The following is a 64,594-nucleotide window of genomic DNA, read 5'->3' as shown; positions in this document are numbered from 1 at the left end:
CCCAGGGAGATACACAAGAATACAAGAGAATCATTGCTTCTGATCATCCAATTGAGAAGGCCAATTATTTATGTGAGAGTAACAGAGAAAGGCCAAAAATTCTTTAGGGCCAGTGGAGAGAAGTCCATATTGGACTAGAAGGAGAAAATAAAAAGAGTGATGTGAAATAGTGTAGGTCTAGCATGTAGTTCTAAATCATGCTATTGTAAAATGAAAACCGGCTGGGTTTTGAGCTAACATGAATGCCTTAACCCAATCCATTGAAATTATGATTTTAAAGTTCTGAGGATGAGGTTTGGATATCAGTATTTTTCCAAGCTCTGCTAATATGCATCAAGGATCAGAGGACAATGGATCTGATAGGATATAAGTAACCAATATGGCAATGGCCTATGAGTGGCTGCTTCCTCAAAAAGCTGAATATCAACAATTAAGGGAATTTGCATTCTTCTCTCAACAGAACTATTTTGTACAGCCTGGAGAAGAGAAAAGAGAAAAAATGAGATGTAGATAGTTAAGTTAGATATATAATCTCTCTGTTTGAATTCAAATTTCTCACAATTTTCATAGTACAAGATACAATAAAACAAACAAACAACCCTCAATTTTTGGAGGTCTTATGAGCTAAACAAGACCAAAACAAACAAACAAACAAAGAAAAAAAAAACATTACAATGGCCCCAAAGTATAAAATCGACCCTCCCCTTGCCACAAGAATACAATTTAGTATTTCCTTTTCTATTGTTAAAATGCAACTTGCAGTTAGCTATTCACCAAACATGTTTCACAGATGACTAACTGGCTCAGAAGAGCAGATGCAACAAGGTTTTTTTCATTGAATATATTCTTTATGCAAAAACTCCATAATGAATATTAGGCTTTATTCTGCTATGTTTATTCTTTTACATACCCATCTATCAGTTCAGTTAAGTTCTTCAGTTGCCTCCAATTCTTTGCGACCCCATGGACTGCAGCACGCCAGGCTTCTCTGTTCATCACCAACTTCCAGAGCTTGCTCACATTTATGTCCATTGAGTCAGTGAGGCCATCCTAACATCTCATCCTTTTTTGTCCTCTTCTCCTCCTGCCTTCAATCTTTCCCAGCATCAGGGTCTTTTCTAAGGAATCAGTTCTTCACATCAGGTGGCCAAAGTATTGCACTTTCAGCTTCAGCATCAGTCCTTCCAATGAATATTCAGGACTGATTTCCTTTAGGATGGACTGGTTGGATCTCCTTGCAGTCTAAGGGACTCCCAAGAGTCTTCTCCAACACTATAGTTCAAAAGCATCAATTCTTTGGCACTCAGCTTTCTTTATGGTCCAACTTTCACATCCATACATGACTACTGCAAAAACTGTAACTTTGACTAGATGGACCTGTGTTGGCAAAGTCACATGTCTGCTTTTTAATATGCTGTCTCAGTTTATCATAACTTTTCTTCCAAGGAGTAAGAGTCTTTTAAATTCATGGCTGCAGTCACCATCTGCAGTGATTTTGGAGCCCAAGAAAATTAAGTCTGTCTCTGTTTCCATTGTTTCCCCATCTATTTGCCATGAAGTGATGGGACCAGATGCCATGATCTTCATTTTTTTGAATGCATAGTTTTAAGCCACCCTTTTCACTCATCTCTCACTTTCGTCAAGAGGCTTTTTAGTTCCTCTTTGCTTTCTGCCATAAGGGTGGTGTCATCTGCATTTCTGAGGTTATTGATATTTTTCCTGGCAATCTTGATTCCAGCTGTGCTTCATCCAGCCCAGCATTTTGCATGATGTACTCTGGATTTAAGTTAAATAATCAATATGACAATATACAGCCTTGACATCCTCCTTTCTCAATTTGGAACCATTCCATGTTCCATGTCCAGTTCTAATGATGCTTCTTGAGCTGCATACAGGTTTCTCAGGAAGCAGCTAAGGTGGTCTGGTATTCCCATCTCTTTAAGAATTTTCCATACTTTGCTGTGATCCTCACAATCAAAGGCTTTGGCCTAGTCAAGAAAGCAGAAGTAGGTGTTTTTCTACACACTAGCAGAAAATACTAGGAGAGACTTTCTTAGAGAAAAGTTTGGGAAAAAGGTGATGAGAATTTAGTATAACTAAATGGAATGCTCTTTCACTTCAGAGTTTGATTTGTGTAGATGTCAAGGATATTCCTAGAAATGCCTTAAGGTAGATCCAGCATGAAATCACCTTCATAGCATTTTGGTGTCCACATGATGCAAATGGGTTGAGACACAGTTACACTCCCTGCTCTCTTTTTTCTCAGTTTATTTTGAGTTTCCCCCCTTTCCATTCATTCCTCACTCTCTTTGGAGCAGGATTTCCCTGGAATGCTTTATTCCTGTCCAGGAGGATGACCAAACAGCCTCTATTAACTGTTGACTCCTCCAGATAGGATCTTTCCTCCTCTCCTCTCCCTTCCTGCAAATGTGTAGGAAGGGCCTGTGGCCTGGGTTGTCAGTAACAAGTCATGTGGTTTTGGATAGTCCTTAGACCTTGAAAACATAGCTCCTCCGCTGTAAATTATGGAACTGGACTTGGATACCTTCTGAGGTCCCTGTTGGTGCTCACATCCAGGACTCTCGGTAGCCTGCTTCTCCTCCTCAGAGGGCAGGGATGAAGAGGTAGAAGAGGCTTCTTTCTCAATGAGGATCCTCTGCTCCCATAGCAGTCTGTTTCCAGCTGTGTATGAGGGACGCTCAGCACGTCCATCCCTGAATGTGTGGGAAAGCGTACAGGTGAAGGGGATTCAAGAGTGAAATGACTGTTGAGGATTGAGCGGTGGGGATGCAGTTAAGGCTCTGAAGCAGCTCTGAGCTGAGACATCACCAAGCACAGGTGGGGTGAGGAGGGGTCCTTCGATGCTGCACCACAGGCTAGAGGAAATTTTAAGGAGGTATTCCTTCTAAATCACGGATCTCACTTTCCTCTCCAGCCAGCCTGTGCTCTCCCTTCAGCTCGTCCTGTCAACAGCTCTGTCTGCCCCTGGCCCCAGCCACCATGTGGCCATCCCTCCAGTCTCAGCAGGACCTAACAAACACTCACATTGCTTCTCTCCCTCTCTCTGTCTTTCACAGGTACCAATTACCTTAGAAGCTAAGGAAAGATATTGTCAATTTGAGAATCCACACTATAAAATGTACCTTTTCCATTTGATGAAAAAAAATCTACAACAGCAATGCAGTTTAAACCTCAGCAACACTGGAGGGATCCCTTCCTGAGAATGAGCATCCCAACCGACAACCACGCTCCACACCCCAAGAGACAGAATTGATGGGAGTCATCCCAGTCATCAGCCTCGGAATATAATCCTCAGTAACGTGATCAGTGCTTTGATGGACACACAGTTTGGAAAGACCTTAACTCTTGCACCTCTAAATATTCATCCTCCATAACCAGCATGGGAACAATTGGAAGAAGACAACATATCAACCCGGTCATTCTTTGCCACCAGATGGACTGTGCTCAAAGCAGACAGCATTTACTATGCATTGTTCTTGCTGAAAGTGTTTATCCTGTGTTTACTATTGAGGTAGATATCAGATAACTGCAGAATTTAGACCTTTGAACCAGACAACTGGCCTGTCTTTCTTCAAACAGTCGATGTTTGCACCAAAAAGACAGCAAAAAGGAAAAGAGATGTTTTAGGCTCCAAAGGACTAAAAAGATCGTGTTACTTTATTTCTTTAGTCCTTTGGAACCTCAAACATCTCCTCAGCTTCTTGTAGCTGTCTTTGATGGTCGTGACATTGACTTGTTTGCAGAGGATAGGTCAGTTGTCTACTCAAAGATCTACATTTTGCAGTTGTCTGATCATTTCCTCATGATTAAATTCAGGTGAACCCTTTCTGCCAGCAACACCATCTAGTACATGCTGTGTGCTTCCTAGTGCAGCCTGTTTGGAGGCTAAGAGTGTCCACTTTACCTGTCACCACTATCATCATTTTAGCATTGAACACTGTTATGCAGAGGCTTAGAAGATCTGTTCATTGAAAAGACAGGCTTTTGTGTCTGTAAAGAGTAATTTGATGAGTGGTATTTTGAGAGTGTATGAATATCGTATTCTATGATGCTCTTTCTGTAAAAATTTTACCATCCTTTATTGATCCCTGATGTGTGTCCATTATCATATCTGTGGTACTGCCAGCTTTGTCCTGTGGAAAAGACAACCCCTACCCCTAACATATTATTAAAAATATTTCTGTGTTTCACTGTGGACCCATGCTCTTTTAAACTCCAGTGTTATAGTCCCTTATTTCCTTACGTTTATTTTTAATTGAGGCTATCTGCTTTACAATGCTGTGCTGGTTTCTGCCATCCACCAGCGGGAACCAAACGTCAGGACAAATCCGTCCCCTCCTTCTTGAGCCGCCTTCCCACCCCTCCCCCGCCCAGGGTCCATTATTAACATGACTGATTTTATTAACATAAAGACTCTGTTTCTCATGTGCTGTGCTGTGCTTAATTGCTCAGTCGTATCCGACTCTTTGCACCCCCATGGACTGTAGCCCCCAGGCTCCTGTGTCCATGGGGATTCTCCAGGCAAGAATACTGGAGCGGGTTGCCATGCTCTACTTCAGGGGATCTTTCCAACCCAGGGATCGAACCCAGGTGTCCCCCATTCAGGCGGATTCCACTAGGGCAGCCCAAGAATACTGGAGTGAGTATCCTATCCCTTCTCCAGGGAATCCGACAACCAGGAATCAATCTGGGGTCTCTTGAATCCCAGGCAGATTCTTTACCAGCTGAGCTACCAGGGAAGCCCCTTTGTTTCTCCTTTTCAGTTTTGTATCTTAAACTCCTCTCATATCTTTTCATCTATGTTTACCATTTGTAGTAGATGGTATCTTCTGTTTGTTCCTGTTATTTTATTTTCTTAGTGTATGCATATTTGTGTGTGTGTGTGTGTGTTCTGCTTGGTATTTTGGAAGGCCTGGATAGCTAGTTAGTGCACTAACATTTTTGACATGTTAGTCCTTTAGTATTTGGTCACATTTCTAATATTTGAAGTATATGTTTTAAATGTTATCTACCAACTTCAACTTTTTGCTCCTATGATGATCGAGGACACTATTCTGCTTTTTTCTTCTGTCTTTACCTACCTTATAGTATTATTACCTTAAACCCAATCAAATGTATGCCCTTTATATACCAAATTTTCCCTACCTTTTTTTGTGAATGTGCTAGTTGGTAGGGTAGAGGGCTGGAGGAGGGGCCCACTGGTTCTTTCGACCCCCTGGTGGCACAGGATGGCTGTCCCACTCTGGGAGTACTAGCAGCCTCCCTGCAGAAGTTTGAGGGTGTACCTAGGCTGCCCCCAGAGCAGGGCCCACAACACAATGGCTTAATAAATCTACAATCACATGTACTCAGTGATGACCAGATGTACAAAACTCAGTTTCCTGTCAATTCTTGATCAGCAGAGTTCATCTTTAAAGATTTCTCATGATGGTCTGAGGACTTCTTAAGTTTGATATACCTAACACTTTTTTTCTGTTGATTTCATACAGTACAGACACTTTGGCTAAATATAAAGTATTTATCCACAATGAGTTCTATTGATTTAAAAAAATTATAATCTTACTTTGTATGTTCTGCTGAGATGTAGAATATAACTTGATTTTTCTTCACTGAGGGCAAAGGGTGGTCTGGAGCTTCAGGAGATTTTTTTTTTTTTTTTTTTTAAAGTCTTTCAGCTCTTCTACAATAGGCCTTAGAACTGACCATTCCAGGTCTATTTCCCCTAGGTCTCTATGACTTTCTCTCTGATCCGTTCTCACTACCTTTTGTTCATTTCTATTCTGTTTGATATTTTCATTTTTAATGCAGCCTCCCTGATAAGTTTAGATAAATATGTTCTCTATGTATCTTCTCATTTAGCCTTTTCTTTTCCAGAGAATTTTCTTTACCCTCTATTTTTTTTAATCTCTGTCAATTCCAATTTCTCATTTCTTTTTTCCCGTCTACTTATCTCATGTTCTGTATTTCTTACATAAAATATTGAAGTTTTTCCATGTGTATGTATCTACAAATGCTTTGTTCAGAACAATTCAAAATATGGATGCCATTTTTCATTTCCCAATGTTTTTTTGATTGATTTTGAGGCAATGTTTTCATTTGCTGAAATTTTTGACTCTCATTTTACACTTTTTTGTTCTGTCATCATGAAAGAAAGTTCTGCTATATAGTTTTCATTATCACATGACTGGGTTCACCTGAATGAGAAACAGTTGTTCCAGGTCAGAAGGGATTAGTGCTTTATGGCTTAGCTGATTTCTTTGTTCTAGGTCTGTCTTGTGCAATTACTCTAGCAGAGCTAAGGCTTGGGGGTAAGGCATGGTGTGTCTCTTGATTTGGGGATTCTATTTCTTCCAGTAGGACCTTTCATTTCTGCCAGTTGCACCATTCGTTTTTCATCACAAGTGTCCAAAGGATGCTCCCTTCAGCTTGGTCTCACACCTGATCCCAGTAATTATGCCCCCTCAATTCTGTCACTCTCTGGTCCTCTACACCTTCCTATTAATTTCCCAGTCAGCAGAGCTAGAGCCAACCATGTCTCAGACATCCTCTGAGTTCATCCACATGCTCTTTCTGTGAATTATTTTACCTGAGTTCTGGCCGCAGCACTCCTCCCTGCCGTGATCTCCTCTATACGCAGGGTCTTTGTTGATCCCTCCACTGCTGTGTGGCTCCCAGACCTAGCTGAATACAAACTAAGTCACGTCCACAGTGTTCTCTGGCCTCTGGTTGTTTGGGGCAGGGTTTTGAATGATGTCCTTGACGCTATCTGTTAGTTCCTAGCCTCGGAGTTGTATGTTGAGAGATTCAGCTGCTATTATTCTAGGTGGACCTGTGTTCTCCTATCATTCTTTTTCAAATCCAAAATTTCAATAATACACAAAAGTAGACATAACAGAACACTCCCATCTTTGTCAGGCATGGTCTACAATTACCAGCTTATGGTTGAACTTGTCTTACTACAATCCATGCACTTACCTTTTCCTATTTTTTAAAAGAAATCTCAGACATCATGTTTCATCTATGTCAGCATGTTTCCCCTAAATGAGAACTCTCTTTGAAAGTATTATCATCACAGCATTATAATCACAAATTAATTCAAAATCTTTAATATCATAAAAGACTGTTCAAATTTTCCATTTTTTAAAATGCAGCATTTTTTTCAGCTTATTTGATCACATAGGTTTTTTTATTATTATTAGTTTATTTATTTGTGGCTGCCCTGGGTCTTTATAGCTTGGCGCAGGGTTTCTCCAGTTGTGGAGAGTGGGAGCTACTCTCCTGTGGTTTGCTGGTTTCTTGGGCTTCAGTAGTTGCCACCCATGAGCTCAGTTGCTGCGGCCTGTGGGCTTAGTTGCCCCACAGCATGTGGGATCTTCCTGGACCAGGGATCAAACCTGTGTCCTCTGCTTTGCTAGGCGAATTCTTAACCAGGGCAGCCCCCCCTGCCCCTCCTCCATTATTGTTTCTAAGTTAGTATTCTTTTTTGGATCCAAATAGAAACCACAAACTGTAATCACTAAGATAATGCATTGAAGTCTCTTACATGTAAGCTTACCTTCAATTTCTTCTTTCCTTCCTTCTTTCCTTGCTCTCTCTTACACTAGTTTTCCATCTCTCTTGGTCTATTGCTGTCCTTTTTTTTCCCTTTAAATCATTCATTTGTTGGAGAAACTGAGTTGGTTTTTCTGTAGCATCCCCACAGTCTAAACTGTATACTAGGGTGTACTTCAATAAGTGTTTCTGTCCTTCAGATTTCCTTTTTGGTGGTAGAATATAGAGCAGTGCCGTAATGTAACAAAAATGCAAGCCACACATGTAGTTTAAAATTTTCTAGTAACCACATTGACAACTAAAAAGTAAAGAGCACAATAATGCAAATATAATCTTTTACATAGCTGATAATGCTATATATACCTTAAAGAAAATATGGGGCTTCCCAAGAACTCGCCTGCCAATGCAGGAGACACAAGAAATGCGGCTTCAATCCCTGGTCAAGAAGATCCTCTGGAATAGGAAAAGGCAACCCACTCCAGTATTCTAGCCTGGGAAAGCCCATGGACAGAGAAGCCCAGCAGGATATGATCCATGGACCCAACAGAGTTGGATAAAACTGAGAGACTGAGCACACACACAAGGGAAATATAATTCTAGCAATGTTTTAAAGTTGTATTTAATAGAAACATATTGTACATATCTCAAACTTTTAAGGTTACAGTCACATGAATTATAAATGAAAATCCAGGTCCTCAGTCCTACTACTTTGAAACTATTCAGCAGCCATATGTCTCATGGTCCCTATTTCGGACCTTAGATACAGAGACTGAGGAGATTCATGCTTGCAGTCCTGGCAAGACTATTTCAGAAGTGGTGTGTGCTCTCTGATGAGGAGGCACATCAAGTCCTGTGTGTTTCTTCAAATAATATTACCAGTCCTTTTAGTTCAAGACCTCTCGATCCATTTACTGATTAGGTGGCACTAAATGGTATTCCATCATCACGTAGTATTTAACTGGATACTTGCAGAAAAAGAAACTTCTCCTAAATACTATTTAGTTACTTAGTGGTACCCTCTGTAAAGAAAGTGAAATCATTCAGTCATGTCTGACTCTTTGGCCCGTGGACTGTAGCCTACCAGACTCCTCCATCCATGAGGTTTTCCAAGCAAGAGTACTGGAGTGGGTTGCCATTTCCTTCTCCACGGGATCTTCCCAACCCAGGGATCAAACTTCAGGTCTCCCGCATTGCAGGCAGACGTTTTACTATCTGAGCCACCAGGGAAGGAACAGTTTTCTGTAAAGAAAACTGCAGCTTAATGAGCAATTCCCCAAGCATCCTCTGTGGTCACCAAGTCATTTTATTTCTTTTTTTTTTCGCCTGTGTGTTAATATGAATTCAAAATTTCAAACACAGTGAAGTATTTCAATTCATTGCAATATAGCTCTTACCAATACTCAAATTATCTCTCTTTTGGCAGCGAAAGTGACTTTAAGCTGGCTCCTCAATTCTTTTGATAAGTTTCTAATAGTATTTGAGACCTTTCTTGATAACACTATGACAAGGTGCTTCTCTTTGATCTTGAATATTTTCTGCCCCTGACCTGGACTCAATCATTTTTCTAAGAATCTCTGGTTTCCTTTTGTGCAAAATGTTATTCCCATATCAGATTGTAACCTTAAGATGCTTACTGGATTTGGTTTATTTCTAGGCATTTCCAGTGGACAGAGCTAGGAAATACATACTCATCTTTGTATGAATGTAAATATTCAAATTCAGAACTTCAGGCTTTATTAAATGTTTATCTTTCATCTGACTCTTTTCTGTATACCAGTATTTTTGTTTTTAAGGACACTGGGAGTAATAGAAATACAAGGTTTCATACAATCTCCCTTGCTTTTCCCCACATCATTTGGAATGAGAATAAATACCAACAATGCCAATAGTAACATAATTAAGGAAAGCAGTTTTTTAAAAATTTTATCACTGTTCCAGGGCACATATAAATTATTCTGTTTTATAATTTTATAATGATAAAAAAGTGAATGGTGTTTCCAACTCAAACCTAAATAGACTATATTCACTACTCTAGTCCCGACTATAAGATCTGCAAGTGTCTCAAAGGCCTGGGTAGAAGTGGGTAAGTGACCCCTGATTTCAGACGCTGGAATACACCAACCCAGACTCCACTTGCTGGCTGTTGGGATGAAAGGACAAGATTTCCTGGAGTCAAGGTTCAAGTCTTAGCCTAACAGCGGTTTTTCGCGTCCAAAGGAGACTTACGAGCGAGAAGTTCTGAAATAAACTGAAATAGGAACAATCAAAACTGCCAATCTAGGGCACCTGAAAAGGGCACCATTCAGGTCTGGAACCCCGCCCGGAAAGCTGTCACCCTGGCTGGTCAATGCCATCACAGCCCCCGGACCATTATTCACAGGGACGAGACGTGCGGTCCGAAGCCCCCTCGTGGGGCAGGACTCAGTGGGCGCAGCTTCTGCCTTTTATCGCGAGACCCAGGGTGACCCGACGAGGGGTGGCAGTGCCTCGGTCGCTGCGCCCTTTGGCGGCGGGGCCGGGCCTCCGATGACCATTGGCCGGCAGAGCCGCAGGGTCCAGCGGGGACGCCACGGGCTCGTCCCCCACCTCCCCGTGGTCCACGGACCTGCGCCTCTCTCAGAGCAGCAGGTTTCGGACGCCGAGTGCTGAGGGGGAGGCGGCAGAGCAGGGGGACCCAGGGCCTCCTTCGCGGGACCCAGGCGTTCTGGTTCCGAGAGCAGAACGAGCTGGGCGCTGGGGCGGGAGAGTAGGTCCACTCAGCGCGCATCTGAGGCGCGAGTTCGCTTTCAGAAAACTGAGTTAGGGCTGCGCCAGTAAAAGACCCTGCGTGCGGCCTAAAGGGAAAGGTCCCACCGAGATTTGAACTCGGATCGCTGGATTCAGAGTCCAGAGTGCTCACCATTACACCATGGAACCACCGCCGGCTCGCTCTCCGACCGCGGATCCACTGGGCGCGCAGCCGCGCGGGCCCAGGACCCGCCTCCAGCCGGGCGCTCGGGTCACCCTGCGGCTAGCCGCTTCCTCCGCGGCCCGCGGCCGTCTCTTCAGGTTTGGACGTCGTCGAAAGAGTTGAAATCCATTTGGGGTGAGCGACAGGGAGGGGCTTTTAGGCCTCCGCTAAATGCACCAATATTGTGGCCGGCATTTCTAGAGTTTTCTGCCCTGAGGTAAAATTCCCTCCAGGAAAAAAAAAAAAAAGTCCCTTTCCTCTTTGCATTTGTCCTCCTCCCGCTGCCCAGGAGGCTCTGAAATTCCTCGGAAGAGCCCTTGGGACTTCGTGGGCTGTACCATGCCTGGTACCCCAGGTCCAAGGGTAGAATCGCGGGCGCTGTCGGCTTCGTTGCGGGACACGGCGTCCTTTCTGTGTTAGGAACCCGACCTGACCTGACCTGACCCCAAGAATCCGCCCTCCCAATGGTTGCACCGTGCCGGTGGAGACTCGGAGATACCGCGAGTCCAAATGAGTTGGTGCCAAGAAAGGTTTACAGCAGTAACGGGACTCCTGTTCCAATGTGCCAAACTCCGTAAGCGTGGAGCGGTTTAAAGAAACACTTTGCTGTGCTGTGTGCTGTGCTTAGTCGCTGGGTCGTGTCTGACTCTTTCCGATCCCTCGGACTGTAGCCCGCCGGGATCCTCTGTCCATGGGGACTCTCCAGGCCCCCTGCAGTTGGCTGCCATGCCCTCCGGCAGGGACTCTTTCAACCCACGGGACTGAGGTCTCCCGCATTGCAGGACAATTCCTGACCGTCAGAGCCATCAGGGAACCCTAAGGCTTTCCTCGTGTAGTCGGTATTATAACAGCTTTTACCCTTCTTATGACACGAAATAGTTTAAGAACATTGCAGTTTGAACACCAGAGTATCAACCTTTATACAAGGTATACTACTTCTGTTTCTTAACCATAGTTGCCAGAGGAGGGCGCGCACGCAGTCCCCCGCTACCCTAAACCACGCAGTCAAGTTTCCCGCGTTTGAGGAAATCAAAGAGGTCAACAAACCCGCTGTGCAAGGGTTGAATCTCCCTCTAGGAGAACCAGTTTCGTGATCATGGTATTTCCTCTGCCAGGTAAGTAGCAATTGCTTCTTCCCTGCCCCGACATGGCCTTAGACACGTTCACTATACGCACACTCTCACTTTGCATTTCCCCGCATCTCTTCCACTATCCTCCGCACCTCTTTTCCCATGCCACTCAGACCCTCTAGAAAACTTATAAAAATTCCAACAAAATCTCAGGGAGAATTTATGTAACCGGGGAAGTGGCTCCCTAGGAACTGTACCATTTCTCTGTAAGATTCACATAAGCCAACCCATTCAAGACCTCCTAAGGAGGCTCCTCTCCTCCCACCCATGCCCTGTCCTTGGACTCTCATCTCCAGGCCCTCATGCCTAGATGACCAATGGGCAGGCCGGCTGCTGAAGGGGGAAGTGACGCCATGATTTCCGACACCTTAGGGAGGCCAGGAGCCTTTATCCTTTAGTTGAGACATAGGAGGATACAGCTAGCTGCTTTGGGTTCTTACCTTTTGTTCTGGGTTAACACTGAGAAGTGCAATTCTGGGGTCCTGTGTTACCCTGATCCAATTTTTTTTTAAAGAAATAAGTTGTAAAACAATGGATGTAAATATATATTTTTAGGAACAAAATAAACCATATGTATATGTCATGTGTGTAGACATATAGATTCAGGGTGCTGACTTTAAAAAACACACAGTATGGGAGGTGCAAATTCAGTATTATTGGGGGCAAAATGAGGAGCTTAGGAGGCAGCATTTCAGATAGCTCTGAGAACTTGTTCCACAGAGGTAGGGGGAAGGTCAGTGTATATGTGATCTTGGTAAAGGGAGAGTAAGTGCAATAAAACATGTTTTTTGCAGTTTATTGCTAGTCATGAGGAACAGATGTCACCATGAAGGATTTTGGTGCTTTACTGGGTACTAGGAGATTTAAGATTTGGGTTAATAAAATTGGCAACTAAAAATATATCACTATATGAAGACTTGTTCTGCCAGTTTTTTCCAGAGCACAGACTGCCTCATTTCTGCTCTCCACCCTGAACTCTTTTCAGGGGGTGTTGAAAATCAGCAGCTGCAGCATCACATGATTTAATCCATGGAGAGGTAGATGGCAAGTGCCCATGGCAACTGGCAAAGTGTAGTTGACAAGGGTTACATCTAAAAGTTCTACTCTGTGTATTTTCTGTGCACCTTCTTACTTCATTTTCATGGTCTCCCAGATACCATGTTTTTCCTTTCCTCACCATTGTTGTTCAGTTGCTCAGTCCTGTCTGATTCTTTGTAACCCCATAGACTGCAGCATACCAGGCTTCCCTGTCCATCACCAACTCCCAGAGCTTGCTCAAACTCATGTCCATTGAGTCAGTGATGCCATCCAACCATCTCATCCTCTTTTGTCCCTTTCTCCTCTTGCCTTCAATCTTTCCTAGCATCAGGGTCTTTTCTAATGAGTCAGCTCTTCGCATGTGATGGCCAAAGTATTGGAGCTTCAGCTTCAACTTCAGCATCAGTCCTTCCAATGAATAGTCAAGGTTGATTTCCTTTAGGATTGATTGGTTTGATCTCCTTGCAGTCCAAGGGACACTCAAGAGTCTTCTTCAAAGCCACAGCTCAGAAGCATCAATTCTTTGGTGCTCGGCCATCTTTACAGTCCAACTCACACAACCATACATGACTACTGGAAAAACCATAGCTTTGACTAGACAGACCTTTGTAGGCAAAGTAATGTTTTTTAATATGCTGTCTAAGTTGGTCATAGCTTTTCTTCCAAGGAGCAAGTATCTTTTAATTTCATGGCTGCAGTCACCATCTGAAGTGATTTTGGAGCCCAAGAAAACAAAATCTGTCACTGTTTCCATTGTTTCCCCATCTATTTGCCACGAAGTGATGGGACCAGTTGCCATGATCTTCGTTTTTTGAATGCTGAGTTTTAAGCCTACTTTCCTCAAGAGGCTCTTTAGTTTTTCTTTGCTTTCTGCCATAAGGGTGGTGTCATTTGCATATCTGAGGTTATTGATGTTTCTCCCAGCAATCTTGATTCCAGCTGTGCTTCATCCAGCCCAGCATTTCGCATGATGTACTCTGTATATACGGAGAAGGCAATGGCAACCCACTCCAGTACTCTTGCCTGGAAAATCCTATGGATGGAGGAGCCTGGTAGGCTGCAGTCCGTGGGGACGCTAGGAGTCAGACATGACTGGGTGACTTCACTTTCACTTTTCACTTTCATGCACGGGAGAAGGAAATGGCAACCCACTCCAGTGTTCTTGCCTGGAGAATCCCAGGGATGGCGGAGCCTGGTGGGCTGCTGTCTGTGGGATCACACAGAGTCAGACATGACTGAAGTGACTTAGCAGCAGCAGCAACTCTGTATATATGTTAAATAAGCGGGGTGACAATATACAGCCTTGACATACTCCTTTCTCAATTTGGAACCAGTCCGTGTTCCACGTCTTGTTCTATCTGTTCTTTCTTGACCTGCATCCAACTTTTTCAGGAGGCAGGTAAGGTGGTCTGGTACTCACCCATCTCCTTAAGAATTTTCCACTGTTTTTTGTGATCCACGCAGTCAAAGGCTTTAACATGGTCAATGAAGCAGAATTAGATGATTTTCTGGAATTCTCTTCCTTTTTCTATGATCCAACGGGTGTTGCCAATTTGATCTCTGGTTCCTCTTTTGTTTCTAAATCCAGCTTGAACATCTGGAAGTTCTCGGTTCACATACTGGTTGAAGCCTACCTTGGAGAATTTTCAGCATTACTTTGCTAATGTGTGAAATGAGTGCAATTGTGCAGTAGTTTGAACATTCTTTGGCACTACCATTCCTTGGGATTGGAATGAAAACTGACTTTTACAGTTCTGTGGCCACTGCTGAGTTTTCCAAATTTGCTGGCATATTGAGTGCAGCACTTTCACAGATCATCTTTTAGGATTTGAAATATCTTAGCTGGAATTCCATCACCTTCACTAGCTTTGTTCATAGTGATGCTTCCTAAGGCCCTCTGGACTTCTCATTCCAAGATGTCTGGTTCTATGTGAGTGATCACACCATCATGTTTATCTGGGGCATTAAGATCTCTTTTTGTATAGTTCTGTGTATTCTTGCCAACTTGTTTTTATATCTTATGCTTCTGTTAGGTCCATGTCATTTCTGTCCTTTATTGTGCCCAACTTTGCATGAAATGTTTCCGTGGTATCTCCAATTTTCTTGAGATCTCTAGTCTTTCCCATTGTATTGTTTTCCTCTATTTCTTTGCATTGATTACTGAGGAAACCTTTCTTATCTCTCCTTGCTATTCTTTGGAACTCTGCATTCAGATGGGTATGTCTTTCCTTTTCTCCTTTGCCTTTTGCTTCTCTTCTTTTCTCAGCTATTTGTAAGGCCTCCTCAGACAGCCATTTTGCCTTTTTGCATTTCTTTTCCATGGGGATGGTCTTGATCACTGCCTCCTGTACGGTGTCACAAACCTCTGTCCATAGTTCTTCAGGCACTCTGTCAGATCTAATCCCTTGAATCTATTTGTCATTTCCACTGTATAAATGTAAGGGATTTGATTTAGGTCATACCTGAATGATCTAGTGGTTCTCCCCACTTTCTTTAATTTAAGTCTGAATTTGGCAATAAGGAGTTCACGATCTGAGCCACAGCCAGCTCCTGGTCTTGTTTTTGCTGACTGTATAGAGCTTCCCTATATTCAGCTGCAAAGAATATAATCAGTCTGATTTCAGTATTGGCCATCTGGAGATGTCCATGTGTACAGTCATCTCTTTTTTTTGTTGTTGGAAGAAGGTTTTTGCTATGACCAGTGTATTCTCTTGGCAAAACTGCTAGCATTTGCTCTGCTTCATTTTGTATTCCAAGGCCAAATTTGCCTGTTACTCCAGGTATCTCTTGACTTCCTACTTCTGCATTCCAGTCCCCTATGATGAAAAGGACATCTTTTTTTGGTGTTAGTTCTATACAGTCTTGTAGGTCTTCATGAAATCATTCAACTTCAGCTCCTTTTGCATTAGTGGTTGAGGCATAGACTTGGATTACTGTAATATTGAATTGTTTGCCTTGGAAACTAATAGAGATCATTCTGTCATTTTTGAGATTGCACCCAAGTATTTCATTTGGACTCTTTTGTTGACTATGAAGATTACTCCATTTCTTCTAAGGTATCATTGCCCATAGTAATAGATTTAATGGTCATCTGAATTAAATTCACCCATTCTGGTTCATTTTAGTTCATTAATTCCTAAAATGTTGATGTTCACTCTTGCCATCTCCTGTTTGGCCACTTCCAATTTACTTTGATTTGTGGACCTAACATTCCAAGTCCCTATGCAGTATTGTTCTTTACAGCATCAGACTTTACTTCCACCACCAGACACATCCACAACTGAGCATTGTTTTTGTTCTGGCACACAGAATACAGAAATTGAAAATTCTGAGAAAGAATTCAGAATAAGGGGTAGAAAGGTGATGTGTTTGCTTGAAAAGTGAAGTTTGTTTATTTTCTCTTACTGGGTAAGACTGGGTTAGACCTAAGGGGAGGCAGTGGGGAGGCTGGAGAAGGCAACCAACTTGTTTTCAGACCAGAGAACAAGGAGTGGAGTACCTTGATCCTTGAGGTGTATTTGGTTTCAGGGGGAAGGTGACTATTCTGGAGGGAGAATCTTGGTGCTAACCACAATGGAACTCAGCACCTAGTTAACTTCCAGAAAGAATCTTCCTTTCTTCCTCCCTTCTCTTTCCCTCATTTCTCTCTTTGCAGCCATCAGAAGTGGACTCTGGCTCATTTTATCTGAAATATACTTTATTTAAGGGCAATAGCTCAGAGAACAGCAAACTGGAGAATGAGTTTACAGGAGCTGGGGGGAATAAGAAAGGCCAGTGGAAGGGAGCACACAGACCAAATGGGAAGGACACTAGTGCCCCTGCTGAGTGACAGACCCTGGAGCTTTCCACAACTGACACCACTGGTCCTGACACTACGCGTCCTGGACACTGACTTTTAATAGTCTTTATCCACCAATGTCCACTATAGGAGTTTCCTATTGCTACTGTAACATGTTACCACATACCTAGTGGCTTAAAACAACGCACACTGTTATCTATGGTTTTGGAGATCAGAAGTCCAAGATGGATCTCCATGGGCAAAAATCAGTGTGACAGTTGGGTTGTGGCAGTTCTTCCTGGAGGTTTTTTCTTTGCTTTGTCCAACCTCTAGAAGATGCCTGCCTTCTACTCTCATAGGACCCTTCCATCTTCAAAGCCAGTCACAGATGATCAGGTTACTCTTTTTTTTTTTTTTTTTTTTTTTTTAATATTATTTTATTAGTTGGAGGCCAATCACTTTACAACATTTCAGTGGGTTTTGTCATACATTGACATGAATCAGCCATATAGTTACACGTATTCCCCATCCCGATCCCCCCTCCCACCTCCCTCCCCACCCGACTCCTCAGGGTCCTCCCAGTGCACCAGGCCCGAGCACCTGACTCATGTATCCCACCTGGGCCAGAGAGTCCCAAACAGGATAAACCCAAGGCGAAACACCCCAAGACACATATTAATCAAATTAACAAAGATCAAACACAAAGAACAAATACTAAAAGCAGCAAGGGAGAAACAACAAATAACACACAAAGGGATTCCTATAAGGATAACAGCTGATCTATCAATAGAAACCCTCCAGGCCAGAAGGGAATGGCAGGACATACTGAAAGTAATGAAAGAGAATAACCTACAACCTAGATTACTGTACCCAGCAAGGATCTCATTCAGATATGAAGGAGAATTCAAAAGCTTTACAGACAAGCAAAAGCTGAGAGAATTCAGCACCACCAAACCAGCTCTTCAACAAATGCTAAAGGATCAGGTTACTCTTATAACACATTATTCTGACACCAACTCTCCTTCCTCCCTTAGTATGGGCCTTTGTGATTCCATGGGGCCCCCATCTCAATGGAGAAGGAAATGGCAACCCACTCCAGTATTCTTGCCTAGACAGTCTCATAGACAGAGGAGCCTGTTGCTGCTGCTAAGTCGCTTCATTCGTGTCCGACTCTGTGCAACCCCATAGACGGAAGCCCACCAAGCTCCCCCGTCCCTGGGATTCTCCAGGCAAGAACACTGGAGTGGGTTGCTATTTCCTTCTCCAATGCATGAAAGTGAAAGGTGAAAGGGAAGTTGCTCAGTTGTGTCCGGCTCTTAGCGACCCCATGGACTGCAGCCTACCAGGCTCCTCCGTCCATGGGATTTTCCAGGCAAGAGTATTGGGGTGGGGTGCCATTGCCTTCTCCAACAGAGGAGCCTGGCAAGTTACAATTTAATGGGGTCACAAGAGTCGGACACAACTTAGTGACTAAACCACCACCCACCCATCTCAAGGTCCTTAATTTAATCACACCAGGAGAGTCTCTTTTGCTATGTCACGTGACATAGTCAGATTCCAGGGACCCAGATATAGATAACTTTGGGGAAGCATTATCATCTACCACCACAGCCAGTCTCCTCGGTGAACACATTCCTGCAAGCATGCCCATCAGTGGTGACTACTCCCTTCTGAAAGTCACCCATGAAAGCAAGTCAGTCCACTGATTCTGAGTGTCAGCCAGTCAACAGCTGTGCCCCATATTGAGGCATCTGAGTCAGAGAGAGAAGGAAAGTCTGTGGGGAAAGCAATCTGAGGACCCCAGTGCCTGGGCAGTGCCCAGGGAGCAGAGCTGAGAGCTTCAGATGCCTTCATGGGGGGAGGAGGCTGGGGACGGTGTTAGGAACTGAACATATGTGTCCCCCCCCCTCCCCACCGCCCTGCAAATCAATATCTTGGATGTTAATCCTTAGTGAAGGTGTATTTGGGGAAGGAACTTTTAAGGATGAAATTAAGATTACATTAGTTCATGGCCATGGTGCAATGATCTGATAGGATTAGTGTCCTTAAATGAAGAGATACCAGAAAGCCTGGGCTCCTGCCTTCCCCTAGCTCAAGCAACAAGAAAAGACCTAGTGAGGACCCAAGCAGGCAAGACCTATCTGCGAGCCATGAAGAGAGCTTGCACCAAAAACTGAATTGCTGGGAAGTTCCAGCCATGATCTTGAACTTCTCAAAACTGTGAGAAAACAGATTTCTGGTTGAGCCACCCAGTCTATAGCATTTTTTTCTGGAAGCCCAAGCTGACTAATACAAGAGGCACTTCTCCTACCTGGGCCTTTTTGGGATCTGCCCCAGTTTTGTTCATTTCCAGTAATTAGCACTTACCATCTGCCTTTCCCTTTTAAAGGGTAATCCATGACTTTCGAATGAGGAGTCATCACCTTGTTTAAGATTTTGTAGCATAGTTGGACACAACTGAATGATTAAGCACAGCACACAGCTCAGCATAATGTGCTACATACAGCACTGACCTACAACAAGGCTCTTAGGTTTCTTTGGAATGAGTTTAACATCTTCAAAAATATCAACCCAGAATGGCCTGGGACAGCTGTCACATTCTTCAGTGTGACCCTATAACTCCATGTGACTTTCATTTCCTCTTCTCCTAGATGATTTCTATGTTTTGGACTCTCTAGAACCATAGACAAGGGTTTGGGTGCTGGTGAAGAATCTGTGCCTAATTCTGGGGAGACTCAGGGAAAAGGAAGTAAATCCCAGAATCTGGGCTTGTGAGGGGGCAGGGTCTGAGAGGCTGCTCTTTTGTGAATAAAGTAAGTTGGAGGCTATGAGAGCAGCTGGGGTGTGTGTGTGTGTGTGTGTGTGTGCCCACTGTGTGTGTCCAGGATAAATTCAAGGGAAGTTCAAGAGAGGGCAGCTGCCATTCTGGAACCAGAGACTAGAGCACCTTGGCATTCAAGCTCTGCTCATCCTCCTTCTTCTTCTGCCTCTGTTTCCCTTTCTCCTCTCTGTCCTCACTAGCATCTCACCAGTGTTTATTGTTCCCACTCCTCCCTCTTCCTGCTCCTCTTGGATCACTCCCACTACTATAACCCCTCCTGGTATGGGCATACACAATGGGCATACACACACACACACACCCCAGCTGCTCTCACATCCTTTATTCACAGAAGAGCAGCCTCTCAGCCCCAGCCCCGTCATAAGCCCAGATTCTGGGAGTTACTTCCTTTTCCCCTGAGTCTCCCCAGAATTAGGCACAGATTCTTCACCAGCACCCAAACACTTGTCTATGGTTCTGGAGAGCCCAAAAAGCAGGCCAGCAAAGGAGAGGGCTGAGCAGTCTGAGAGGAAGATTAGGGAATACTTTCCACCAGCCTAAGAAGCACAGATACATTTCTTTCTGGTTACATCCTTGTTTGGAGGAGACAGACTAAGATTGTTTCGCCTCCATGGCCAACCAAGGCAGCACAGGCTTTAAGGCCAACCCTGGGGATATGTGACCAAAAGGCAGGAACTCTGGACATGAATGGAGGACATCTGGTTCACAAGATCCCAGACAACTTAAAATCTTGGTGCCACCTTCTTTATAAGGCAAGTTCCAAGGGAAGGGCCACGTCGTACCCTCCTGGCTTTGTTCATGTAAGGGTGCCTAGGTTCATGTTCGTGTCTGACTCTTTTTGACCCCATGAACTGTAGCCAGCCAGGCTCCTTTGTCCATGGGACTCTCCAGGCAAGAATATGGGATTAGGTTGCTATTTCTTCTTCCAGGGAGTCTTTCCAACCCAGGGATCGAACCTGTGCCTCCTGCCCTGCTTTGGCAGGCGGATTCTTTACCGCTGAGCCACCAGGGAAGCTTTGGTATTTTAGTAGTTCTGCCTTCTCCCTTTGCTATGGATTTTGTCATCTTCCCAAGCAATGACCTTTCCTCACATCTATTGCTCAGAGAAGGCTAATTTAGAAATATCTCTTTGATGTCTTTTTCCTTTTCCACAAGCATTCTTTCATTCTGGGCTTAATCCTTTTGAACAATATGCTGAGTCTTTTAAGATTATTCAGTAAATATTTGTAAATAAAAATTGTGGGTGTTAATATATTGATTTAATCAATCAACAGTTAGGTTGGCTCCTCAACCCCACTCCACCCACACAGGAAATGAGGCCCTGTGGATGCCCATTGAACAGTGTTGACAAAGCTCTGGAGGAAATTTTGCTGGCACCTCCAGACACAATTGTATGGTCAGGTCATTCAAAATGACTGTTCTCTTGCTATCTGTTCATTCTCCTTCACCAACCAATCCTTCACCCATATGACTACCCAATCCCCTTAATTATAGAGCTTAATCAGTAACCACCTACACAGTTGACCCTGTCCCCAGTCTCTGGTTTCCCTGGTGACTGGTGAGCCAATCAGATATCAATGGTCCCTATAAATTGTAGTCTCCCCTCAATTTCACACCCCCCCCCCCAAGCAGTGAAGATCACTACCTTGTTCTGCCTGCTGTTTGCTGAATATGGCGGCATGTCACCCCAGGACCCTTTGTTAGGAATTATAAGATTCTATATCCACTGAACGGTTGTTGTCTCTGTTACTGTCTATGGGCTGTTTTTCTTTGGTGTTGCAGCTGGGGAATTACAAGTCTTGCAGGCTTGTAATGGTAGGCCTCAGTGTACAAGTAGGAAGGAGGTGAGTGAGGAGACATGGGACCAGCATTTCAGCATGAGAGGGACACGGGGAGCTTCAGCGAGTTCTGGAGAACCTCGTGTTCCTCCCTTTCCTGGGTCAAAACTAGCTGTGACTTGTGGGCAGGTAGGACAGGCACTGACTGGTGTCCAACTTGATAACTAATGACTGAATATCTGCATGTGGGTTGCACAGAAGTGGTGGATTTCCTAAAGCTTCTCCTCCTTGAAGCCTAGGAGTCTGAGGGCCCATGGTTGGGGATTGTCAGGAAATAGTCCTTCCTAGAGTAAGAAAAGCTATGGGAGTGTCTAAGTAGCTCTGTTCTCTCCACCTTCTCTCTTTGCTCTTTAATTGGTGTTTGGTGCGGCCAGGGAGGAAAGGGATCTAGAAGTGCCCTCCTACCCCTGAAATATGACTGAGCTGAGGCTGAAGTCTCTGGTTTTCTTTCCTAAGGACATTGTTCTCATTGCAGAGCTGAGTTGTGGATTCCAGGCCTGGACTGTAGAAGTTAGAGGTGAAGCCTGACCTGGGATGTGCAAGCAGGTAAGTTACACATTTGGGTAACAGAGGCTCCCTGTGTTGCTCATTCTCTGTCTCCAAAGACACTGTCCCAAACCTGCAGAAAACCCTGAGGACTCACCTCCTGGGCATAAAGCTTGGTAGGCAAGATGCCTGGTTTTCCTGTGGCTCCTCTGTGTGGGTTCTTTGCATATGTTTCTCATATGTTTCCCAGGTTCTTTGCCCTGGGTGAGCTGTTCATGAGGCTTTATTCCTAAATAGCAGCAGCTGCTGCTGTGGTGTTGACAAGATAAGGGCATGTGAAAGGTTTGGCCTCCCAGTGTCAGCAGCCTGGGGGAGAGTATGGGCAGGAAGGCCACCTCAATGAGTGGATGGGGGAGGCCCTGCAGACCTGGCTCCACCATGTGCCAATCACAGGACCAGGGCACAGAAGTCAGCAGGCAGCAAATGAGCAGATTTAGGATGGATGAGAAGTCAGGATTCTCGGGAGTAGACCTGTTAGATCTGCAGTGGGGAGAGTTATTCTCTGAGCTCAGATACAGCAACAAAGAGTGGGGAATGGGACTTGTACCACCACCCCAGTCCTGCCCCCTACCCAAGGACAAGTGGCGGAAAGCAGACCACAGTGCTTTGAAATCTGCAAAGTTCTTCCCAAGGGCAACCTTCAGATTCTCCCTATAGAGACCAGAAATAGGAGGCCCTGCACCCCTCCTACCATTTCTCAGCAGTGGAGCTGAGCCTGTGTTCCAGCTACTCCCGCAGGCGGTCATTAAGGCAGATGGACTCCTCCAGGAGCTGGCACAGGTTCCAGATTCTACCAAGATGCTCCTCTAGGAGGTCAGCCTCTGCAGCTACCCAGGAGGACAGGAGGAGGTGGAGATGGAACATCCTGGTCACTAATGGGGCCCACATGGGGAGGTTGGGGCTTGGACAGCAAGATCCTTAGGTATCACTGTCCTCTTTCACACAGACATTCATGAGTTTACATGAGCTTTCTTAAAGGGTAGACTGGCTTCAAACACAGGACAGGTGATGCTAAGCAAGCCCCAGTGGCCTCCTCTCATACTGAGGTTCATGTAAGGAAGTTATAAGTATATATGTACAGTTACCAAGCTAACTAGTAAGTGTAAAAGATTTCACATGACTTAGGTAAATAACAAAAGGCTGTGGTCCTTGGCTTAATAATGTAGACAGGTGTGGTCATTTCCTGAGTTGACTTTGAGTGTAACAGGGTAGATCTCACTCTGATCTGATACCTTTCCTCTTACTGAGGCTTAACTGAACATTCCTGACAAAGCGCTTCCTCCACACTTAACAAGAAGGCCAAGGTAAAAGTGAGTGCATCAGGTCAACTCATCCTAAGTGGTTAATGACTGGTATTCAGTGTTTTCCTCACATCTCTCTTAATTTGAAAGGAAGAAAGCTCCCCTGTTTTCAGAGGGATCTGGGATGTGGTCTTCTTTCAGAGGAGCAGAAGTGATGGTATTACTGTTTGCTCACTTATGTTTCAACTACCCATTCCATTGTCTTATCAAGGTCATTGCCTTTGGTTGCTGAAGTTTTGAATACTTGCCAGTTATGGTCCTTACAGTTCATAACCCAAGTGAATATGCCATCTCAGAATGTGTCATGGCTTGTTCTGTGTCCTGTTTACTTGCTAATGGTGCTTATGCCTTTTCTTAGCTCTTCTTCCTCCAACATGACAACTAATGCTGATTTGGAAATGCCCCTTCAGTCTGGGCACTACCATTTACTGTATAAATGGCTGCATCTATGTTTGCCTAATAACATCTCCTGTATGACTTGATCATTGTCAGTATGGCACTGAAGTAGGGATCTGACAACTGACTACAGAGTTGGAAAAAACACACCCCTAAGAAAAGACAAAAAGATGCAGAAAAGAGCAGTGGGGAGAGGGTGCTAATGACTGGCCACATCAACTGCCTGATTTTGCCTTGCATGCACGCTAAGTCGCTTCAGTCGTGTCCGACTGTTTTCGGCCTGATGGACTATAGCCTGGCAGGCTCCTCTGTCCATGGGATTCTCCAGGTAAGAATACTGGAGCGGGTTGCCATTTCCTCCTCCAGGGGATCTTCCTGACCCAGGAATTGAACCTGAGTCTCCTGCTGCTCCTGCATTGCAGGTGGATTCTATACCACTGAGCCATCAGGGAAGCCCCACACATATATTTTTAATAATGACTGTGATGTTTTTAATAGTCATACCTCCCTCAGTTCCACTGTAACAATCAAGATGGAAAACAGTGTATAAATATGGACTATATATATATTTTTTGAGAAATGTCCTTCAACTATTATTGTTTCAAGAGTGGAAATATGTATATTTAATTGAATGTCCCCTGAAATTCAACCATGGGTTCCTGGTGTTTTTAGACAGAAAAACTTGTGGCCAAGGTTTGCCTGGTGGCTGTATAGCAGCCAAAGGTGTGAGAATTTAGGGATAATCTCCAGCTATTTAGGCCTCAGTTTCCTCATCAGTAAGATACGGTTATTCAAAATTTCCAAATTCCCTTCCTGCTGAGTTTTTTTTCTGAGTGCATGAGAAACTGAGATGCCTGTTAAATGTGTGTTGGAACTTGCAGCCAACACCTGACCTTCGTCCCTTCTGTGTGTGTCTCCTGCAGGAACCTCAGCTGAGCCCACACACTGAAAACACAACTCAGAGAGGAGATGGAAGAAAGGAAATCAACGGTTTTGGAGGAGGAGAAACCCCAAAGAAAAACAAGGTAATGGTCGAGGAGCTGTTCGCCAAGGGAGGTGAGGATAAGGACAAGTTGAGCTTAGAAAATTCAAGAGGAAATGAGGAATGCACAGTATCCTCCACGTCCTCAAGGAGCAGCCTGAGCTGAGCAGGAAGGACCAGGAGAGTAACATAGTCCACAGTGAACTTGTGCACCTGCCAAGGAGATCCACACGATGAATCAGTGTTGGTTTATGCTGCTTGGAGCACAATGGTAGGGGGACAATGGAATCGTGAGGCTCTGCCCTCCATCCCCAGCCTCAAACTTGGAAGTGGCCACACACAGTGGATGTCCTCCAAATAAGTGTGCAATAAGGTGGATAAATGTTGTTTGGAGAAGAATTAGAGATATGAATTCATACCAGGGGCCAGATTAATGGGACCCTGTTTCTGAAGTAGAGATGGTAATAATATTCTTCTGCATTTACACTTTGGAGGCTTTACACATAACATCTCTTAACTATATATTGCTTAATTTGCCTTATGCTATGTTAAAAACTTGGAGTTCAGATATCAGTAATATACCCATGAGGAATTTAAACAATGAGAGAATTATTACAAGTGCATAGTGACAAGTAAATGTGGTAGCTCTCCTCAGGTGGGATATCATGGCCGCCAGAGGATAAGAGGATACATCAAGGACATCTCTTCCTAATGACAGTGTGAACCTGCTAGAGGAATCCCTGAGGACAGTCATGTCCTCATCAGAGTCAGCTCAGGTGAGTATCTTGGGGCAAGGATAGTGTAGGCAGGCTCCTCTCTAAGGAAGCGGATTGCTGCTTCCTTGGAAAAAGAGCATCCCTGACCACACAGTTGTACAGGAGCGTAGTTAAGCTGAGTGGAGTCTTGTAACCATGTTTATGCAGTTAGTGAACAAATGTTGCTGAGAGCCTCCTCAGTGCTTGACTCAATGCTAGGAGTCATACACACAGAGATGAATGAAATATTATTCCCAATTTCATGGAGTTCTCCATCTAGTAACAACAAAATAATGAGAGGTGTAGTGGTGGTGAGTTCATCGGAGGAGATTGTCAGTGCTGGCTACCATAATGTCATGGGTGATCTGTCCCCTTTCTCTTTTTTCCAACAAATATATGTCTCTTCTGGCCCCCAAATCCTGGTTCTCACCCAGATTTGAGCCTCTCAAGATACAGCTAGCACTTGGGCTCCATGTTGGCTCAAAGCAGTCAGAACTTGCACCATCTCCAGAGAAAACTGCTTATATAAGTAGCTACTGACTGTTTCTTGGCCAGCTGGAGAGATAAGGAGGCAAGTTTGATTTGTCTTATAGGTTCATGGCTGTCATAATGATTAGTGATTAATGGTTTCCTCTCTCATAAGTTACATACTTTCCAGATTTCAAGATTCTTCACATCAAAAATAATTTATATATTGATCTTATTCTCAGAATTGTAGAACTTGGTGTTTTATCCCTAATTTTGGAGCAAATAACTAAAGTAAAAAAGGGGGAAAGCAAATTCCTAGTTTACATTGAGATAATGGGATGCTCTTTTCATACTTTCCATGGGGTTCTCCTTTGAACCGTGGTGCTAGAAGAGACTCTTGAGAATCCCTTGGACAGCAAGGAGATCAAACCAGTCAATCCTAAAGGAAATCAACCCTCAATATTCATTGGAAGGACTGATGCTGAAGCTCCAATAATTTGGCCACCTGATTCAAAGAGTTGACTCATTGTAAAAGACCTTGATGCTGGGAAAGATTGAGGGTAGGAGGAGAAGAGGCTGACAAAGGATGAGATGGTTGGATAGCACCACCAACTCTATGGACATGAGTTCGAGCAGACTCCAGAAGATAGTGAAGGATAGGGAAGCCTGGCACACTGCAGTCCATGGGGTTACAAAAAGTCTGACACAATTCAGTGACTGAAGAACAACAGTTAAGATACTATATAGCACTAGTGTAAGTAGACAAAACACAAATATGTGAATGTGAAAGTGTAGAGAGTAAAAAGTTTACACATATCCAATTATTTGTCTTTTCCAATAAAGTCACTAATATGTGTAGTGCAGTAATGAATAATTTTTCTGCAACATATGCTAGAACAAATGACTGTTCATTTAGAAATAATTTCACATTAAAAACCACCTTTCTCCATACAAAGCTAATCGGAGACATTATTTAAAAATTACAATCCTTTTAAAAGGATAATGGAAATTCTTCTTGACTAAGGTAAAGACAAAAATTTCTTACACATATTGCCATCACTCACCGTAGACTGAAACTGAATAAAGTGGGTATCATGAAATATTAAATCTTTAAGCTTAACATAATTTACTATATATATATATATATATATATATATATATATATATATATATACACTCTCATGTGTAAAATAGAGAGTTAGTGGGAACCTGCTGTATACCACAGGTGGCTCAGCTCTGTGGTCTGTGAAGACCTTGATGGGTGGGATGGGGATAGGGGTAGAAGGGAGGTCCAAGAGTGAGAGGAGATGTATATAGTGGATTCACTTCACTGTGTGGCAGAAACTAATGCAACATTGTAAAGCAATTGTACTCCAAAAAAAGGGAAAAAGGTAAGTCATAGACCAAAAGTGTTACTTGCAATATGTATATTTGACAAGAAACTTCTCCAAAATATACAAAGAACTTATACAAATCACAAAGAAAATTACAGACATTATATTAATAGGCAGAAAATTTGAAGTGCACTTCACAGTAGAATATATCCAAATGACCAATCAACTTTTGGAAACCAAAACCGGAAACCACTACAGATATAAGAATGGCTAAAATTTAAAAGATTGAAAATACTAAGTATGTGGGAATGTACAGAAACTGGATCAAGCTTATATTTGGTGGAAGTGTAAAATGACACAGCTACTTTGCAAAGTCTATGTCAGTTTCTACTCATCGACCAAGCAATTCTCAACTTAGGTATATGTACCTAAGTGGATATCTAGATAAAATAACTTGTGTACTTGTGTACAATTATTCATACTTACTTTGTGTATAATAAAAATATGTTCATCATGAGAAAAATGGATAATCCAATTGTGTTGTAATCATAAAACAGGGTATTTCTTAGCTAAAAATAAAGCCAAATTATTGACATGACCAGTTAAGATTGAACCTCAAAACTGAATGAAAGAACAGATAAAAAAGACAACATACTTCGTTATTCATTCATATGAAGTGCAAGAATAAGCAAGGTTAATCTGTGAGAGGATTCAGAACATGTTTATCTCTGGCTGATAGGGATTAATGGGCAATAACATGGCAACACTTTAGGGAGTGGAGGAATATGTTCTATACCTTGATTTGCATGATGATTGTACGGTGCACATGAATGTTGAATTCACTGATTTGTGCTCTTCAATTTTGTATAGTTTGTTTTAGGCAAATTATACCTCCTTATACAACTGACGGCATTAATAAAAAGAATGACAAAGGGTAAAACAAGTGTTAAGTGACATAAAATAGGTAAGATATATTCAGCACATAAATAACAGTATCCCTTGAGAAGAAACTCAAAAGTAATTGAGCAGCACAGACACAAAAAAGGATAGTCAGTGAGAAATGCTAATGAAATTTGAAAGTCCAAATGACACACTACCCCCTTTGGAAAAATCACCCTAGACAACAAAGATGTAGTCTAGTAAAAGTTCTGCCATTCAGTTTAAGATAATGGTACAGCATTGACTTTGAAGGACAAATAGAAATGTTTTCTAATGCTCAATCTTCTCCTCACCAAATTTAGATTTGGGGAAATTTTATAACCATTTTGAATTTTTCTCTCATAAAGAAAAGAATAACACTGGACTATTAAGATAGTTTATAGGATCACTTGAACTATACTAGGTTCTGAGAACAGATTGACTTTGTCCCTCCTTTCCCCACTTTAAATTGTTAGACAGAATACAATTGACAGAGCACACATAAGATATTCTAAAGTAAATACTTTCTCACTATTTCTAGAAGGAGTCACGTTAATAGTAGAAAGAATAGGAGAGTCTTCCCTCATATCATGTGAGGACTTCCCTCATAGCTCAGTCAGTAAAGAATCTGCCTGTAATGCAAGAGACAGGTTTGATTCCTGGATCGAGAAGATCCCCTGGAGAAGGAAATGGCAACCCACTCCAGTGTTCTTGCCTGGAGAATCCCATGGACAGAGGAGCCTGGTGGGCTAGAGTCCATAGGGTTGCAAAGAGTTGGACACAACTGAAGCAACTTAGCATGCAGCCATTCTCTCGAGTTGGGGAATGACTGTTCAAAAGACTCTTATTCCTCTCCTATGAAAAAGAAATGAAATGAAAGTCACTCAGTTGTGTGCGACTCTTGTGACCCCATGGACTGTAGTACACGAGGCTTCTCTGTCCATGGGATTCTCCAGGCAAGAATACTGGAGTGGGTTGCCATGCCCTTCTCCAGAGGATCTTTCTCACCCAGGGATCGAACCCACATCTCTTATGCATTGGCAGGTGAGTTCTTTACCACTAGCGCCACCTGGGAAGCACTGGAGCATGGTTAGTTTCCATCTAAAATCAGAGATGAAAACTTCACCAGGGTCAACACCTGCAGTTTTCTCTGTCTGGAATGAAATGAGGAAACCCACTACAGCCTTAAAATAACCTTGACTCCCAAGTGTTCCCCAGAAAGAAAATCATTTGTTCAACTCTAAGGAAATTGAACAATTTTGAAATCAGGAAAGGTCCAGGCTAAGTTGAACCACATCACCAGAATTCTCACCTGCATCACAGCCAAGATATTGATAGATATCATTTCCCAGCTCATTCCTTTAGCACATGCAGGCTCCATTGGAATGAGTGGTAGACCTGTGGATATCAATCAGGTAGAAATATATGTTCATTTGTAGGAAACAAAATTCAAAATGTCCCTCTATCCTCAAAACCCAGGAAAGTTCTCATTCAAAGCATTGTGATCTTTGATTAGGCAATGATTTCTTAGATGACATCTAAAACAAAACAACAAATAAATAGATAAAAGGACTTCATCAAAATTAAGTCTCTTATTCTTCAACAGATACTAATAAGGAAATGAAAACGCAACTTACACGACCAAAGAAAATTGCTGCAGCACTTATATCTGACAAGTGTCTAGTATCCGCAATATATAAAGAACTCTTATAATTCAAGAGGAAAAGGAGGAATAATCTAATATATCCATGGAAAAATGATCTGAATAAACATTTCTCATTAGAAGACCCAACAATAGCCAATAATCACATGAAAAGATACCCCAAACCATTAGATACCACTAAGAAAATGGAAATGAAACCCACAATGATATACCACTTCCCCCCTGCTAGCATGGCTAGCATGTTAAAAACATATCCCTATGTTAAGAACATAGGGATAAGGAGTGTTGGGGAAGATGTGGAGAAACTGGAATCATCCTACACTGCTTGTGTAAAATGATAGAATTGTCTTGAAAAATAGCTGTCAGTTCTTCCAAGTTCAGTATAGAGTTGACATTGACACACTAGGAGCAATTCCAATCTGAGGTTTGTACCCAAGAGAGCTGAAAATATATGCACCTAAAGAAACTTATGCATGAATATTCAGAGCAACAAGTTTGCTTAGAAGCCAAAGAAGAAACAACTTAAACATTCATTCATCAGTTGGTGGATAAACACAACCTAGTAGAGTCATAAAGAGAAATGCTATTCAAGTGTAAAAAGAAATAATGGTATAGGCAAAAACATTGATGAACCATTTATGGTGATGAAGATGCCAGATACAAAATGTCCTATGATGGATGATTCCAAGCCAAAGAAATGTTCAGAATAGACAAATCCATACAAAGAGAAAGTAGATTAGTGGTTTCCAAGGGCTGGGAGAAGGAAGGAATAGGGAGTGACTACTGAGATGTTTAGGGATTATTTGGGAGACAATGAAGTTATTCTGAAATTAGATGGTGGTGGTGGTTTCACAACTTTGTAAACAGAAAATCACTGACTTGTACATGAAATGGATTTTATGGTGTATGAATTATGCTATCATCGTCATTATCAACCTGCCTTAGCATATTCCAAGCCCTATATTTTCACTAAGCAATGTATCTCAAATTAATAGCCAGTGGCCAGCATGTGATGCTGTTAGCCTGTTGTGAAGGAAGATATCAAATGAAAAATTACATTCAGGAAGTTTTTGATAGAAATGCAGTGTAGGTGGAGGAAGCAGCTACTTGGAAGGATCTGACACAAAGTGTGGGGTGGGGTTTCAGGGTGGAGGGAACACTCCCTGGGTCTGGCTTCAGTGCTTACAGCAAGGGGGCCTTGGCCAGTTAGAGACCCTCTCTGTGCCTCAGTTTCTTCATCTACAAAGTGGCAGGCAGTAATACTTTTTGCACCAGTCAACTTTGAACACTAGGAGTACTTATAGATATGAAGTAATCATCCCCCCAGTTCATGAAGAAGATTGATTAAATCAGTGGGGAAAACTAAGTGCGCACCTGAGTACCTTTAACAAATAGATTCTAGGTCCCACTTCAACTCACTGAATCAGAATTGCTACAGAGGAGGACTGTGCACTTGTCTGGGTACTAACTCTCCCACGTGATTCTTACAATGATCAGCTTGGGGACAGAACACACTGATCTGTGTAACTTTTACCCCAAACACAGAAGTAGGACAGAGCAGAAGCACAAGGATATTTCCACTCCAGTGACTAAAGCAGAGGAGAACTTTTGGAGGACTCTAGAATTGAAATACCAGGTCCTTCTGACCCCATTTTACCCTTGTCTGGTTTACAGCAGAGACACAAGTCTTTGAGGCACATGACTGAGGCACCTGACCATCCACTTTGAGAGTAGTGAGACCCCTAATTTCAAATTAAAGCTGGTTTTGAGTGAGAGTTAAATTTACCCTTGTTTGCTCATTGATGGGGCCAGTCTTCTCCAAGCTGCCAGTTTATTGAAATAAATCGTATTGCTATAAATGCAGACTTCAACAAAGATTTTGTTATAAAATTGTATAAATACTCAAGCAACCTAACAAGAAACCAGAAAGTTAGCAAGAGCATTCAGTTTCAGGACAGTTCAGCCCAATAGAGTATAGTCACTGAGAGATAAGTTTACCAAGTTAAAGGGAAATATCCCTTTCTGTCCTAGGACATCGTACCAATTTCAAGGAGGTGGGAAAGCTGATGCCCACTCTAACAGACAGGCTGCTCTTGCCTCCAGACAGTATCTGATTTCCTGACACCCATAACCAATTCAGGGAGCCTTTGTAAAGTCCTGGCCATCATTTCTGCTATTGTAGAGTACATAGAGATGGTTTAGTAAAACAAAGGGGGGCTCCGGCAAAAGTACACCTGTTGTAAAGTAGGTTTCTCTTACTTACAAAATGCAAGGAAATAGCTTATTGGCTTTGATAAGTAAGTTTTATTTTTCAATTTTTAATTTGGTTGAATATATTATTTACTGTCCTCTTCTGTAAGTTTCTTATTTATTCAGCATAATAATATTACCTTGAATGATTATGAGAAAAATTAAATATCATAATCATTGTTGTTCAGTCATGAAGTCGTGTCTTACTCTTTGCAACCCCATGGGCTGCAGCATGCCAGGCTTTCTTGAACTTCACTATCTCCTGGAGTTTGCTGAAACTCATGTCCATTGAGTCAGTGGTGCCATCCAACCATCTCGTCCTCTGTCGCCTCCTTCTCCATCCCTCAATCATTCCCAGCATCAGGGTCTTTTCCAATGACTTGGCTCTTTGCATCAGATGGCCAGTGTATTGGAGCTTCAGCTTCAGCATCAGTTCTTCCAATGAATATTCAGGACTGATTTCCTTTAGGATTTACTGATTTGATCTTGCAGTCCAAGGAACTCTCAAGAGTCTTCTCCAGCACCACAATTTGAAAGCATCAATTCTTCATTGTTCAACCTTCTTTATGATCCAAGGCCCACATCCATACATGAGTGCTGGAAAAACCATAGCTTTGACTATATGGACCTTTGTTGGCAAAATGATATCTCTGCTTTTTAATATGCTGTCTAGATTTGTCATAGCTTTCCTTCCAAGGAGCAAGCATCTTTTAATTTCATGGCTGCAGTCACCATCTGTGGTGTTCTTAGAGCCTAATAAAATAAAATCTGTCACTGTTTCCACTTTTTCCTCATCTATTTGCCATGAAGTGATGGGAGCAGATGCAAAGATCTGAGTTTTTTGAATGCTGAGTTTTAAGCCAGCATTTTTTACTCTCTTCTTTCACCCTTATTTAGTTCCTCTTCACTTTGTACCATTAGAGTGGTATCATCTGCATACCTGAGGTTGTTTTTCTCCTGGCAATCTTGATTTCACCTTGTGATTCATCCCACCCAGAATTTCACATGATGTAGTCTGAATATAAGTTAAATAAGCAAAGTAACAATATACAGCATTGACATACTCCTTTCCCAATTTTGAACCAGTTTGTTGTTCCATGTCCAGTTCTAACTGTTGCTTCTTGACCCGCATACAGATTTCTCAGGAAACAGGTAAGGTGGTCTGGTATTCCTATCTCTTTAAGAATTTTCCACAGTTTGTTCCACACAGTCAAAGGTTTTAGCATAGTCAATGTAGCAGAAGTAAATGCATTTCTGGAATTAACTTGCTTTCTTTTTGATCCATCAAATGTTGGCAATTTGATTTCTGCATTTTCTAAATCCATCTTGTACCTCTGAAAGTTCTCATTTCATGTACTACTAAAGCCTAGTTTGAAGGATTTTGAGCATTACCTTGCTAGCATGTGAAATGAGCACAACTGTATGGTAGTTTGAACATTCTTTGGCATCATCCTTCTTTGGTATTGGAATGAAAACTGACCCCTTCCAGTCCTGTGGCCACTACTGAGTTTTCTAAATTTGCTGACATATTGAGTGTAACAGTTTGGCAGCAGCATCTTTTAGGATTTTAAATAGCTCAGCTGGAATTCTGTCACATACACTAGCTTTGTTCATGGTAATGCTTCCTAAGGCCCACTTGACTTCACACTCAAGGATGTCTAACTCTAGGAGAATGACCACACCATTATGATTAGCTGATCATTAAGACCTTATTTGTATAGTTTTTCTGTGTATTCTTGCACCTCTTCTTAATCTCTTCTGCTTCTATTAGATTCTTACTTTTCCTGTCCCTTATCATGTCCATCCTTGCATGAAATTTTCTCTTGATATCTCCAGTTTTATTGAAGAGATGTCTAGTCTTTCCCATTCTATTGTTTTCCTCTACTTCTTTGCAGTGTTCACTTAATTATAATTTATACAATTTCTTGACCCAGTATCAGTCAATGAACTATAACTATTATTATGATTTTTTAAATGAAGGAATGTGATGCATTTTTCTTACCCCCACAGAATGTCAGGGTCCACAGACACCAAAAAATAAATTTCTTTAAAGTCTTTGCTGGATCTCATATACCAATATCATTAAGAAGGGAATCTGGAGGATGGCATGAGGTGAGGGGAAGATAAACTTTTGTAACTGGTTGATCCAGTTCTCTTACCTTTACCTTGACATGGACAAATGCTCAGTGGTTCGTGGTCACACCCATTTCACCCACCATCCACATTAGTCCTGCAGCTAAACTGAAGAGACCAATGCTACAGAGGGTCTCCCAAATCTTAGGCTCACAAGACCCAGGTAAGAAGAGATGCTGAGGAAGTAAGGAGTTGATTAAGACCATCACTCCCTGAGGGCATGCCTGTCCCTCTCTCCTCAATTTCATCTTCTATGTCTCTGAACACAATTTTCCATGTTCACTGTAGTTCATCAACCATCCCTGATCCATGACCTTACTAAATAGATCATCATGCCAATATTCAAGGATATACACATAAACTCTTTTAATCATTTTGACAGCTTGTAAACAGCTCTTAATGGGGGTACAATGAAATCCATGAGTAAAAGTTTGAAATGTAGTGTTTAGTGACATTAAAAACAACTAGAGTGACCTGGATATAGAGGAGGGTTTAGAAGGTAGGGCTGTCAAACTTAAGTTTACTCTAAAGCAAACAAGCTGTCCAAGGAAGACAAGAATCTGACATAACACTGGGATGTGGCAAAATAATATTGAGTCTGGACAGAAACCATTTTTAAAAATTAATTGCTCATTCACTTAGTATTATACTCTGATTTTTTCCTATAGGTTTAAGGACAGACAAAAGTGGAAAAGACCCAGAGAAGAAGTTCATGAGAGTCTACAAGTTTGACATATCTCACCTGTGGAAAAGCCTTAAGATCTGTTTAAAAAGAAGGTGAGGTGACTTTATGACAGCTCAACAGAAATTAAGACCTGCTGACAAAGTATTTCTCCCTTAAATATTTTTATACACAGAAGAATGAACAATGGAACTCAGCTGAGGTAGTTTTTGGAAAGAGGTAGGTCAGTGGTATCAGGATGTGTGTAGACAACAAAAGAATGGCTTCTGAGGGCTTGGGTGCTATCAGTAGTGATGTTCACAAGACCTTGTGAATCAGCATCACCTAGGCACCTGGAAGGCAGGGGCACCCAAGATTCCATGACCCTCTCCCCCTACCAGTTCTGTTACAGCAACTCCAGACAGTTACCTAGCATGCTGGGTCCCCCTCCTTCACTCTTGTCTGAGTCTGAGCCCCATACAGCACCTGTGACTCTGAGCTCTGGCATCTTAAACCTTCTTTTTGTGGTTAAGAACCCTCTAGTTGGTCCCAACAGTAAGTTAAGAATTCCAGTTTTTGTCATTCCTCAGTGCTGATTAAACCTATGTGATTTTTCTTGTCTTTAATCCCTTGTATATTGAGTGTCTTCTCCTTGCCCCTGACTCTGCCCTCATCTGCTACACATCACCATGGCAATACCTCTTCTCTCTTTATCTGACCTGAGGGCAGGACTTACCCTCACTGAAATCAACCAGAAGCTTCCGTTGCATCTGATAAATAACAAGGACTTTGAAGACCTCACAGAGAATTTCCTCATATCCAAGGAACTGCTTACCCACTGCCAACCAGCTGTAGAAATACAATACAGTCCTTAGGTTCGTGATCACCAAAGCAATGAATGGTCACTCTCTTCTCTAAGAAACTAAGTCTCCATGCTTTGTCTCCTGTTGCCTTTGTCATTTTGAATTCCATTCTGCCCACAATCCAGAAAAGGTAGAAGTGGCTCTTTTCCCCTCAGTTCCCTGAGGATGGAAAACTGAGGCACAAGGAGTGGAGGCACTTTTCCAAGTTTGTGGTGAGTTGTAGGGTGAGATACACATTGTGTATCTGTATCTCAATCACCCAGTGTCATGATCATCCAGATTGTGATTCCTGGCCCTAGCACAGAACTGCCTGTGTCTCTCTGGAGAAAGCTAAAGTGTGTTGACTGGAATTTTTTCTGTTCATGTCTGATCCTGCATTCCTGTTGGCTAAACCTCTGGGACTAATGAACTCCATCAGTTCAAGCTTCCCTGAGGTTCCATTGGCAAAGCCCTGTGCTAGTTTCACTGGGGTAATGTGGTGGTTATGTATTGGGAGAAGCAAGGGATCATAAGATTTAAAGGAACTTAAAGATGAGGCTGCTCCTCACTGAAACCATGGTCTCTATGAGTGACGCCATCAAGATAGGGCCTCCCTGGTGAGAAGGAAGCCATGCTTCCTGGGTGTAGGGTGTCCTTCCTGTCCAAGAAAGCCATGTGACACTCTGTGATGAGGTTGAAGGTGTTTCTGGGGAAATCAGACCGTCTATACATCCCCCTCTATTTCTACCTGAGCTGGTGAGACTTTGGTGATGCAGGTTGACCAGGAGTCCAGGTGACCCTGAGTCTGTGGTATAAGATGTGTGACCAACATCAGCATGATGGTAAATGGGAGAGATCACCAGCCACAGTAAAATCCCAGGCAGAGTGTGGGAGAGGCCCTTTCTACCCGCAGTCAGCCTGGCAGTTGGAAACACTGTTGCCTGTTCAGGGAGAAGGGCCTGTAGTGAGGAAAGAAGTCAAGAGCAGGGTACATGCACAGCAAGGGGATGACAGAAATCTTGACAACTTGAGTCTGTGTAATCGTTTTCCATTAATCTATGAGGGAATTAATGAAAAATGACTGACACAGAGAAAAGTAAAAAGTAAAGCCTGTTATTTAAGAAAGTAAAGGGATAAGCTTTGGGGAAAGGACAAACTTAGTTTTATTTACCTCTTTCCTTTTAATCATAACATTATTCTAAGAAAGGAATTGTGAGGCTGGTGAAGAAGAAATGTCTCACCAGGACCCTGTGGGAGGTCACACAGCACAATGTGAAGGGCATGGACTCTGGGCCAGGCTTCCTAGGCTCACATTCACATTGGGAATCTTTCTGTGCTTCTGTTTCCTCCTCTGTCCGTGTGATGCTGTAATAGTAACTATTGTTTGAGTTATAATGAATACTGAGTAAATCTGATAAAGCCCTGACAGCAGTGCCTGGCTCAGTGTAAACACAGTTCACAGTTCTACTATTTCTAATAACACAAACATTATCAGTGTTTGGGCACAATTCTTTCAGGTCCTTATGGTTTCATGTATTCTATTTCACACAAGTGTGTCCAGGTGAGTTTTTTACCTCAAGATACTTGTTCATTACTGAAATACTGTGATGTCACAGGGGAACCATCAGTTTAGCCCTATAGGCCTTCCCGACCACACAGGACTCGCCAGTCCAGACCCCTGCTCAGTGTCTCACCTAAGAGGTTGCAGGTCCTGGTTCAGTGGCCCGGGATTCAGGGTCAGTCTCAGGGGCTGTGAATTCTGACTTTGCCAAATGGCAGTTCATCCTGTCTACTTGCTTTCTGTGCCTTGGAGTTTCTCTTTCCTCAGCTCTAAAATGGGGAGTCACCTCAGTTGGGAGACTGGAGAATCAGATATGGACATGGCTGTGTAGACCTTGGTACTGAGGTTACATCTGCCTCTGGGGGCCCGTCCTCCTCCTTTGAAGGCAGTGACCACAGCAGCAAGGCCAGCTTCCCTTGAGGCAGCGCCTCTCTTTCCTCAGGGTGTGAACCATGTAAGGACAACGTTGAATCTGTCTTGCGGGAGAAGCTGCCTTTTGAGGCACTGAGACCAGCAGAGAAGCCAATGCTTGATGACAGGCTGAGGTAAGGAGGGCAGGGGTATTCATGGCAGGCACAGGACACTGTCATAAAACAGGTGCATGTATGCTAAATCACTTCAGTTGTGTCTGACTCTTTGCGATCCCACGGCCCATAGCCCACCCGGTTCCAACAATTGGTGGATTGTGGATTCCAACTGTTATTCGGGGCTTCAGTTACTCTGTTTTTAAAAAACTATTGACCTAAAACCACATATCATGAAATTCACCAAATTCAAGTGGACAATTCAACTCAGTGGCATTTGGTACATTCTCAGTGTTGTGCAATTAGAACCTCATTTGCCTTTAAATCACAACTCCCTCCTGACTGACTACAGCTTGTCATCCTTTCTTGACCCTGACATTCTCTTGTTCTTTCCAATCCACACCAGCTGTACCTCTCCACACTCTATATCTGACTGTGTGTCACTCAGTGTATGATACTGTTTGTGTATTTTTAAATGGAGATGACCTTGTCTGAGCAAGGAACTGAAGAGACAACTTCACAACACAGGTTTTGGAAGACATTAGGTTTTGACTACAGAAGAACAAGATGAATGGGATGTCAGGGAATCTTCAGGAGCACTTTCGGATACAGAGTGCACATTTGTTGTTCCTTCTTTCTCTATGACATAGTTTGATCATCAAATATGTGCCAGAATTCTGTTTCAAGGGCTTCTTGGGGATGTTATGACAGAAATCCCTAACAGTCTCTCATCTACCTCTTTGACTTTAACAACTGTCTGTTCTGTCTCACCTAGAATGTGTGACACCCTAATTCAAAGTCATGCAAGAGAGCTGACCCAGTTACAGCAGACACTACGGGATGGGAAAGATGACTCTGTCCTGCTCAGTCAGCACCTAAAGGACCTCCTCACCCACAATGACCTGGACAGCCACCAGGGGCAGGACTTCCAAGAGAGCCTGTTTGAGGGACACTGGTTGGCAGAGTGCCTTGCCTGCAAGCTCAGCCCAGGTGAGGGGGCCACAGACCCTGAGAGCACTGATCCTCTCCTAGGTCCCCATTTCATAAGATGAACTCCACAACTCCACTAGGAATTTTTTTTTAATCAGCTTTCCTGTTTCATGTCCCATTTGGGGATATGATAGGAGCAGGACTGGCTGAGTGGGAGGACAGAAGAGAAATGCACAGGGTGGAGGTCATAGTATTTGAACTGTCTGCTTCCTCCCTGATGGACAATGGCCACTGGGGCAAGAGGCAGCATCCAGATAGCGTTAAAGCAGAGATAAGACGAGATGACAGGAGGAAGCTTATTAGAGTGAAAAAAGCCCTGGACTAAACATGGAAGTTCCCAGGTTCCAGGCTGAGTGCTGTGCTTATAACTGTGTGTGAGTGATTGATTTTTCTTATATCAATAACTGTTTTTTCATCTGAAAATGGATCAAATAATATGTTGATGATAGCTGTAGTGATGAAATTTTGGAATATGTACAAATGCACTGCAGAATAAAGAATGCCTTTCATTTTGTGGTGTTGGGTAAAGTACTTGACAGAGTTGAACTTGGTGTTGGGAAAGTGGATTAGAATGAAGCACTTTCCATAGAGAGACTTCCCCTAATAACATACAAAATCTACCTTGAAGAGCCAGGATGTTTCCAGATGAAGGGATGTGGGACTTGGTTGTTCTCCTTAGAGAAAGGAGGGCATTTTGTGAGACCTGAGTCAGTTTTTAGAGCCTGTGTCTTTGGCAGAATCTGTGGCAGGATGGATGATACAATTGTAGAAGTGGAGATGGAAGGTGGACAAAGTGAGGTGATATAAGGAAGAAAAGACAATTTAAATGTTTGCCCAATTTCAGGCAGAAGATGCCCTGAGGAGGATCTACCAGTTTAGAAACAGACTGCCTGATGGATCAGAAATCCCTGCTAGAACAGTTGTTTAAAAACAAAGTTCTAACAAATTTGAACTTCCATACAGTACTAACTCATACATAGATATTTATGACTCTGTGACCATATGAGTCCCTGTGTTTGTAATAGGTAATATGGCAAGAATCTCAATGGATATTTCTGAATTTGTCTGCAGAAATTTATGAAAATGAAGAGGATGAACAAGGACAAGAAACACTCATGCCCAGGTAACAATGAACTGTCAGGAACTGGGTAGGAAAATGGGTAGGAAAAATATGGACAGGGTCACAGAAAGAACAGTAAATGAGGTCAGAAGAATCAGAGATGCCAGCTGTAAGCCTAAGCACAACTACAGATCGTATAATTTACTTCAACCCACATATGATTGGCCCTGTAATTTGGTCGTCTGTTGTCTCTGTGCTACTTGTATGTAAGAGCCAGGGTGAACGCACCACCCTTAGGATTTCCTGTACACATTGAGAATATCTGTTCTCTCCTAAAGGAGGTCCAAAGTGTGAGAAATATCTATTCCTACACAATTGCTTAACATCCGTGGGAGGAAGATAACCAGCAAAGGAATTAGTGCAGAAGTAACTAGAAAAATTAAACATGAGGACAACTGTCTAGAAAAAAAAAATTGGTTGTCACGTGACAATAGTAATAGAAAGAGGCCTTGGAAACCTTTCAATTCCTAAAAAGGAGGCATAGTATTTCTGGGAGTCTCTAATGCCTTGATAAATGTATTTACTTGACTGTGCATGCTCAGTTGCTCAGTTGTGACCTGTTTGCAAAACAATGGGTTGTAGCCCACCAGGCTCCTCTGTCCATGAGATTTTCCCATCAATATTATGGAATTGGGTTGCTATTTCCTCCTCCAGGGGATCTTCCCAACCCAGGGATTGAATCTATGTCTCCTGCATTGGCAGGTGGATTCTTTACCACTGAGCCAACAGGGAAGCCCTTATTCACCTGACTACTTCATCTTAAATTCAACATGGCTTAGGACCAGGGGGGAAGCACTTGGTGTGGCAGTTCATCTGTGCTTCCTGTTCCTGAAAGGACGATCCTGGATTGGTTGAGTCTCCTTCCTCATCAGAGGTTTGTGGCCAGTATGTGGAGCACCTGCTGTACTCTCCCTCCCACTCCCAGACAGCCACAATCAGTTTCACATATGGGAGGATAGTTTCTTCTCTCCTTAAGGGGACTGCACTTTTTCTTTCTGTGACCACTCTCATGTGTCCCATCAAAACCAGCCAGAATGGCTTAGAGTCAGATCCTCTTCATTTAATTTTCTGTTATCCCTTTCCCACCTGTCACAGTATGGAAGTGCAGGAGGTTGAAAAGAAGGAATTGCCTGAGGAATCCAAGGATGAATGTGTTTTGATGCCTTCAATTCTCCAAGAAAGTTCTGACTGTCACCAGCCTTACAGTGATGACAAATTTGCATTTGATGAACCAGAAGTGGGCCTTGGTCTGGATGGAGCTTGTGGTTGCTCCCATGCTAAAGAGGATGAAACTCCAACCAATCTCCCAGGTAGCTTCTGTGTTCATTGTCCCCACAATCTGTATAGACTGAGAAAGGTCATCTGTGAAGACAGGTTGTATAGACACATCAGGTCGGTCAGTGAGCCTTCATCATTTTCTTGGCCCTGGTCTTGCCTCTGTTACCCTGGCCCCAGTGTCAAACATTTGACCCATATCTATTGTGACAACTCTCACCTACCTCAGCTGTAAATCCACAGGTGTCACACCTAGTTTGTATCCAATGTGTTTGCTATCTTCAATGATCTAATATTTTTTTTTTGTAAATGTCCCTGGCTTCTCCAGAAATGATGGCAGATTTGCCTCTTTATTAGGTGATATCCCTGTTTGGTTTCACTCCTCTCATCCCCAGTCTCTCTTTTCTCTAGGTTGGCTAGTCTTCACTAAGCAGTCACTCAACAACCAAGACAGACACAACTGTACATTGCCTTTCTTGGATGTTTCCATGAAGCAAGGCTGGACTCTGGCACTTCCTCAAGCGTCAAATGGCTGTGGTTTCTGTATAGCACCAAAGATTCTTTTTGATTTGAGGGTTAATACAATTCACTGGGCTTTCCTGGTGGTTCAAACAGTAAAGAATCTGCCTGCAATGCAGAAAACCTGGGTTTGAACACTGAGTGTACAATATCCCCTGGAGAAGAAAATGGCACTCACTCAAATATTCTTGTGTGGAGAACTCCATGGTCAGAGGAGCCTGATGGGCCACAGTCAATGGGGATGCAAAGAGTCAGGTGTAACTGAGTGACTAACACTTTCACACTTTCACTTTTCACAATTCACCCATCACTCTAGTCTCAAGTATGAATTCTTCTAAACCGTCAAAAATCACATAATCTGATGGGACAAACCAATATTGTAGAAATAATTCTAGAAAATAACTCAGCACATTTTCTAGAATCTCTGGGGAAAATACACTATTAACTGCTTATACAGATGCAAAACAAAGGATATTGGGTGAGAGCTCTATGAGATCAAGGAGAGAATTTCCCCTATGGGTCTAGAAGTAGTCCAGTCTAATTTTTATAAGACTTAAGAGTCCTAGAATATCTTTGCTAAAGTATTATGTTCTTGCACTGAGAATATTAATGTCCCTGTGGTAAATGTGTTTACTGAGTAGGTATGTGTGAGGTGTGATTTGCTTATTATGACCTGTTATCTTTGAATTTCTTACTAGACTATCAAAATGATCACGAGCAAGTAAATGGACAAGAGTTAACATTTCCCAGGTAATTCTGAAGATCAGTGGGCCATGAATGTCAGTGGTGACTACAGGAGACCTCAAGGTCAAGGGAAAACAGGAAGTGCCAAAAGTAAATCTCTTATCTATTTAGTCAACAGCCAAATATCTCTTTAACAATATTGTCTATTTTCATTTCACAGGCTGAGTGCATTCAGTTTCTTAATGTACAGTGAATTGATCCAGGTGGAAAAGCCAAACTCGGGAGTTCCTGTAATCAAGTATTTTCTCCTGAGTAGTTAAAAGTAGCATGAGATTCATATCAACCTTGTGCCTGTTTGGCTGCAACATGTTGGTCAATATGTGTTTCCGAGTAAGGAAACTAGAAAAAATTTGTATTATATCAAAATACTGAGAAAATAGTTCCTGAAGGCAGAATATCTAGTCTGTAATTCCTCAAAAGCTGTATTCACTTGGATCCTGCATATCCAGATCAACACAATGTGTGCAGAAAAGTGGGAACCACTACCCTAGTCCTCTTGTGTGCTGGGGGTCATGATTAGCATGCAGGGAAAATTCAGTCTCCTTCAACCGCTGGTTGTGTTGCCAGTGCCCAGCAACCTACTGTCTCATGTCACCCCATTTCACATACAGGAGGAGTTACTTCCCTCTTTAAGGGGACTGCACTTTTGCCTTCTGTAACCACTCCTCATGTCTGTCATCAAAAGCAACCAGGATGGCTTGGAGTCGAATCCTCTTAATCGTCTGTCATCCCTTTTCCACCTGACACAGGAACCTGCATGATGTTGCAAAGAAGGAGGTACTTCAGCAATCCCAAGGTGAATGTGTTTCAGTACCTTCAGTTGTCCAGGAAGATTCTGCCTGCAACCAGCCTCACAGGAATGGAAAATCTACATATGATGAAGAGAAAGTGGGGTTCCCCTGGATGGAGCCTGTGGTTGCTCCCATGCTAAAGAGGATGAAATGCCAATTGATCTCCCAGGTAGTCTGCATTATCTTTGTTAGTCTACTCTAAGAGAATGAATCCCCTTAGATAGATAGACCCTATGCTTACAAACTGAAGCCTGCTTTGAACCAGACTCTCTAATTGCATTTTAAATAAGACATTCTATGAGTGAATTTTCTCAATTCCTAGTCATGTTTGTTCGTGTGGTTAACCACTCTACCCAAGGTGGTTCTGCCAGATTCACGGGTACCTCAACAGTTGAGGTAACTTTCAGGCTTCCTCATTTTGAATGAGTCTCCTATCTCACATGAAGTGCTCTAATTTTCATTCCTGAGCAATGTCCTTGAGTTCCTACACCTGTCCAAGACTGTTGGCAGTCTTGTTTACATCTCTTTGGAGATGTCACTACTTTGGTTCACTTCTAACAAACCATGAACTCTCTCCCTTCATTTGACTTATCTTGTTCGAAGTCTTCTGAAACCCAAATGTAAGCCACACGGTCACCTTTGGTATGTTTCTCTGAGGTAAGGCAGGGCCCTGGAACTTCCCAGTCTGATGACTGGCCACCGTTTGTAGCTTTGAAGATTCATTTGATTGATGGTGTGTAGATTCCACTCTCATCTAATCTCAATGTGTAATCACTTTTGCCATTAACAAACAGCATTTCAGATGGGAAAAGCCTGAGTATTATAGCAACCCTCTAGGATATAGCTAGGTTGCTCCCCAGGATCTGTGGGGAAAAGGATATATTTAGCTGTTTGCACAGACTCAGGACCAGGATTCTCTGCCAATGACATATCATATCAAGGAAATTTGTCCAATGGCTCAAGAAGGAAATCCAACACCTCCTTATGAGGCTCTGTCTATGGCCTCCGGGACTGTTTCTCTCACACTACCCTGTTACCACATTGTGAAGATAGGCACAAGATTGTGCATTTGTGAAGGGAATTTGCCTGATATAACTCTCCTGTTGATTTATTTGCAGAAAACCAAAATGATCACGATGACCTAAGAGGACCAAAGGCTCTTGCCCTGAGGTAATTTTGAATATCTGTGAGCTGTTGTACAGTGATGACATCTGCAGCCCTCTGATCGAGGGAAGAACAGAAAGTGCTGAATACATTGTCTCATCAGTCTTGCCAGCCACCAGTTATCCTTTTTTGTAATGTTTTCTGCTTTCACTGTGGTACTTATATTGTTTCCCATTTCTTATTAACTTTTCAAGTTTATTACCCAAGTCAGTTGACCCAGGTGAACTAAGTCAGAGTGATTTTTTTGCCCTCATTTGTTATCTCCGATGTGGTTTATAGAGTGAGATGCATATCTGCTTTCTGCCTGTTTGGTGTTAGAACACTGGCATGTATGCCATAACAAGAAATGTAAATAGACAATAATATTGTATCATGCCACAATATTAAGAGAGGTCTTAACAGCATGAGGTATCTGGGAAACCAGACTGCCCCAAACTGTATGCACTTGGATACTCCATGTGACAATACAGTTTAAACAAAAGGGTGAAAATCACTATTCTGTGTCTCTGTGAGTCATGACTGTACCATCTAGAGATAATTCAGTCTCTTTCTTCATCAGCTTGTTATTTGGCCAGAGCACAGAGTTCCCACTGTTCTTTCTCTCTTCTGCCCCTGTAAAACCACGCTGTGTCTCACACACAAAACAGACTTTTCTGTCTCTAATGGATCAGACCCTTGGCATGCTTCACCACTCAAACATTCCATCAGAACCAGATCAGACTGTACAGTTTCTGATCAGTCTTGGCTTAATCTTTTTCTCTCCCTTCCCCACCAGGTTGGGCAGATAGCTGCCGCAGATGAGAGAGAATGGTGTGCCTCGGGACTCTCTGGATGACTATTATCTGACTTACTCGGTTCTTCCTAACCTGTCAGACTCCTTCTGGCCTTATAGGAGCACTGCCATCTTCTCACTTGAGGACGTGGATGTCTCTTATGCTCGGATGTAACCAGTGAGTATTTTCTTGTGATAGAACTCCACCTGGATGCCCAGGTAGACTCTGTATGCTTCGTACTCCTCGCCTCTGGGGTGCTGAGATTTGTCATCCCTGTGTGGAAGCTCTGTAGACAGTGATTTGAATTAGACTGTGGTAGAGTTTTAAGCAAAGACATCAGGTGGGTCTGAGAGCCTAGCTCTCCTCTTCATCCAGGTGAAGCCTATAGGTCAGGCCCCAAGTTAGATCACGGACCCAAGGCTGGTGTGAAACACTCACTCACTTGTATGTGTGCAGGTGCACAGAGATGACTGTCTTTTTTCCTGATTCCAGTGAGATGTCTCTTCTTGCCCACAATATTCCCATTTTCATACCCAAAATGTCCCTTGAATTTCTGTGACTTTCCAGAGATGCTGACAGCTTTAACCATCTGTTGTTTCCCTGGTGTCACTGCCGTCATTCTCGGTGTCTGTCTCCTCTAAGATGACTGTCTTAGCGAAGCAGTCATCTGGACCACAGGACACAAAGACCTCTCCCATCACCTTGCTTGTAATGTTTCCATGAAGCCAGGCAGGGCCCTGGCATTTCCCACCCCATGAATGGCTGGAGATTCAGTGGAGCAACCAAGGTTCATTTTGGTTTGAGGTTTTGTAGATTCTATTCATCATTCTGCTAAAGCAGCCAGCATATGATGAGAAAAGCCTAAGTATTACAGTATTCTGCTAGAATGCAGGTGAGCTATTCCCCAGACTCTGTGGGGAAGATGAATGTTTAACTTTTTAGGCAGACTTGGAAGAGGATACTGTGGTGAGAATCTACAAGGTCAGGGAGATCTTGCCTGACGTCTTGGGAAAGCAAACCAAGTAGAGTCTGAGAGACAGAACCTGAGACACCTGGAATATCCTTCTAAAATATTCTGTTGTCTCACTGGTGAGATTGTTGTCCTGGTGGTAGTACTGGACCCTGCATTATTAATTTACATAGGGGGATCTGCTTAATGTTTCTGGCCCTGTCTGAATTTATCAGTAGAAAATTATGCTTTTCTTGAGGAAGAGGAAGACCAAGACCTCATCTGTTCTAGGTAACTATGGAGAAACATGGGTCTGAGTTCAGTGGTGACATCTGGTCATCTCAGATGCAGGGGAATTGGAAAGTGCTAAATATGCCTATTTCTTCTATTCAGACAACCACAAATTGTCCCTGTAACAAGGTTGTCTGTTTTCACTGTGTACTTGTATAGGCCCCTTTATGAATCCCTCTCAATTATAGTAACCTTCAGTCAGTTGATGCCTGGCTACTAATGAGTCACAGGATTTTTTGCACTTTCCTGCACTCTCCTTTTTACTAAACCCAGCATGAGATGCATATCTGCCTCTGCCTGTTTGGCCTTACCACACTGATAGGTATTTCATAGCAAAGAAAGTAACTGGAAACAAACAAATTCATGTCACATCTCAGTATTTGAAAAACTGGCCTTGGGACTTCCTCTGTGATCTTGTTGTTAGAATCTGTCTCCCAATATAGAGGACACAGGTTTGATCCCTGGTCAGGGAACTAAGATCCTATATGCCACGGGACATCCAATCCTGTGGGCCACAACTACTGAGCCATTGTTCTACAGCCTTCATATCACAACTACTGATGCCTGAGCACCCTAGAATCCTTGCTCTGCAATAAGGGAAACCAGTGAATGGAGAACCCCGGCACCGTGACTAGAGAGTAGCCCCCCACTCATGCAACTAGAGAAAGTCCATGTACAGCAATGAAGAGCCCATGCACTGCACGAAGACCCAGGGAAGCCAAAAATAATAAATAAATATTTTTTAAAAGTTGGTCTTCAAAACACAGAATTTCTGGGAGTCCATTGTGCTGCCAGAGCCTGTGTTTACTTGACTGCTACATGTGAATTTCAGCAAAACTTATGCTGTAGTTGAAGCTGCCTTTATAATTTCTGAGGGTACGTGTAACATGACTGTTACATATGTGTCCTGGGGGGTGGTTCAGTCTCCTTCCTCCCGAGTTCATTTCTGCTCAGTGCTCAGAGCACCTCATGCTCACTCTCCCTCACTCTCTCTCCCTTTCCCTTTGCAAACACCTTCTGGTCTGGTCCAAGATTGATGGAGGGATTGTTAGATCTCTCTTTAGTGGAACTTCTCATTTGTTTTTTGTGACCAGTCCTGAACCCTCACATGTATGGATGTGACAGTTGGGCTATAAAGAAAGCTGAGTGCCGAAGAATTGATGCTTTTGAACTGTGGTGTTGGAGAATACTCTTGAGAGGCCCTTGGACTGCAAGGAGATTCAACCAGTCCATCCTAAGGGAGATCCGTCTTGGGTGTTCATTGGTAGGACTGATGTTGAAGCTGAAGCTCCAATACTTTGGCCATCTGATGCAAAGAGCTGACTCACTGGAAAAGACCCTGATGCTGGGAAAGATTGAGGGCAGGAGGAGAAGGGGACAACAGAGGATGAGATGGTTAGATGGCATCACCGACTTGATGGACATGGGTTTGGGTAAACTCTGGGAGTTGGTGATGGACAGGGAGGCCTGGTGTGCTGCGGTTCATGGGGTCGCAAAGAGTCAGACACAACTGAGCGACCAAACTGAACCTGAACCCACCCATCAAAACCAGTTATGACTTCAGGTTTACTAATCCCTTTTGTTTAACCATCAGCCCTCCCCACCCCACAAGTCTCAGTATGGAGCAGCTGGTGATAGAATAGAATGAAATCCACCAGGATTCATTGGAGGAATGTTATCTGGCTATTTCTGTTGACCATAATCTGTCAGGCTCCTGTAGGCCTCTGAGAAGTGCCTCATAGTGTTAGGCAGGGAGCTAGAGATGAGATGAGAGTCAGGGATGGTGGCAGCAGAGACTCATGGTTGGAAAATGGCCTCAGTTCAGTTCAGTCACTCAGTCGTGTCTCAGACTCTTTGAGACCCCCTGGACTGCAGCACACCAGGCTTCCCTGTCCATCACCAACTCCCGGAGCTTGCTCAAACTCATGTCCATTGAGTCGGTGATGCCATCCAGCCATCTCATCCTCTATCGTCCCCTTCTCTTCCTATCTTCAATCTTTGCCAGCATCAGGGTCTTTTCCAATGAGTCAGTTCTTTGCATCAGGTGGCCAAAGTATCAGGTGGAGCTTCAGCATCAGTTCTTCCAAGGAATATTCAGGACTGATTTCCTTTAGAATTGACTGGTTTGATCTCTGCAGTCCAAGGGACTCTCAAGAGTCTTCTCCAGCACCACAGTTCAAAAGCATCAGTTCGGGGAGGAGCCAAGATGGCGGAGAAGTAGGACAGGGAAACCACTTTCTCTCCTAGAAATTCATCAAAAGAATAACTGAACGCAGAGCAAACTTCACAAAACAACTTCTGATCGCTAGCTGAGGTCATCAGGCGCCCAGAAAAGCAGCCCATTGTCTTCGAAAGGAGGTAGGACAAAAGATAAAAGATAAAAAGTGAGACAAAAGAGCTAAGGATGGAGATCCGTCCCAGGAAGGGTCTTAATAGAGGACGTTTCCAGACACTGGGAAACCCTCGCACTGGCGGGCCTAGGGGAAGTGTTTGAATCTCGGAGTTTGAATCTGACTGGGAGGGAAACAATAAACAAAACCCACAGACTACGAGCCTAAAAGCAACTCCCAGCAGAAAAGTACCCCAGATGCCCACATCCGCCACCAGCAAGTGGGGGCGGAATGGAGAGGAGCGGGCGGCATTGCTTGGGGCAGGGTCCGGGCCTGAGTGCCTTGAGGACAATCGGAAGGAGCTTTTGTGAGTTGCCAACTTGAACTGTAGGACAGCAAAAGAGAGAGAGAAAATTAACCGGCCCGAACACACTGCCAGCCGTTCACAGAACAAAGGGACCAAGAAAGTCCTGAGAAGAGCTCGCAGGCTGCGGACCCGCCCAGCCCCGCCGGAGGCAGGGGGGAGGGGAAAGGGGGCAGGCTCTGCCCCAAGGACCGCATCCCCTACCACACTACAAACAGGCCCCCACCTTCTAGTAAAAGACCTCCTGAGATTCTGGATGGTCGACATCAGCCGGGAGGGTCGCGGCTAGACACAGGGCACACGCACACGACCGGCGTGGGCGGGGACTGGGGCTGGGGACGCGGAAGGCAGAAAGCACACGCACCGGACTGGCGCGGGCGGAAACTGAGGCTGGGATCGCGCAGGGCAGAAGACGCGCTGCACCCGGGGAGAGAGCGCCCGTCTCGCGCCTGGCTGCCTGAGCCACTCGGGCGGCGTAGGGACAAAACGCAGGCGCAGCTTTGTGTTCTGCGCTTTTGTGGATCACCCGAGGGCTGGAACCGCGCACAGCGTGGGGCGCGCTCCATACAGAGCAGCCGGGAGCCTGAGCAGCGCAGACGGAGAAAATAGCGCCAGCCCCTCTCCGCAGCGCGACGGAAATAGCTACCTGAATAAGAGTCCACCTCCGCCCACCTGTGTCAGGGCGGAAATTAGGCGCGGAAGAGACCAGCAACAGAAGCCAAATAAACAAAGGGAACCGCTTCAGAAGGGACCGGTGCAACAGATTAAAATCCCTGAAGAAAACACCGACTTCACTGGAAGGGCCTGTAGATATCGAGAAGTGTAAGCTGGAATGAGGAGATACCTGAAACTGAGCCAGACCACACTGACCGCAACAGCTCCAGAGAAATTCCTAGAAATATTTTTTCTTTTCTTTTCTTTTCTTTTTTTTAAGTAAGAAAAAAAAATTTTTTTTTCTTTTTTCTTTTTTCTCTTTTATTTTCCTTTAAAATTCCCTATTACTCCCCCATTACTCCCCCATTTTCATAGATTTTTACGATTTTTTTAATTAGGTAAAACAATTTTTTTCTTTCTTTTTTTCTTTTTCTTCTTTTTCTTCTTTCTTCTTCTCTTCTATTTTCTATTTTTCTTTTTCTCTCATTTCTTTTAAAGTCCTCTAGTACTCCTCTTACTACTCCTTAATTTTCATTTTCAATACACTATAACCTTACAGAGAAAAGAAAAAAAAAAAGAAGAGAAGCCCTATTTTTAAACCGAACTCCATATATATTTCTAAAATTTTTTGTGTGTGTTTTGGTTTTTGTTTTTAATATAGTATTTTTAAGAGTCTAACCTCTGCTCTAGATTTTTAATTTTTGTTTTTCAGTATATGATATAAATTGTGAACATTTAAGAATCCAATATTCAGCTCCCATTTTTATTCAGGAGTGTGTTGATTATTCTCTCCCAATCCTGATTCTCTGTTTTCTACCTCAGAACACCTCTATTTCCTCCTTTCCCCTTCTCTTCCCAATCCAATTCTGTGAATTTTTGTGGGTGTCTGGGCTACGGAGAACACTCTGGGATCAGACAACTTCGCAGATCTGTCTCTCTCCTCTTGAGTCCCCCTTTTTCTCCTCCTGCTCATCTCTATCTCCCTCCTCCCTCTCCTCTTCTTCATGTAACTCTGTGAACCTCTCTGGGTGTCCCTAACGGGGGAGAAACTTTTCACCATTAACCTAGAAATTTTATTATCAGTGCTGTATAGTTGGAGAAGTCCTGAGACTACAGGAAGAATAAAACTGAAATCCAGAGGCAGGAGACTTAAGCCCAAAACCTGAGAACACCAGAAAACTCCTGACTACATGGATCTTTAAGTAATAAGTGACCGTCCAAAAGGCTCCATACCTACACTGAAACCAACCACCACCCAAGAGCCAATAAGTTTTAGAGCATGACATACCACACAAATTCTCCAGCAATGCAGGAACATAGCCCTGAACATCAACATACAGACTGCCCAAGGTCACACCTAACACATAGACCCATCTCAAAACTCATTACTGGGCACTCCATTGCTCTCCAAAGAGAAGAAATCAAGATCCACCCACCAGAACACCGACACAAGCTTCGCTAACCAGGAAACCTTGACAAGCCAATCGTCTAACCCCACCCACTGGGTAAAACCTCCACAATAGAAAGGAACCACAGACCTCCAGAATACAGAAAGCCCACTCCAGACACAGCATTCTAAACAAGATGAAAAGGCAGAGAAATACCCAACAGGTAAAGGAACATGAAAAAAGCCCACCAAGTCAAACAAAAGAGGAGGAGATAGGGAATCTACCTGAAAAAGAATTTAGAATAATGATAATAAAAATGATCCAAAATCTTGAAAGCAAAATGGAGTTACAGATAAATAGCCTGGAGACAAAGATTGAAAAGATGCAAGAAATGTTTAATAAAGACCTAGAAGAAATAAAAAAGAGTCAATTAAAAATGAATAATGCAATGAATGAGATCAAAAACACTCTGGAGGGAACCAAGAGTAGAATAATGGAGACAGAAGATAGGATAAGTGAGGTAGAAGATAAAATGGTGGAAATAAATGAAGCAAAGGGGAAAAAAGAAAAACGGATCAAAAGAAATGAGGACAACCTCAGGGACCTCTGGGACAATGTGAAACGCCCCAACATTCGAATCATAAGACTCCCAGAAGAAGAAGACAAAAAGAAAGGCCATGAGAAAATACTCGAGGAGATAATAGCTGAAAACTTCCCTAAAATGGGGAAGGAAATAGCCACCCAAGTCCAAGAAACCCAGAGAGTCCCAAACAGGATAAACCCAAGGCGAAACACCCCAAGACACATATTAATCAAATTAACAAAGATCAAACACAAAGAACAAATACTAAAAGCAGCAAGGGAGAAACAACAAATAACACACAAAGGGATTCCTATAAGGATAACAGCTGATCTATCAATAGAAACCCTCCAGGCCAGAAGGGAATGGCAGGACATACTGAAAGTAATGAAAGAGAATAACCTACAACCTAGATTACTGTACCCAGCAAGGATCTCATTCAGATATGAAGGAGAATTCAAAAGCTTTACAGACAAGCAAAAGCTGAGAGAATTCAGCACCACCAAACCAGCTCTTCAACAAATGCTAAAGGATCTTCTCTAGACAGGAAATGCAGAAACGTTGTATAAACGTGAACCCAAAACAACAAAGTAAATGGCAACGGGACCACACCTATCAATAATTACCTTAAATGTAAATGGGTTGAATGCCCCAACCAAAAGACAAAGATTGGCTGAATGGATACAAAAACAAGACCCCTTTATATGCTGTCTACAAGAGACCCACCTCAAAACAAGAGACACATACAGACTCAAAGTGAAGGGCTGGAAAAAAATATTTCACGCAAACGGAGACCAAAAGAAAGCATGAGTCGCAATACTCATATCAGATAAAATAGACTTTCAAATAAAGGCTGTGAAAAGAGACAAAGAAGGACACTACATAATGATCAAAGGATCAATCCAAGAAGAAGATATAACAATTACAAATATATATGCACCCAACATAGGAGCACCGCAATATGTATGGCAAACGCTAACGAATATGAAAGAGGAAATTAATAGTAACACAATAATAGTGGGAGACTTTAATACCCCACTCACAACTATGGATAGATCAACTAAACAGAAAATTAACAAGGAAACACAAACCTTAAATGACACAATGGACCAGCTAGACCTAATTGATATCTATAGGACATTTCACCCCAAAACAATCAACTTCACCTTTTTCTCAAATGCACACGGAACCTTCTCCAGAATAGATCACATCCTGGGCCATAAATCTGGTCTTGGAAAATTCAAAAAAAATTGAAATCATTCCAGTCATCTTTTCTGACCACAGTGCAGTAAGATTAGATCTCAGTTACAGGGAAATAATGTTAAAAATTCAAGCATATGGAGGCTAAATAACATGCTTCTGAATAACCAACAAATCATAGAAATCAAAAAAGAAATCAAAATATGTATAGAAATGATCGAAAATGAAAACACAACAACCCAAAACCTATGGGACACTGTAAAGGAGTGCTAAGGGGAAGGTTCACAGCATTACAGGCTTACATCAAGAAACAAGAAAAAAGCCAAATAATTAACCTAACTCTACACCTAAAGCAATTAGAGAAGGAAGAAATGAAGAACCCCAGGGTTAGCAGAAGGAAAGAAATCTTAAAAATTAGGGCAGAAATAAATGCAAAAGAAACTAAAGAGACCATAGCAAAAATCAACAAAGCTAAAAGCTGGTTTTTTGAAAAAATAAACAAAATTGACAAACCATTAGCAAGACTCATTAAGAAACAAAGAGAGAAGAACCAAATTAACAAAATTAGAAATGAAAATGGAGAGATCACAACAGACAACACTGAAATCCAAAGGATCATAAGAGACTACTACCAGCAGCTCTATGCCAATAAAATGGACAACTTGGATGAAATGGACAAATTCTTAGAAAAGTATAACTTTCCAAAACTGAACCAGGAAGAAATAGAAGATCTTAACAGAACCATCACAAGCAAGGAAATCGAAACTGTAATCAAAAATCTTCCAGCAAACAAAAGCCCAGGACCAGATGGCTTCACAGCTGAATTCTACCAAAAGTTTAGAGAAGAGCTAACACCTATCTTACTCAAACTCTTCCAGAAAATTGCAGATGAAGGTAAACTTCCAAACTCATTCTATGAGGCCACCATCACCCTAATTCCAAAACCAGACAAAGATGCCACAAGAAAAGAAAACTACAGGCCAATATCACTGACGAACATAGATGCAAAAATCCTTAACAAAATTCTAGCAAACAGAATCCAACAGCATATTAAAAAAATCATACACCATGACCAAGTGGGCTTTATCCCAGGAATGCAAGGATTCTTTAATATCTGCAAACCAATCAACGTAATACACCACATTAACACATTGGAAGATAAAAACCATATGATTATCTCAATAGATGCAGAGAAAGCCTTTGACAAAATTCAATACTCATTTATGATTAAAACTCTCCAGAAAGCAGGAATAGAAGGAACATACCTCAACATAATAAAAGCTATATATGACAAACCCACAGCAAGCATCACCCTCAATGGTGAAAAATTGAAAGCATTTCCTCTGAAATCAGGAACAAGACAAGGATGCCCACTCTCACCACTACTATTCAACATAGTCTTGGAAGTTTTGGCCACAGCAATCAGAGCAGAAAAAGAAGTAAAAGGAATCCAGATAGGAAAAGAAGAAGTGAAACTCTCGCTGTTTGCAGATGACATGATCCTCTACATAGAAAACCCTAAAGACTCTTCCAGAAAATTACTAGAGCTAATCAATGAATATAGTAAAGTTGCAAGATATAAAATTAACACACAGAAATCCCTTGCATTCCTATATACTAACAATGAAAAAACAGAAAGAGAAATTAAGGAAACAATACCATTCACCATTGCAACAAAAAGAATAAAATACTTAGGAGTATATCTATCTAAAGAACCGAAAGACCTATACATAGAAAACTATAAAACACTGATGAAAGAAATCAAAGAGGACACAAACAGATGGAGAAACATACCGTGTTCATGGATTGGAAGAATCAATATTGTCAAAATGGCTATTCTACCCAAAGCAATCTATAGATTCAATGCAATCCCTATCAAGCTACCAACGGTATTTTTCACAGAACTAGAACAAATAATTCCACAATTTGTATGGAAATACAAAAAACCTCGAATAGCCAAAGTAATCTTGAGAAAGAAGAATGGAACTGGAGGAATCAACCTGCCTGACTTCAGACTCTACTACAAAGCCACAGTCATCAAGACAGTATGGTACTGGCACAAAGACAGAAATATAGATCAATGGAACAGAATAGAAAGCCCAGAGATAAATCCATGAACCTATGGACACCTTATCTTTGACAAAGGAGGCAAGGATATATAATGGAAAAAAGACAATCTCTTTAGCAAGTGGTGCTGGGAAAACTGGTCAACCACTTGTAAAAGAATGAAACTAGAACACTTTCTAACACCATACACAAAAATAAACTCAAAATGGATTAAAGATCTAAATGTAAGACCAGAAACTATAAAACTCCTAGAGGAGAACATAGGCAAAACACTCTCCGACATAAATCACAGCAAGATCTTCTATGACCCACCTCCCAGAATATTGGAAATAAAAGCAAAAATAAACACATGGGACCTAATGAAACTTAAAAACTTTTGCACAACAAAGGAAACTATAAGTAAGGTGAAAAGACAGCCCTCAGATTGGGAGAAAATAATAGCAAATGAGGAAACAGACAAAGGATTAATCTCAAAAATATACAAGCAACTCCTGAAGCTCAATTCCAGAAAAATAAATAACCCAATCAAAAAATGGGCCAAAGAACTAAACAGACATTTCTCCAAAGAAGACATACAGATGGCTAACAAACACATGAAAAGATGCTCAACATCACTCATTATCAGAGAAATGCAAATCAAAACCACAATGAGGTACCATTACACGCCAGTCAGGATGGCTGCTATCCAAAAGTCTACAAGCAATAAATGCTGGAGAGGGTGTGGAGAAAAGGGAACCCTCTTACACTGTTGGTAGGAATGCAAACTAGTACAGCCACTATGGAAAACAGTGTTGAGATTTCTTAAAAAACTGGAAATAGAACTGCCATATGACCCAGCAATCCCACTTCTGGGCATACACACTGAGGAATTCAGATCTGAAAGAGACACGTGCACCCCAATGTTCATCGCAGCACTGTTTATAGTAGCCAGGACATGGAAGCAACCTAGATGCCCATCAGCAGATGAATGGATAAGGAAGCTGTGGTACATATATGTCGTGGAATATTACTCAGCTGTTAAAAAGAATTCATTTGAATCAGTTCTAATGAGATGGATGAAACTGGAGCCCATTATACAGAGTGAAGTAAGCCAGAAAGATAAAGAACATTACAGTATACTAACACATATATATGGAATTTATGAAGATGGTAACTATAACCCTATATGCAAAACAGAAAAAGAGACACAGAAGTACAGAACAGACTTTTGAACTCTGTGGGAGAAGGTGAGGGTGGGATGTTTCGAAAGAACAGCATGTATATTATCTATGGTGAAACAGATCACCAGCCCAGGTGGGATGTATGAGACAAGTGCTCGGGCCTGGTGGGCTGGGAAGACCCAGAGGAATCGGGTGGAGAGGGAGGTGGGAGGGGGGATCGGGGTGGGGAATACGTGTAACTCTATGGCTGATTCATATCAATGTATGACAAAACCCACTGAAAAAAAAAAAAGCATCAGTTCTTTGGTGCTCAGCTTTCTTTATAGTCCAACTCTCACATCTGTACATGACTATTGGAAAAACCATAGAGGAACTTTCGACTAGACGGACCTTTTTTGGCAAAGTAATGTCTCTGCTTTTTAATATGCTGTCTAGGTTGGACATAGCTTTTCTTTCAAGGAGCAAGCATTTTTTATTTCATGGCTGCAGTCACCATCTGCAGTGATTTTGGAGCCCAAGAAAATAAAGTCTGTCACTGTTTTCATTTGTTTCCCCATCTATTTGCCTTGAAGTAATGGGACCAGATGCCATGATCTTAGTTTTTTGAATGTTGAGTTTTAAGCCAGCTTTAAATGGCCTCAGCCCTCCCTGACAGGAAGGGGCTGAGGTACGGATTGTGGTCAGCACATCCTGAAGGGACCGGATGAACTCTACCAAAGGGGAATTCCACCAAATAGTGCAGGCGCAGTTAAAATTAAGCCATCACCTCTAGCAGAAGATATTAAGAAGAGGTGGCAAGAATACACAGAAGAACTGTACAGAAAAGATCTTCACAACCCAGATAATCATGATGGTGTGATCACTCACCTAGAGCCAGACATCCTGGAATGTGAAGTCAAGTGGGCCTTAAGAAGCATCACTATGAACAAAGCTAGTGGAGATGATGGAATTCGAGTTGAGCTATTTCAAATCCTAAAAGATGATGCTATGAAAGTGCTGCACTCATATGTCAACAAATTTGGAAAACTCAACATTGGCCACAGGACTGGAAAAGGTCAGTTTTCATTCCAATCCCAAAGAAAGGCAATGCCAAAGAATGCTCAAACTGCCGCACAATTGCACTCATCTCACACACTAGTAAAGTAATGCTCAAAATTCTCCAAATCAAGCTTCAGCAATACGTGAACCGAGAACTTCCAGATGTTCAAGTTGGCTTTAAAAAAGGCAGAGGAACCAAAGATCAGATTGCCAACATCCACTGGATCATCGAAAAAGCAAGAGTTCCAGAAAAACATCTATTTCTACTTTATTGACTATGCCAAAGCCTTTGACTGTGTGGATCACAATAAATTGTGGAAAAGTTCTGAAAGAGATGGGAATACCAGACCACCTGACCTGCCTTTGAGAAATTTGTATGCTGGTCAGGAAGCAATGGTTAGAACTGAACATGGAACAACAGACTGGTTTCAAATAGGAAAAGGAGTACGTCAAGGTTGTATATTGTCACCCTGCTTATTTAATTTATATGCAGAGTACATCATGAGAAACGCTGGGCTGGAAGAAGTACAAGATTGCTGGGAGAAATATCAATAACCTCAGATATGCAGATGACACCACCCTTATGGCAGAAAGCAAAGAAGAACTAAAGAACCTCTTGATGAAAGCGAAAAGGAGAGGCCCTTGGCTAAGAGGAGACTCTGCCTTGGGCCCACCAGTGTAATAAACTGCACTCCACTATCTGCAATGTCCTTCTGAGTGGGTTTGTTTCCCAGAAAGCATGGCTACAACATTTGGTGCGTTGGCCGGGAAGCTCCTCACTTTGAGGAGACAGGTCTCATTTGAGGCCACCCCGAGGCTTTGTAGCTTGAATCTCCTAGAGGGGGGAAGGTGCCTCACCCCTCTGGAAGGATTCTGCTTTTCAATGCCCGGACCTTTCATGTCAGCAGGTAGTGGACGGCAGCAGGGGAACTGAGCGTTCAGGTGAGGAGGAACCTACCCTGCAGGGTGGAAGAGGTGGTCTGATCACCCCCCTGGGAGGGACTAGAAGGAGCGGGGACCCACAGGAGCCTGGAATAGGCAGACGGCGATTGCTTGGTACACAGGTTGACGAGCGTGCTAGGGTTTAGGAAGGAAATTTGTGATGGTCATTTAGGAGGTGTGTCCACACCGTCTCGGGGAAAATTATTACCAAACCATCAACAGGGGATTTTTAGGATAGGAAACTAGTCCTTGTATGCTCGTATTCTGCCCTCCCCCAGGAGGTGTCCTGTCTGCTGTGAAATTCTTGACCCCCTCGGAATTATTAGGCTAGGAGGGGAATACAGAAGTGAGTATGAATTGGTTTTCCGGAGATGGCCTGGGACATGGGATATTTAACCCATCTGTGTTTTCATTCGCACCTGATCAAGCCCACCAAGGCAGAATGGACTTTAAGGGAGAAACAGTCTTGGACTATGTGATGTTCTGGTTCAGCTATGCTGACCGGCAGGTGAAGACATGCGATCCCCCTTCTCCCTCTGGGGTCTGGCAGGTAAGGCTCTTCTGTCCCCAATTAGAAAGGAGGCAGAATGGCAATGTAAGTGTCACTGAGTGGAAATATGAGAAGTACATAGGGTACTGAGAACTTCATAGACAGAACGAAAAGGAAAAGTAGAAGGTCTGAGAAGGTAAGCAAGATGGGGGGAAGTGAATCTAAGGCAACTGTATTGGAGTGAAAAATTTAAAGAAGGGATTAGGAGGAGAGTATGGGGTGAAGATGAAGCCTAACTGCCTCCACATACTCTGTGAGGTCGAATGGGACCCCTTTGGGAGCAGGATGGCCACCAGAGAACACCGTGAACTTAATAGTGGAAGCAGTCTATACAGTAGTCACAGGAGAGCCAGGACACCTGGATCGATATCCATCTATTGACTCATGGCTAGGGTTAGCTTGAGACCCTCCTACTTGGACAAGGTTCTGTATCCAGAAGGGAAAGGGAAAAACATTAATGGCAGAAAAATTGACTGATGATAAAAAAGGAAATTCTACAGGATTTGGACCCCTCCCCCATGCTGGATAATGACGCATCTGCCTCCCAGTGCTTCACCAGGACCAGAGGCCGCCTTAATGCCCCACCCAGGGCCAGGTGAAGTTTCTGCAACAGCCGCTGCTCCTCTGCCAGCTTTCCCGGAGTTCATAGCGCCGCCGTTTGGGCAGGCTCCGATCCCGGTGGCAGAAGCCTCTGGCCAAAACTTCCAGGATCCGGCTCCAACGGAACCGCCCAAGCTATACCCACCTCTCCCGGTGAGTACTGACGAGAAGGGGAGGGAGATGTTGGAATTAAGCAGAGACCGCACTCTGCCAGAGAGCTGGAGGGAACAAAAGAGAACAGACAAGAGACTTACAGTGCAAGCTGCTGCTCTGGGAAAGTCTATCTCGGGCCCTCCAGAAAACCTCATCTGCCCCAGGGACAGGACAGTCCTTCACCCGGTCCCAAGGGAGGCCCTGGGCCTGTTACAGCCAAACCAGTGTGCCCGGTGCCAAGCTTTTGGCCACTGGAAGAATGAATGCCCTAAGGCAAGGAAGGAAGAAGAAGCTCCCGCAGTTGTGGGGCTTGCTGACTTGAATATTAACTAGGGCTGCTAGGGCTCAGAGATATCAGGTCCCTGAGAGTCCATGGTAACCGTAAAAGTGGGGGACCAAAACACTGACTTCATGGTGGATACAGGAGCAGAACTGTTGGTAGTAACAAAACCTGTGGCACCACTGTCCAAAAAGACTACCGCTGTAACTGAGGTATCAGAAGAAGAGATGATTAAACCATTTTGCCAGCCCAGAAAATGTCAGATGGGGGGGTGGGCACCAAGAGATTCATGAGTTCCTCTAGATTTCTGAGTGCCCAGTACCCCTGTTGGGAAGAGAGTTGCTCTCCAAACTAGGAGCACAAGTGACTTTCTCCCCTGAGGAGAGGCCCACCTTCTGGACAGACTCTATGACTTATTTGCCCTCTCTCTCAATACCAACCCAAGATGAGAGGAGGTTGCATGAGCCTCTGAAGGCAGAACCAGGTGGGCCAGAAGAGCATGAGGGAGCTAACTCAATTATTCCCTGAGGTCTGGGTGGAAGACAACCCCCCTCCCCCAAGGCTGGCTAAACATCACGCCCCAGTGATAATGGAACTCAAACCAGGCACCATCCCGGTTAGAGAGTGCCACTACCCACTACGGATGGAGGCCTGAACCAGCATATTGCCCCACATCAATAGATTGAAACAAGCAGGCATTCTAGTAGAGTGCCAGTCAGCTTGGAATACGCCAATCCTGCCAGTCAAAAGGGAAGGAGGACAGGACTATAGGCCTGTACAAGATCTCAGGCTAGTCAACCAGGCTACTGTGACTTTACACTCCACTGTTCCAAACCTCTATACCTTACTTAGCCTCCTCCCGCTGAGGACTAAAGTTTACACTTGCCTAGATCTCAAGGATGCCTTCTTCTGCATATGCCTCACCCCAGCGTCACAGCCCATCTTTGCCTTTGAATGGGAAGATCCAGTCGGGAGCACCAAACAACAGCTCATCTGGACTCCCCCACAAGGGTTTAAAAACTTCCCAGCCATCTTTGGCTTCTGACCTGGACTCATTCCATCTGGAAGAGTATGGATGTTGGCTCCTACAATACAGGCATGACCTGCTGCTGGCTGCCGAGACCGAGGAAAAATGCTGGAAAGGGACAAAAGCACTGCTCCAGCTGTTGATGGAAGCAGGTTACCTGGTGTCGAAGAAGGCACAGATCTACAAAGAGGAGAGCAAAGAAGGCATACCACGCTGACCCAGAAGACGCTGAATGAACCACCCAGAAGGACCCCACTGACCCATGGGAAACCAAGATCATTCTGAGGAGGAAGAAGAAAACGAGGACCTGGACGAGCCCTCTACAGGATGGAGCTGGGTCAACGACTCCTGCTGCTCGGCCTCACCAATGCAATTCTGAACTTGGGTATGTGGGGCTATGCCCCTGTCAGTAATAGACAGACTCCCCTGGTGGGTATCGTCACTCCATTATGGGGACTTTAACAACAGAAAGGAACTTTCCTCTCTCTCACCAACCATAACCTTTCTTTGCCCTCTGGTGTTGGAAGAAGCCATCAATGGGCCAGGGACATAGGGTTACATTTAACATGAACACCAGCCTTACGGAGATAACAAAGGCTTATACCTCATATATGAGAATTAAAGAGGAAAAGGGCTCCCTTACAAAAGAGGGACAGGCCTCCCGGTGCCTTGAGCAATACTACCAGGTCTGGGATGAATATTTCTGGATGACTCCTGAGAAAGGACAGTTGATTACCTCTGCTACTATTTGCTGGGGACAAAAAGAACAGAAAGTTGGATTTGGAGGCCATCCCCTAGACCCAAAAGAATTGTTATTTGTCCCCTGAACAAAGTAAACAAATCTTGGAAGTTACTTATCACCCCAATCAGTCTGCTCAGTGGCCCGGTTCCGACTGGCCTGGAATCTGCTGGGTAGCCCCCAATGGGGCCCAGTGGCTGTGTGGGCTTAACTTATGGCCATAGTTACCAGTTGGCTGGGTGGGGCGTTGCACATTAGGATTTGCTTTCGCCCGTGGCAGAATTAGGCCTAGTCTACACCAGCCTCCAGTAAACCTGCCTTATCTGCATGCAAGATGGACACGATCCGTGTTCCAATGGTATGACTATCTTGCTGCCTTGTTTGTACCCTCTGTAGTGACAACGGATATCATGGCTAAGGTAGAGGCCTTAACTAATTTCACTGAACAGGCCCTCTTAGACAGTACAAAAGCCATTCAAGCTTTGAACGAGGAACAAATTCAGATGAGGAAGGCAGTAATTTAAAATAGGATGGCATTAGACATACTCACAGCAGCCCAAGGAGGGACTTGCACCATAATTAAAGTTGAATGTTGTGTGTACATCCCTGACCTGTCTGGAAATGTATCTACTGCCTTGGAGGATATGCAAAATCAAGTGAAAGTCATGTCTAATGAACTGTTGTTATAGTAATCTTGATCATACTGTTTTGTGGGCCCTGCTTCCTACAATGCCTTGTGAATTTTGTAACCCAGAGGTTGATAGCATTCTCTCATGTGGGTGGCAGGAGGGCTAAGGTACAATATATCTCAATAAATGATGCTCGTTATGGAAACTAAGAGCATCAAGAGGGGGGAATGAAGAAGGAATTCATAGGGCCTGGACTCCATCTCAGGCCTGTCCGTGCTGATCGTGCGTGGCCACCTCTCCAGTGGACTCTGAACTCTGTGCTTAGCGCCTGTGGGAATGACAGTGGAAGGATAAGACCCCGCTCTGGGCAGGGGAATCTTGAAGAAGAGAAAACAGACACTAATCACCCCTGCCTCTGGACAGTATCTATCGAAATGTAATCACAGGCTTATCGGTTATTAACTGGTTGGAATGTAACCGGGGGCTTATTGATTATTAGCTGTTTGAACACATAACACGTGAATGATGGGGTTATTTTGATTGTATTTACCCTTCCTTTGTAAGCCTCAAGGGATTTGGGGTGGTGGGTTTGGACACGTACACATGGGGTATAAAAGATTTTCACAAATGCTGGTCGGGGTCCTTGGCTAAGAGGAGACTCTGCCTTGGGCCCACCAGTGTAATAAACTGCACTCCACTATCTGCAAAAAAAAAAAAGAAGAAGAAGAAAAGAAAGGGAAAAGGAGAGTGAAAAACTCGGCTTAAAGCTCAACATTCAGAAAACTAAGATCATGGCATCTGGTCCCATCACTTCATGGCAAATAGATGGGAAAATGGTGGAAATAGTGACTGACTTTATTATTTGGGGTTCCAAAATCACTTCAGATGGTGATTGCAGCCATGATATTAAAAGACGCTTACTCCTTGGAAGAAAAGTTATGACCAACCTGGACAGCATATTAAAAAGCAGACACATTACTTTGTCAACAAAGTTTTGTCTAGTCAAGGCTATGATTTTTCCAGTAGTCATGTATGGATGTGAGAGTTGGACTATAAAGAAAGCTGAGCGCAGAAGAATTGATGCTTTTAAACTGTGGTGTTGGAGAAGACTCTTGAGAGGCCCTTGGACTGCAAGGAGATCCAACCAGTCCATCCTAAAGGAGATCAGTCCTGGGTGTTCATTGGAAGGACTGATGTTGAAGCTGAAACTCCAGTACTTTGGCCACCTGATGCAAAGAGCAGACTCATTGGAAAAGACCCTGATGCTGGGAAAGGTTGAGGGCAGGGAGGCCTGACATGCTGCAGTCCATGGGGTCGCAAAGAGTTGGACACGACTGAGGGACTGAACAGAACTGAATTAAACTGAATGGTCTAGTGGTTTTCCCTACTTTCTTCAATTTGAACAGCTTAGGAGAATATAAATGACTTGTCCACAGTGAATTTATTGATTTTTTTAAAATCATCTTTGTTTGTATGTTCTGTTGAGATGTAGAATGTAATTTGAGTTTCTTCCCACTGAGGGCAAAAGGAGACCTGGAGTTTCATAGGAAAAAAAATTTTTTAATCTATTAGCTTCTAGTGGCATAGGTCTTAAAATGGACTATTCCAGTTCTGTTTCTCCCAGATCTTTATGACTTTCTCTCTGATCCTTTCTCATTATCTTTTATTCATTTCTATTCTGTTTGATCTTTCACTTTTTTAGTTCATTGTCCCTTATAATTTCAGACAAATATGATCCCTTAGGTACCTTGTCATTTAGCCTCTTTTTCAGAGAATTTTATTTTCCTTCAATTTTTTCTAATTTCTGGTAATTCTCATTTGTCTACTTCTATCTTGTGTTGTGTATTTCTTATTTGAAGTTTTGGGACTTTTCCCCGTGTGTGTTTGTGTGCTTCTACAGATGTTTTGTTCAGAAACAATTCAGATACAGATGCTGTTTTACATTTATCCTATGTTTTGTGGGTGATTTTGAAGGGAATCTTTTCAAGAAATAAAATTTTGACTCTTTTTATATTCTTTTGTCACCTTGGAATAAGTGTCTGTTACATGATTAGTTCTAGGTAGGAACAAACTAGTGCTTTGATTGGCATAGTTCATTTCTTAGTTCTTGGTCTTTCTTGTGCAATTACTCTAGCAGAGGTAAGGTTTGGGGAAAGGTATCAAATGTTTCCTCATTCTGGGATTCTGTTTCCTTCAGTGAGAACTTTAAATTCTGCCAGTTGTACCATTCTTTTTCTTCACCACAAGCATCCAAAGGATGCTCCCTACTGCTAGGTCTCATACTTGATCCCAGTAATTGGACCTCTTCAAGATTGCCACCCTCTGGTCCTCTGCACTGTCAAACCCATTCCTGTCAATTCCCTAATCACCAGAGCTATAGTCAGCCAGGTCTCAGACATCTTATTAGTTTATCCACATACTCTTTCTGTGAGTAATTTTACCTGAGTTCCCTCCCAAGTACTCCCTCCCTGCTGTCCTCTCCTCTATGTGCAGAGTCTTTGCTGGTCCTGCTACTGCTGTGTGGCTCCCAGACCTAGTTGAATACAAACCAATTGGAATCTATAGTGTTCTCTGGCCCCTGGTTGTTTGGGGCAGGGTTTTGAGCGGTGTCCTTGACTCTCTATGTTAGTCCCCTAGCCCTCTGAATTTCATGTTGAGAGATTCAGCTACCGTTATTCCAGGTAGACCTGTGCTCTCCTATCATTCTTTTTCAAATGCAGAATTTCAATAGTACATACAAGTAGACATAACAGAACAATTATCAACTTATGACTGAACTTGTTTTACTATAGTCCATC

At 43.0% G+C, this 64,594-nt stretch overlaps 2 non-coding genes across 2 annotated transcripts; both read right to left on the bottom strand.

The window, feature by feature from the left end:
- Window positions 1-10,416: 10,416 nt before the first annotated feature.
- Window positions 10,417-10,488, bottom strand: TRNAQ-CUG (transfer RNA glutamine (anticodon CUG)). The gene has a single exon. It is a non-coding gene; the product is annotated as a tRNA-Gln (tRNA).
- A 993-nt stretch (window positions 10,489-11,481) lies between these two features.
- On the bottom strand, window positions 11,482-11,645 carry LOC136156526 (U1 spliceosomal RNA). Its single transcript, XR_010661065.1, has one exon. It is a non-coding gene; the product is annotated as a U1 spliceosomal RNA (small nuclear RNA).
- Between the last annotated feature and the right edge of the window lie 52,949 nt (window positions 11,646-64,594).

Source organism: Muntiacus reevesi, chromosome 1 (assembly GCF_963930625.1).
Source record: "Muntiacus reevesi chromosome 1, mMunRee1.1, whole genome shotgun sequence".
Classification (NCBI taxonomy): Eukaryota; Metazoa; Chordata; class Mammalia; order Artiodactyla; family Cervidae; genus Muntiacus; species Muntiacus reevesi.
This window is presented reverse-complemented; position numbering and strand designations above follow the sequence as displayed.